The sequence below is a fragment of the Arachis hypogaea genome, chromosome 2, assembly GCF_003086295.3.
Source record: "Arachis hypogaea cultivar Tifrunner chromosome 2, arahy.Tifrunner.gnm2.J5K5, whole genome shotgun sequence".
Taxonomy (NCBI): Eukaryota; Viridiplantae; Streptophyta; class Magnoliopsida; order Fabales; family Fabaceae; genus Arachis; species Arachis hypogaea.
The window spans coordinates 99,782,785-99,852,788 of NC_092037.1; the positions used below are offsets into that span (position 1 = coordinate 99,782,785).

At 30.6% G+C, this 70,004-nt stretch overlaps 9 protein-coding genes and 1 non-coding gene across 15 annotated transcripts in view; 3 read left to right on the forward strand and 7 right to left on the reverse strand.

The window, feature by feature from the left end:
- Window positions 1-4,975: 4,975 nt before the first annotated feature.
- On the forward strand, window positions 4,976-9,115 carry LOC112756565 (endoglucanase 17). 2 transcript variants are annotated; one of them, XM_025805190.1, is made up of 9 exons: window positions 5,166-5,195; window positions 5,237-5,380; window positions 5,757-5,963; window positions 6,533-6,733; window positions 6,847-6,939; window positions 7,177-7,338; window positions 7,557-7,662; window positions 7,772-7,935; window positions 8,348-9,115. In XM_025805190.1, exons 1-9 carry the CDS (start codon window positions 5,181-5,183, stop codon window positions 8,678-8,680), a joined length of 1,425 nt encoding a protein of 474 aa, XP_025660975.1. In that variant the 5' UTR covers window positions 5,166-5,180; the 3' UTR covers window positions 8,681-9,115. The 2 variants fall into 2 exon arrangements, with proteins under 2 accessions (XP_025660971.1, XP_025660975.1); XM_025805186.3 differs by having other exon boundaries at window positions 4,976-5,380.
- Window positions 9,116-10,063: 948 nt separating this feature from the next.
- On the reverse strand, window positions 10,064-13,746 carry LOC112756577 (F-box protein At3g58530). Its single transcript, XM_025805199.3, has 12 exons — window positions 13,332-13,746; window positions 13,177-13,236; window positions 12,694-12,777; window positions 12,354-12,484; window positions 12,175-12,250; window positions 11,634-11,704; window positions 11,223-11,309; window positions 11,072-11,144; window positions 10,917-10,984; window positions 10,768-10,836; window positions 10,452-10,557; window positions 10,064-10,366 (listed from the first exon to the last, which is right to left on the reverse strand). Exons 1-12 carry the CDS (start codon window positions 13,512-13,514, stop codon window positions 10,301-10,303), a joined length of 1,074 nt encoding a protein of 357 aa, XP_025660984.1. The 5' UTR covers window positions 13,515-13,746; the 3' UTR covers window positions 10,064-10,300.
- Window positions 13,747-14,431: 685 nt separating this feature from the next.
- LOC112756585 (DEAD-box ATP-dependent RNA helicase 37) lies at window positions 14,432-18,817 on the reverse strand. Its single transcript, XM_025805207.3, has 7 exons — window positions 18,434-18,817; window positions 17,201-18,075; window positions 17,001-17,084; window positions 16,394-16,636; window positions 15,685-15,852; window positions 15,419-15,532; window positions 14,432-15,269 (listed from the first exon to the last, which is right to left on the reverse strand). The coding sequence occupies exons 2-7, from the start codon at window positions 17,942-17,944 to the stop codon at window positions 14,784-14,786; spliced, it is 1,839 nt and encodes a 612-aa protein (XP_025660992.1). The 5' UTR covers window positions 17,945-18,075; window positions 18,434-18,817; the 3' UTR covers window positions 14,432-14,783.
- A 17,876-nt stretch (window positions 18,818-36,693) lies between these two features.
- On the reverse strand, window positions 36,694-41,953 carry LOC112729600 (putative disease resistance RPP13-like protein 1). Of its 2 annotated transcripts, XM_025779772.3 has the most exons (5): window positions 38,303-41,953; window positions 37,979-38,043; window positions 37,400-37,524; window positions 37,187-37,214; window positions 36,694-37,072 (listed from the first exon to the last, which is right to left on the reverse strand). In XM_025779772.3, the coding sequence occupies exon 1, from the start codon at window positions 41,647-41,649 to the stop codon at window positions 38,308-38,310; it is 3,342 nt and encodes a 1,113-aa protein (XP_025635557.1). In that variant the 5' UTR covers window positions 41,650-41,953; the 3' UTR covers window positions 36,694-37,072; window positions 37,187-37,214; window positions 37,400-37,524; window positions 37,979-38,043; window positions 38,303-38,307. The 2 variants fall into 2 exon arrangements, with proteins under 2 accessions (XP_025635557.1, XP_029149315.1); XM_029293482.2 differs by lacking the exon at window positions 37,187-37,214 and having other exon boundaries at window positions 38,303-41,865.
- Window positions 41,954-42,507: 554 nt separating this feature from the next.
- On the reverse strand, window positions 42,508-45,841 carry LOC112756592 (fatty acyl-CoA reductase 2, chloroplastic). Its single transcript, XM_025805213.3, has 9 exons — window positions 45,257-45,841; window positions 45,061-45,164; window positions 44,767-44,966; window positions 44,581-44,681; window positions 44,276-44,486; window positions 43,973-44,134; window positions 43,491-43,572; window positions 42,961-43,358; window positions 42,508-42,765 (listed from the first exon to the last, which is right to left on the reverse strand). Exons 1-9 carry the CDS (start codon window positions 45,648-45,650, stop codon window positions 42,600-42,602), a joined length of 1,818 nt encoding a protein of 605 aa, XP_025660998.1. The 5' UTR covers window positions 45,651-45,841; the 3' UTR covers window positions 42,508-42,599.
- Window positions 45,842-47,230: 1,389 nt separating this feature from the next.
- On the forward strand, window positions 47,231-47,302 carry TRNAG-UCC (transfer RNA glycine (anticodon UCC)). Its single transcript has one exon. It is a non-coding gene; the product is annotated as a tRNA-Gly (tRNA).
- A 188-nt stretch (window positions 47,303-47,490) lies between these two features.
- On the reverse strand, window positions 47,491-51,247 carry LOC112756600 (histone-lysine N-methyltransferase ATXR4). 2 transcript variants are annotated; one of them, XM_072221725.1, is made up of 7 exons: window positions 50,734-51,247; window positions 50,108-50,163; window positions 49,404-49,530; window positions 48,952-49,021; window positions 48,620-48,799; window positions 48,356-48,427; window positions 47,491-47,882 (listed from the first exon to the last, which is right to left on the reverse strand). In XM_072221725.1, the coding sequence occupies exons 1-7, from the start codon at window positions 51,112-51,114 to the stop codon at window positions 47,758-47,760; spliced, it is 1,011 nt and encodes a 336-aa protein (XP_072077826.1). In that variant the 5' UTR covers window positions 51,115-51,247; the 3' UTR covers window positions 47,491-47,757. The 2 variants fall into 2 exon arrangements, with proteins under 2 accessions (XP_072077826.1, XP_025661007.1); XM_025805222.3 differs by having other exon boundaries at window positions 47,491-47,876; window positions 50,734-51,242.
- A 2,451-nt stretch (window positions 51,248-53,698) lies between these two features.
- On the reverse strand, window positions 53,699-58,886 carry LOC112756611 (uncharacterized). Its single transcript, XM_025805229.3, has 4 exons — window positions 58,568-58,886; window positions 57,453-57,800; window positions 54,831-55,210; window positions 53,699-54,100 (listed from the first exon to the last, which is right to left on the reverse strand). Exons 1-4 carry the CDS (start codon window positions 58,829-58,831, stop codon window positions 53,923-53,925), a joined length of 1,170 nt encoding a protein of 389 aa, XP_025661014.1. The 5' UTR covers window positions 58,832-58,886; the 3' UTR covers window positions 53,699-53,922.
- A 3,625-nt stretch (window positions 58,887-62,511) lies between these two features.
- Window positions 62,512-65,254, reverse strand: LOC112756664 (serine/arginine-rich SC35-like splicing factor SCL30A). The gene is made up of 6 exons (XM_025805291.3): window positions 65,111-65,254; window positions 64,639-64,802; window positions 64,153-64,230; window positions 63,305-63,469; window positions 63,077-63,187; window positions 62,512-62,964 (listed from the first exon to the last, which is right to left on the reverse strand). Exons 2-6 carry the CDS (start codon window positions 64,785-64,787, stop codon window positions 62,823-62,825), a joined length of 645 nt encoding a protein of 214 aa, XP_025661076.1. The 5' UTR covers window positions 64,788-64,802; window positions 65,111-65,254; the 3' UTR covers window positions 62,512-62,822.
- Window positions 65,255-65,388: 134 nt separating this feature from the next.
- The window catches only part of LOC112756620 (rRNA biogenesis protein RRP5), a 16,582-nt gene continuing 11,966 nt past the window's right edge, over window positions 65,389-70,004 (forward strand). Inside the window, exons 1-12 of one of the 3 annotated variants that reach the window (XM_025805240.2) lie at window positions 65,389-65,697; window positions 65,814-66,037; window positions 66,547-66,687; window positions 66,852-67,022; window positions 67,378-67,477; window positions 67,586-67,701; window positions 67,808-67,930; window positions 68,044-68,115; window positions 68,799-68,891; window positions 69,223-69,336; window positions 69,477-69,599; window positions 69,770-69,955. In XM_025805240.2, coding sequence (XP_025661025.1) covers window positions 65,505-65,697; window positions 65,814-66,037; window positions 66,547-66,687; window positions 66,852-67,022; window positions 67,378-67,477; window positions 67,586-67,701; window positions 67,808-67,930; window positions 68,044-68,115; window positions 68,799-68,891; window positions 69,223-69,336; window positions 69,477-69,599; window positions 69,770-69,955 — 1,656 coding nt within the window. In that variant the 5' untranslated portion in view covers window positions 65,389-65,504. The remainder of the gene's footprint in view (window positions 65,698-65,813; window positions 66,038-66,546; window positions 66,688-66,851; window positions 67,023-67,377; window positions 67,478-67,585; window positions 67,702-67,807; window positions 67,931-68,043; window positions 68,116-68,798; window positions 68,892-69,222; window positions 69,337-69,476; window positions 69,600-69,769; window positions 69,956-70,004) is intronic. The other 2 variants (XR_011874732.1, XM_072221731.1) reach the window with 2 other exon arrangements.

A 70,004-nucleotide genomic window follows, 5' to 3' on the forward strand; every position in this document is an offset into this window, starting at 1 on the left:
CTAGCCCCTTCAATCTGTAGCATAGGGGTTGGTTCGAAATCTGCCTCAGTGGTTGTTTGTTGGGATGCCGGCACAAAAAACTGGATCGAGACTCTAAACAAGAATAAAAATGAAAGGTTAACAACGTATTTGAAAATAATAAGGTTATAAGGTTGAAATATTTTTGGAAAACTCACATTGCAAGCGCTTCCGACGGCGTTTGTTCCCTAACAACCATCATATTCGAATCAGTCGGAGTCAACCTAAAATACACCCAAAGAAGGTCAAAAAATACACCCGAATAATTCAAAAAGAAGACGGGCTTTGTTTTTTGAGAACTTACATACTTGCAGTTTTTGCTTTTTTTTGCTGCCTTTTTTTTCTTGAATAAAATAATAAAGGGCTTTTTTTTCTAAAAAAAATATATACAGAATTAGAAGTAGAAGTTATTAGAAGAACAAAAGTAACGATTATTTGAAAGAGAAATTACATGCTCTGAGACGGCTGGTTTACACTACTCTGTTCTGTGCGTCCTTGAGAGGAAGGATCATCACTTCCCAAGTTCACAGCCGGTAGTCTAAACAAATTTCATGTTATTCAAACGAAATATACATCCAACTTAGTAAACAAGATACACCCAACTTGATCCATAAAATACACCCAAATTGATTCACAGAATACATCCAAATCATGATAACAAGATTTTATTAAATAATAAAGTTTCTTACGTTTCAGAGGACACATAGCGACCTTCTGTCAATCGCAGGTCAGCTTGGTTCTCCCTGCGAAACAAGATACAATTATTAGCAAACAAAACACACCAAAATCTCAAATAGACAGCCCAGCAAGACATACCCCTCTGCAGCAGATTTATCAACGTTTTCCCTTAGCAATTCATCAAGTTCGTCAGTTGATATTTCATATCTCTCACTACATTCATAAAATAACATGTTAACAAATATAATTACGATGATAGATCGTAATATAGCTTACGAGGTACTGTACCCGTCAAAGTATTGATCTTCTTCAGGAGGTGAATCCTCCACAACAACTTTTTTCTTTTTTTGTTGTGTTCTGGGTGAAAAAAAAAGAGTACAATCAGAAATAAAAAATTAATTTTATCACAGAATATTATCCAAAGAAGTGCTTACTTTTTTGGTGTTGTTTTTGTTTTTTTCTTTTTCTTCTCCTTCTCCGCAGGTGATGATTCTTCGCTCCTATAAGTTAATAATAGACACTTCAGTTAATACACGAAATCTTTATAATGAAGCCAAAAGAAAGGAGTATTAATTTCAGGACATTACTCATCACTTGGTTCAAATTCAGATTCTGAATCAGAATCTGAACCCTCTTGCCTTTGCTTTCTTTTTCTTGAGTCCATTCTGGAAGGCAAACAATTGTCATTTAGAACATACTAAAAATACACCCAAATGAATTCACGAGATACACCCAACTAAATATACAATATACACCCAACGCACCAAACGAAACACACCCTGCTTAATAAGCTACATACACCCAACGTGGACAAATAAAATACACCCAAACCGAAAAAGAAATTACACCCAAGTATGGTACTTACTTTTTCCCCTTTTTGCCGGGGTGTTTTCTTCCCGAATCCTCTGAGTCTTCTTGAGCCTCAGACTCAGAGGTAGAAGTGTCACTGTCAGTAGTTTCTGTCTCCGAAGACGATGTTGGGCTCGCCTTCCTTTTTTTGTTTTTTTTATTTCTTTTTTTTGTTTTTTTTTCTTTTTTTTCTCTTGTCTCTGCCATCTTCACAATCCCCTGAAAGATGAGATATTTTAGTTAGCACCATTCGGGTAAATAAAATACACCAACTTATTATGATTACTCACCAAAATTTTCTTTCTTTCTGCATTCATTCTTTCCACCAACTGCTCCTTAGTCCAGTTGGCAATCCATGGCTTTTGTGGTCTTTCAGCCCTGTTCTTGCCTTTGTTTTTTGAAAGATGAAAGTAGATTATCATCAGGGCGAAGAGGCAGCCATTGATTGCCTTCTTCTTCTTCTCTTGATAGTCTGTGATGTCCTTGACCATGAAGGTCAAAACATGCCCCCCCCCCAGTTTCTCTCCGATATGCTGTCCATCTTAAAAATTGGGGCCAGGTGCACGGGCGATATTTTGTTTATCGTCGTTGGCAAAAGGAATGCCATCTGTATGTAGAGGATGAATATCCTCTTGAACATCAGGCGTTCCTCTTCGTTGCCAATGCCGATTTCCATCATTTCATCGGTAAGACTTTTGAGGGTCTTACCCTGGAATCTTCTATAAATTATTTTGTCATCATCAGAAAGTTTCTTATAGTCAACTTTCTCAGGAAATAGATCTCCTACAAAAAGGAAGACAACAAAGCATCCAAGTCGGTTCAAATACACCCAAGCATCTGGTTAATATACACCCAAGCAACAACTTAATATACATCTATAATTTTGAGCTAATTACCTGTTGCATTGATGTCAAGCGCATCACCTATTTTTTTTTGGGGTTATTTGGAAAGAACCATATCCTGTCTTCAGTCTGTTCTCCCCAAGTTTGAAGTTGTTTGCCAGCTCCCTTAAGAGTTGGTGATCCACCCTCAGTGGTGGGATGTGCATCAACCCACCGAATCCAAGATCCCTCACAATCGCCTTCTTCTCCTCAGTCATGTTTCTGAACTTATCATTCAGGAGATTTGTGGCACATTTAAGGTCTTTAGTTTGGTTTCTTGCTGCCATTTTCTCCGAAACTAAAAATACACCCAAAGATATCAGTAAGATACACCCATATATATATGACTCAGATACACCCATTGATAACAATAAGATACACCCATTGATAACAGTAAGATACACCCAAAGATATCAGCAAGATACACCCATTGATAACAGTGAGATACACCCATAGATATTATTCAGATACATGCGTATAGATATTAGTCAGATATCACTCAACCATGCTTCAATATCAAGCCACATTACAAGGTTAAGCAGTTTACACCCCCGAATCTACGGAATAAACCCCCAAAAATCAACAAAAATAGCAGGCGAACTTAGAACAACAACGTAGAACGACGTAGAACTTAGAAGAACGACGTAGAACTTAGAACAGTGTAACAAAGAAGTAAGAGTAATAGTAAACCCTAGAAGAACGACGTAGAAGAAAAGTAAAATATACAGTATCTTAATGGACTTACGTTGAGTATTGTTGCTTTGTTTTTTCTTCAGATTCTTCACGGAGAGTTTGATGGTGTTTTGATGCAGTTTTCGAACTACGATTTCTATATTTTGAACTTTGATTTTCGCTCGAAAATGGGAGGGTTTCGTTGTTTTGAAAGCGCCTTGAGAAATGGAAGAAGTGGAAGAAGTGGAAGAGTCTACCATACGTAACCGTTCGAATGTTGAGCGCGTGATTTTGACGCGCCATGTTATCTCTCTTCATGCGCGTGAGTTCCGTTTGGGTTGGACCAACTTGTATGCTTGTAGGCTTGTATGTGTAGCAGGCCCGTTTTATATATAACCAAATTATTAGGTTTGCTGAGTGATTATTTTCTTTATCTATTTAAATAAGTATAAGAGTTTAAAATATATTTTGTGTAATATTAATATAATAACTCATTAAATAAAATTAAAAAATCTAATTATTACTCTTTTTGCATAAAATAATATATAACAAAAGTGATCAATTATGCTTCCCATGAAATTAAAAAAAAAAAAAGAGGACACAATATATTAAGAACCACATCTTTGCACAAATAATTTGTTAACTTTGTTCAATACATACAAAAAACAATTACTAAATCAGTTATCATATATTTATATATATTATAAATATATGTTATTTAATTTATTTTTAAAGTATACTTTATATTTAATTTTGATATATATCTATACTAGTGCTAATGTAGTAGCTGATTTTTTCATATACATATAATAGGATTGATAATTTATAAAGTAGATTTAATTAAAGACCTAATAATGTCAATTCATAACAATCAAACTCTTATATTTAATTTCATATATATACAAAAGTCAATTATGAGTTTATGACAGTGTGAAAAACTTCCTTAAATGCTTCCAACAACAATTTCCCTTCATTGAGTTGTGTTCTGTTTTGTTTGCAGTGAGATAGGTAACTTTCCAAAACCATTTTAGACAGGGGTTATTATAAAAGAAATGGAAAGCATGAAACAGCCATAAACACTTGTGGCAGAGTGGCAGAGAGAGAGAGAGAGAGTGATGATATTTAAAATTCATGTAAATTAGATAACTGATACAAGAGTTTAATTTTGATTATTTACAAACTCATTTAATTATATCTATTTTTAGATAATTATTTACACAACAATTATATAATTAAATATATATGTAAATTTTTTTTACATTATTAGTATGTCAATATTAAATTCTTGATATAATTAAAATGGTGAAAACAAAATTTAAGTATTACATTAAAAAATTATAATAAGATTTAAAAATAATTAAGTGGATGTCAATAGAAAAATTAGAAAGATATGAATGTTAAGAGAATACTTAAGTTGCTTCTAGATGTTATTCCTAAGATAAAAATAAAAATATTATAAAAATAGGGAATTATAGACAAATATTTTCTGTTATAAATTTTAAGTAATACAGAAAATATAAAAATTTATGTCTGAGACAAAAGAAAATTTACATCTATATTCATATCTAAATAACAAAATGATTATATTTTTTTTTTTTTTTGGGTTTGGCCGGAAGCCCAATAACTAATCCCTCGAGTACTACAGAGGCAAAGTGGGCGACCCTCCCAAGCAAGCAAGCTCCATTCCCATCCTCCAATGAGTATCGAACACGGGAGAGATGGTTAAGGGACACAGACCTTCATCCATCTGTGTCACTTGCTTTTTTTTCTAGATACTTTAGTCCAAAATTACAGTATCCAAACACAACTTTATCTTTTTATTCTTTTTTCTTTCCCTTGTAGTAGGATTAGTAGCAGAATGTGGACCTAATTATTGTTGTATTCTAAAGAAGCAGAACGTTACTTCACAGTACCACCTTTTTTTTTCTCTCTTTATAAATACACACACAACAGAACTTGGAAGTAAGGAAAGAAGAGAAGCACACACAACTTTGATAATGGCTTTCTTTGTTTCTTCCATCACTACTTTGTTCTCTCTTTTCACCATCACTTGTATTTCCATTGTTATTCTTCCACATTGTGATGCTTTTCCATTACATTACAATCACCACCCTTTGTTGCACCCTCACCACCATCACCCTCACATTGCTAGTCACAATTACAGAGATGCCCTCACAAAATCTATAATGTTCTTTGAAGGCCAGAGGTCTGGTAAACTTCCTCCTAACCAGAGAATGTCTTGGAGGAGAGATTCTGGTCTCTATGATGGCTCAGCTCTTCATGTATGTATCCGTTCTATCGAAAAAATATGTTATTTGTACTTATTTTGTCCTAGTATATTGAGTATTGTCCTAGTATTCGATATACCAGAGAAAATAATATATTAAATATTGATATACCTAACAAAGTCATGTTACACTTTTACTATCCAATGTGTAACATTGTTAGAAATTTTTACATACTCTAGCAATATTTACTACTTATTTTTATTTATGATATTTAATATATTATATTGTTGGAACATGCAAATATTTGTAATTATTTTCACCAACATACCATGACTTTGATCATTGACAATGTTAGGTACTAATTACCATGTGCTTGTATGTGATTTTGGAGTGAAAGGTTGGTTATTTTTATGTTGAAAATGCAATGCAGGTTGATTTGGTTGGAGGGTACTATGATGCTGGGGACAATGTGAAGTTTGGATTTCCAATGGCATTCACCATAACCATGTTGTCATGGAGTGTTCTTGAGTTTGGTGGACTAATGAAAGGAGAGTTGCAGAATGCAAGAGAAGCAATTCGTTGGGGCACTGATTATCTTCTCAAAGCTACTGCATATCCAAACACCATCTTTGTTCAGGTTAGAACCTTTGCCAACTATGGCCATTATTGTAAATTTAGCATGTGTTTTGTAAGTGTTTTAGGACAGTAAATATAGACATGATAGAAAAGTTATGACAGTAAATATAGACATGATAGAAAAGTTATGTCTTTGTTGACGTCCGTCCTTAGCTTTTCAATGGACAATAAATTGAGCAAATTTTGTTTCACGAACGAAACATTTTGATTGTTACAGGTTTCTGTATCTCTGTTGGGCTTGGTTTGGTAAAACTTCTACTTTTTTAAAGTAACTTATTAAGATTTGGTTCGGTAAATCTTTTACTTTTCAAAAGTAGTTTATTAAAGTTGGTTTTTGAAAGATAACTTTTTAAAGTTGTCTTTGTTTCTGTATGTCCTTAGTTTTCAATGGACAACAAATTGAGCAAATTTTGTTTCATGATGGAAACATTTTGATTGTTTCAGTGTTTCTATATCTGTCTTATAAGTTTGTTAGTATCTTTGTATTTCTGTTCTGAAAATAGTTGCTGATATGATTAGGAAGAAAAAGATTGGAATTGAGGTTGACATTATTGGTTTTGGGGTTTGTAGGTGGGAGATGCTAAGAAGGATCATGCTTGTTGGGAGAGACCAGAGGACATGGACACACCAAGAAGTGTGTTCAAGATTGATGCAAACAACCCTGGTTCAGAAGTTGCTGCTGAAACTGCTGCAGCTCTTGCAGCAGCTTCCCTTGTTTTCAGAAGAAGTGACCCCATGTACTCCAAGATTTTGGCCAGAAGGGCCATTAAGGTAAGTAAATCTTGAACTTGATTATTCAAAAGGGTAAAAGAAAAATAGAATTTTTAAAGGAGAAAAATGATCCAACCAATTTTTTTTCCAATGTGCATTAAATCTTCATATAGGTCTTCCAGTTTGCTGATAAATATAGAGGATCATACAGCAATGCATTGAAGCCTGTTGTGTGCCCCTATTATTGCTCTTACTCTGGTTATCAGGTAAATTTTCAACTGTATTTAGTTGAACATTATGAGATATGTTATTTATATTCATTCTGTCTTATACACCAAGTCGACACGTGCTAAATAAGTACACATCATCTGTTAATTCTTTACTACAAGTTTGTTTTTTTTTTTTTTTTCCATAATTTTTATGTCCACTTATTAGATCCAATCAACAAGACACTTTTTTCAGTTAGTGGTAGCATACTCAAGTTTCTTTTCATGACATGGTAGGATGAGTTGTTGTGGGGTGCTGCTTGGTTGCACAAGGCCACCAAGAATCCAATGTATCTTAACTACATTCAAGTCAATGGTCAGATCCTTGGTGCTGCAGAGTATGATAACACTTTTGGGTGGGATAACAAGCATGTTGGGGCAAGGATACTTCTTTCCAAGGTCCAAACTCTACCCCTTCTCCATTTCTTCTATTCTCTATTGCAAAATTAGTAAGTAATGTAAAATAATCTTCTCCAAAAGCTTAAATTATCAGATATAGATGTATAAATCAGGATCAAACTCGAACTCTAGACCTCTCAGTTATAGAAATCTCATAACTTGAATAATTTTATCTAAAACCCTTAGTCTTAATCCATTTTTGTGGTCTTTGATTTTAGGAATTTCTTGTCCAAAAGGAGCAATCACTCCATGACTACAAGGGGCATGCAGACAATTTTGTTTGTTCCTTAATCCCTGGGTCCTCTTCTGCTGAATATACCCCAGGTAAGGTCCCTATCCCTTTTGTTACTTTTCTCTTACCCTCCCTTCTATGTGGTCCTTCATATTATTATGTAACGGTTAGTTTAACAACGGTTTTGTTTTGCTTAAACAGGTGGACTATTGTTCAAAATGAGTGATAGCAACATGCAATATGTGACATCTACCTCTTTCTTACTGTTAGCATATGCCAAATACTTGACTTCTTCACAAACAGTTGTTAACTGTGGTGGAACCACAGTAACACCAAACATGCTCAGAAGAATTGCCAAGAAACAGGTACAAAAAGAATGAGACTGATGAATAATTATATAACACATCGATGAACAGTGTGAAACAATGTACTTTATGATAATAAATCAATGATTATGTAATATGTAACCGTTACTGTCTCCATTTTCCTATTCAAATATAGTTATTAAAAAATATATCAAAAAATAAACAATAGATAAAAAACAAAAGTTTAGTAATACTTGTTTGGGATTGGTGTGTTCATTATATCACTCTTAATTTAATAAAACAAAAAATTAATCATTGAACCATATGCTATACTATAAAAGTATAAATTAAATATTTCTATGAAATACATTTATATTGATATTTCATCAAAATTAAATTCTCATTATTACATAACAAAATCTTATTAAATAACAATCTAAACTGCCTGTTAATTTGAACTTGATCTTTTTAGGTGGATTACTTGCTAGGAGATAACCCTTTGAAGATGTCCTACATGGTAGGGTATGGTCCAAGGTACCCTCAAAGGATACACCACAGAGGCTCATCTCTACCCTCCATTGCAGTTCACCCTGGGAAGATCCAATGTTCAGCAGGGTTCACTGTGATGAACTCACAATCCCCTAATCCTAACATTCTTGTAGGTGCTATTGTTGGTGGACCTGATCTTCATGATAGGTTCCCTGATCAACGGTCAGATTATGAACAATCTGAGCCAGCTACTTATATCAATGCACCACTTGTTGGAACTCTAGCTTATCTTGCACACTCATTTGGTCAACTCTAGAAAGAGACTATTGTGTCCGGGTTTTCGAGAATTACTTGCATGTTTCCCGTGTTTTAAGAACATTTACAACTATCCATTTTCATTTCTGATGTTTAAAAGTTATATAAAAATCAATAATGGGTAGTTGTAAATGCTCTTAAAATACGCATTGAATATGTTTCAAGTGCATACAAGTATTTCTACAATGTCTTCAATTTATTTTGGTGTACCTTATGTATTAATTATCACTAATTGGGTAGTTTGTGTTTCTTAGGTCACCCCTAAGCCTTATAGTTACTAGTTTAACATATTGCTGTGAGTAAATTTGTGCCAGAAAAAAGGGATTAAGTTTGTAGGGAAGGTAAGCTTGTATGCTAAATGTGGCAATGGTGGTGTTCAACTTATTAAGAACTTTAAACTAAGTAATCACTATAAATGTGTTTGATTTTACCTTCAGTTATTTTGCTTTAGCTGCCATTTGCTTTAACAATTTTCTAAGTTTACCACATTATGTATCATTAGCTACTATCAGTTACATGGATTAATTAAGCGATCATACTCAAAATTTAAAAAAAAAAGGATCAAATGAAGATTGGAATAGAGGCAAGCAACGAAATGGTGCATCAAGTTGAATTTGATAAATTTAGATCATTGTAAATGTACTTCCTCATTATTCAAATCTAATCATTGAACTATGTTAATGCATCTAACACAAGATATTTTAATAGAAGACTTTTTACTAGAAACTGGAAATAATCCAATGGTTACACAAGCATAAAAAGTTTGAATTTATTTTACTATCTTCGTTGTGTGGAAAAAAGAATATTAAAACAAAGAGCAACGGAGAAAGAAGATTTGGTGGACATGTGAAATAGGACTGAAAGAGCTGGTTTAGGTTATGTTAGGCTCTCCCACAAGTGCTATGAAATTGATATCAACTCTTCTTGACAAATAGGGCTTCTCCAAAAAGAGAAAATAACTGAAAACAAAAATCCTAGAAATCTTTCTATATCTAACATCTAATCTATTTTAAGTTTTTAACACCCTGTTTGAAATAAAATTTTTGTGACTAATTCAAGTTCCTCATAGCCAAAATTGTAGAATCAGCATTTACTCTGCAAGTGGAAATGCTTTTACCTAGTTGAATAATGACAAAAATCCTCACATGTGCAATCAAGAAAGGAATAACTTCTTTTAGTGCCCTAGAAAAATCCTCTTACTACATGTGAAATATTGAATTATGTTTATAATATACTAGAAAATAAGAAAAATAAGGAAATAGCATCATGATGTTAGATACATGCACGTTGGAAGATTTTTAGCTAGGGAAAATGATCCTCTTTATTATCAAACATTAAGTATTGATTTGCAACTCAATTTAGACCAAATAAATCAAGGTGAACCTTAACACAATCCAGATATCTTCAAAAAAATCAAGACACTATTTGAAGTCAAAATACAGAGGCTCACTTGTTTTGCTACAAATTTGTTAAAAGAAAAAGAAAAGAAAAAAGCAACACAGAAAATGCTGAAAGAATTGCTTGGAATGAGACAAACAACTTTTTCAGTTATATGCTTGTAAAATGTTTTAAATAGAATAAAAATTTTCACTTGGCGAAATACCATAAAGGGCATCAACTATCAACTATGCACCTTAAAGCATTTCAAGTTTGGAAATAACCGTAGCAATTCTTCGCGGCTCCGTCTCTGCAAAGAGGTAAACTGTTAAAAAACGGGTCCAACTAATACTTGTAATTTGTATATATGGAGCTACTTCCAAGCACAAATTTACCTTGATTCCTATACATCCATTCACATCAAGAGTTGTAATTTTGTCAGAACATGACTTTGAGAGTTCCTCCAGGCATTTATCAGTCACACCAGTTATTCCAAACAAGCTGCAAACATTTCCTTTCAACACATTAGCAAGATAAGTGTTTTTTAAGGTTAAAAATTAATATAAAGAGCTCAATTTACATTGTTGCTGTAGCAAGGACATATATATGTGTAAGCAACAGCAAGTGTGTGTATATGTCACTGCATTACTTTAGACATTGCACCACCAATACCATATATACAAGTTCCACAAATTTCTCAAGTTGACATACCTTAGAAATTCAAGAGAGGTACAGTTTTGTGCAATGGATATAACTCCTTTATCAGTCACTCGGACACACCTAGCAATCAAAATGAGATGTAGCTCAGTTACTTTTATATGTTAGAAAGTTCCATATATTACAGTTGATGCTTCATTTACCATGTCAGATTCAGAGATGTAAGGTTCTTGGACTTAGAAATATAGGAAAGTCCTTCATCTGAAAGATTCTACAAACCAAAGTTTTTTTTTTTTTTATCAGAGGTCAATATTTGATATGTTTCTGCCTAGAAATCTCAGTAATCTGAAGATTTTACCTGTGCACCACAGAGATCCAAAAACTTGAGATGCTCCAGAAGGCATATTTTCTTGTAAGCTTCATCTGTGAAACTAAATCAGAGTAATGATGTGAATTATCCAATTCAAGGTCAAGATAACATTAACTTTAAAAAAAGTTACAATGCCAACCTAGACAATGCATAGAGATTCAAACTCTGAAGAGATAGGCATTTGTGCAATAATTGCTTCAACCCATCATCTGTTATCTTGATGCACCTATGAACCAAATAATGAGATATAAAGTACCATAATAGAGGTATAAAATTATAATTTACTCCAATGTTGATTTTAATCATCTAAGCGTACAGCTGCTTGATATATTATTAATATGAAATGTATTTTGAGCCAAAATGTTTGCATCTTGCATGGAACAGGAGTTACAAACAAACACGGGAATCTAACATGCCAGCAAACATTTTCAGACAGCTATGCACAAATGTTTTGAAAGACATCTACAAATTTCCATAATATGAAAATTGATCTTTATAATCGCATAGTGTGCTTGATGATACAGAAGCTGTTAGAAATCAATACAAATACCTAGTCAGATTCAGTGACACTAGTTCTGGATAATTCTCAGCAACACATTGTAAGCCACGGTCTGATATATTCTGCAATTATTAAATCCAGGTAACTTGTTCAGAAACAATTGTTGAAGACATGAATACAAATTCTCAACACCTCAGTTTAGTTCAACACATAACTGTAATTACAAAACCGCACTAAGGCAATAAGCTTCAACTCTTCATCTGTCACAACAAAGAGGCTGAAATCACAGTTCCAAATAACTCACTGTCATTCATTTAAATAAGAGCTTTGTTGACTCCATTTAGTGACCTTCAAATTCCCATATGCTAGATGTTTTAAGAGTTGTTTACTTAAATTGGTTTGTATAGTCATTTGCAACACAGAACTATATTTTTCATCTGAGTTATAAGCTTCAAGTGAAGGAATGGATTAGCTAGATACTCATTCTATGCAATACTATTTGTTTATGTAACATAATTTTATTTTCATATTCGCATAAATGATAAAACACTTTAGGAATCAAATTGTAAAACTAGTCCAAAGGATCATGTACCTTACAGCCACTTATGTTCAAATCAACTATATATTTGCAGTTCTGAACTGTTTGTTTCAGTCCTGTATCTGTCACCCTGAGAATATGATTGTTCAGTGTTTTACCTTGGATTGAACTTTGAGTTCAAAATTAAGGATATAAACAGTTAATTTAAATGTCCTAAGAAAATATTAAATCACCTCACATTCCAGTAGATGGAAAAGATTTTCAGCTGAGGGCAGCAACTGGTTATTGCTTCAATTCCTGTATCTGAGATTTTTTGGCAGCCATTGAGATTTAAAGACTCCAAGCATTGAAGAGATTCAAAGCACTAGAAATGCTTAAAAACTTTGGTTAGAATGAAAGTTGGCATATAATTTACATCATAAGGTAGTTGTGCAAATATTGTTAATTAAGGTTATCTTCTTTCTTTTAAAATAAAAAGAAGTAACTGATAGTGACTTCAGAACTGAAAATTTCAACTTAGCAAGCATAACAGATAGACATAGTATTCACTTTAGATGAAAAAGAATCTGTTACCTTTTGCTTAATAAGGATGAGATGCGAGTCTTCAACATCTCGCGCAAATTCTAGGTCAATCTTCTTTACATGGCGATATCTAGGCTACAACAACCAAGCAAATTTCATCTCAAAAGTCCAAAACACCATTAACTAAAATATTCTGAAAAAACAATTACAAAGGGGGAACTAAACAAAAATCAGGAAAGTCCTTCATAGTATCTCTAATCTTTACTTTGAATATCTAAAGTTTACAACAGTTACTAACTGCAGCATCATCAATATAATCATTACACTTCACTGGACAAAAAGAGTTTAACTTGGACACATTTTCAGTATCATTTCATCTATCCTACATATTCATCAATCATATATTGCCAAATCCCTAAAGGTATCTAACTTCTACACTCATCATACTAAAGATACGCATTTAATAGCATCCTTAGATGGTATTATGAAACAATGGATAAAAAAAATTAAAAGAAAAAGAAGAAAGAGACTAACCAGAGAAAGAGCAGCAATAAGGCGATTCCCAGCATTATTCGACTCTCGAAAACTGAGTGACTAATAACCAATAAAACAAAACAAAAAATGAGCAAAAAAAATGAAACTTTGATGGAAAATGAAGAGGTGATTGAGGAGAAGAGAAGAAGGAGGACCTGCCAAAGAGGTTGAGAAGAGAGAAGGGTGCGATTGAGCCATGGACTGACGAGGAGGAGAGAGATGAGGTCAGTCTGAGAGAGAGTGAGAGGCAGCGATGAACAAACAAGCTTCATAACCTGTGGAACTGTTTCTCTGCACCAAATTGCATCCTTTCCTTCTTCAATTTCTGTTTCCTCCATTGTTGACTCAGAACACAGCCTTGATGGTTTTGGTTTCGATCCTTTGCTACTAGCCTACTACTAGTCTACCTGTTATGAACAATATGTACTAGTACGGTCTCTAATGAATACATAATAATTAATTAATTCATTTTTTTGTAATTAAATTTCAGAAAACGCTTCGAATAATTTCACCATTCTGTTCAACAAAAGTAATGAGAAATTTCATATTAGGTTAGATATTGGGAATTCTGTAAGCATTAGTGTTCTTTTCGTTTTTTTATTGCTAGATGGAAATGTAAAATTATTTCATATTTCAATAAAAGTTATTTTATTTGCGGATAACTTCATATGAAGTTAATAGTTAAGAAAATTAAGATATTTGATATATTTAACTAAATTATTATATATTAATTTTTAATTATTAATTTTTACATAAAAATAATTACACATAAATTTATATCTAATTTGTTTGATAATTGATACTCTTTTTCGCTTAATATTTCATAGAAAACACAAATTGATTACAAGAATATGATTTTGTCATGTTATATGATTGTCAATATTTTTTTTTTGAATTAATTATATATTATAATGTTGAACAAATGACTAACCAAATTTTGCATAAAACCAATTATATGTAAGCTTCTATCTTTCTTATAGTGAAAACATCTTCATATACAGTTATTAATTAAAAAATATTCAATAATAATTTAATCAAACATATAAATGCATCTAACAATTTTCAACTAACGTCCTAACAAGTTCACGTGAAGATAATTATACACATGAAGATAATTATACGTAAATTTCCACCAACAAAGTAGAATTGGAACTCCCCAAGCCAACCCTACGTTGAAAAGCAAGGTAATTAAGCAGGGACCTTCCGTTGATAGAACAATGGAATCAATGTTATGTGCATGGTAAATAAACTTAACTTGAGAAAATGACACAATTAAAACTGAATAATATGTACAACATGGTCTCCTATCCAATATGTTTACAAGTTACACCCCTCTCCCTCTTTCACAGACTCAACAGAAATCTATTCAGGAAATTTTGGGTTGCTCACAGATTTTATCTTCTCCTTATGCAGCATTCATATTCTCAACCTTATTTGCCAAAACCAGCAAAACCGAGACAAATTGTAAATCTTAAATCCAAAATTCTACACCAGAAGATTTCAGGAAAAGCACGGTTGAGAAGATGAAACTCTTTTTTTTATCATTAGAGTCTGAAACTTATGTACAATCAACAAGAGAATGAATTATTAGTGATGAAGGCACTAATTTAATCCCAAGCACTTGTCACGCCTTGACCATATCCTCCGCCATAACTGCCCGGAACCCCATGCCCACCAGTTCCTCCTCCTCCATAGTAATCTGTTCCTTTGTTGAACGAGCCCTCCCTCCTGAAATCGCGGCCGCCGAAACGGGATCCACCTGTGCGCCTGTTTCTGTTGCCACCGCCGTAAGAAGCCTTAGCTGCATAACGTGTGAGCCAAGCAGGTACTTCTTGATTCGCCTCTTGCATCAGATCAGCCAATGGTTTAGCCAGGGACAAATTACTCTCATTGAAGAAGGCTGTGGCCAACCCCATTTTACCAGCTCGACCGGTTCTTCCTATCCGATGCACATAATCATCGATGTCATTGGGAAGATCAAAGTTTACCACATGTGCCACCCTTGGAATATCAAGACCACGAGCTGCAACATCCGTTGCCACTAAAATTGGTGTGTTTCCGCTCTTGAATGATCTCAATGCTAGTTCTCTTTCCTGCATACAGAGCAGTTAAATTATACAAATAGAGAAATGTATAGTATATATATATAGAGAGAACTTTTTTTAGTTCATAGTTCGAATGGGACCTTAATGCTGACATGTTTTACATCTAAATATAACTTTCAATTAGTGTTTGGACTCACTTGTTGTGTTCTATCACCATGAATGCTAGTTGCAGGAAATCCATTGACACACAAGCAGTGTTCAAGTGCATCAGCTCCTTTCTTTGTTTCCACAAAAACTAATGTCAGACCTTGCTGCAAAAGAAACCCGAAAATTCTTAACAAAGAGCTGTGGATATGATAAATTTACAAATCAAAACTACCGTGTTAACAAATATTCCAACACAGCATACTTTAGTGCATAAACGCAAAAGTTCAAATAGCAGTAAGCAGAGATAACAGTTTACCTTGCCATCAATACCAGTTTCTCTCTGAGCATGAAGAAGGTCCATGAGGTGGCTTCTCTTGTCTGACTCAAGCACATATTCTACTCTCTGAGCGATTAAGTCGGTACTTGAACCAACCCTTCCAACAGCCAGAAACACATAGCTTGAAAGAAAATCCGATGCAAGTCGCTGCAGTTAGGAAAAATTGCAAAAAGAAAAGTATCAGTTAAAACAACACACTTTTTCATAAGAGCAAGCACTATCATTGGCATTGCTAAAAGAAAAATATATCTAGATCCTCAATCGCAACATGGATGTCAACATCCCAAGCTCTACTGATTGGAGTTTCCAACTTGCTCTCAAGGGATTATCCTCCCAGCATAAAGTATAAATAAGTAACTTCACAGTCAAACAAAGCCAAACATAAGTAACTTGATGAATTAGAAAAATTCAACAAAGGTAGAGCTAAACTAGTTTACTATTGCCAATTCCTTGAGTGACAAATTTAAGTACAAAGCACTTTCTCTACTCATGGCAAATATACGATTCTGAAGAGTGCCAGAGAAGTCATCTTTGAAAAAAGCTCCTCAAAAAACGTGTTTTCAAACTTTGAACTTTATCTCTGGATTATTTTTCTTCTTTCAAAAGCAACTTTGAAGCTTTTTGAGGGGAAAATACTAATGCATCCACTTGAGAATCTGAGTAACAGACTAACAGTCACAAGATATACCTGTATCTCTTTTGGAAATGTCGCACTGAAGAGCAGTGTCTGCCTCATGCCAGGTGGGGGCATGTCCATTTGTTCAACAATCTTTCTTATTTGAGGCTCAAAACCCATATCCAGCATACGATCTGCCTCATCGAGAGCCAAATATCTTATCATCTGCAGCGATACCCTAGCCCTCTCAAGCAAATCTACCAATCGCCCTGGAGTTGCAACCAGAATATCAACTCCTCTCTCAAGCTCCCGCAGCTGAGCAATGCAACACAAGTTACACAACATTAATACCAAATTAAAGAAGTGAATGTCCAAACTATTCTACCAGTAACAACAGCCAAGTGCCTTAGTTTAATAATTTTGTTCATGTGCTATTTCTGGTGTGTTGGTTCCACATCTGTATGCAAGTAAGCATAATAAAGAATATAGAGCTACAAAATGTATCATATTATAACCAACCCGAAACTTAAGATGTGACCTCATCAGGCTAACAAACTACATTGCATTCATTCGCATAAACTCCAACATCAAGGAGATGAGGGGAAAAAAGAAACAATCAATAGTATGAAGCAAAAAGGTTTTCACATGAATCAGAGTGCAAAATGTCATAAGTTATTACCTGTTGGTTGATTGGTGCTCCTCCATAAGCAACTACAACCTTGACACCAGTCTGGTAAGAAAATTTTTTGGCCTCATCATGTATCTGTAAGATAATAAAGCCAAGAGGGAATATATTCTTAGATAACAAGGACAGTTAAATCATAAACAACTATACAGTATGAAGAAAGTGCACAGTGGAAATCATAATTAGAAGCACACCTGGCACGAAAGCTCCCTAGTAGGGGAGAGGATAAGTGCCAGTGGGTAAGCAGTTCGTCCTACACGGGGTCTTTGAACAAATGGCTCCCTCATTATTCCACTTATAATAGGGAAGCAAAAGGCAGCAGTTTTTCCTGACCCTGTCTGAGCACAAGCCATCAAATCTCGTCCAGCAAGAGATATCGGTATGGCATACCTCTGTACCGGAGTTGGCTTCACATACTTGCAGCGCTTTATATTCTGATTCAATGTCTCTCCCAAGTCAATCTCTGCAAATGTATTCACAGGTGGAGGCACATTTTCTCCGCTAGTCTCCACAGGGATATCATCATAGGCATCAAAGTTAATCCCTGTGTTTTCCTGCTCACCAATTGACTGATCCGCAGCGTCGTCATTCTCAAAAGGGTTCGCCTCGCGCCTTCCACGGTCCCTCCCTCCTCCTCTATTGTTGTTCCAGGCACCACCACCACCACCACCGGTCTGAAAACCAGAGCCATATCCTTGCCGCCCGAAATCAGGCTTATTAAAGGAACTTCCCCCATAAGAAGAAGCAGTTGGACCACCATAACTCGACCGATCATTAGCTGGCAAAGCAGCTGCTGAATTCGATGGTACAGGAGGCTCAGAAGTCATTTGCCGGTTGCGAAGATGAGGCGGAACATATGCAGCCCGGTTAGACTGCGCATGGGTATTGGAAGAACGAGTGGCTGAATTGTCAGCAGAATCTGCCCAAGAAGTTCTCATAGTTGCAGAAAACTTTTTGTGAGTTTTGCTGTGATATACAACCAAATGCTAAACAAAACAAAAAAGAAAACAATGCTTCCCAATCTATGATCCTCTCAATGCTTGTGCTTCTATTATACAATCCTGATCAGCTAAACAACAAAACAAAAAAAAAGTTCAGAAAGGGAAACCAAAAACAAAAATTGAAGAACAATAATGAATGATTAGATGCTGAAACACAATGAATCATGATCCATGATGTTACAACACACGAGATCGCACAATAGAAACTTCAAGCTTCGAACTTGAAATCCAACATGCAAATACCAAAATCGAAAAACAACAATCTGAATCCAAAAGCCTCAAATAACATTAAGAACCAATAATTACCTCCAGAACTGAAATTACAATATGCTAACAAACAGATCAAATGAAACAAACACGAGATTTTGTAAAAACGCAACAAGCGAATCAGAAGATTGAGTGAGAAATGAAGCAAAAGGATCGAACCTGAACAAATGAGGAAAGAGGAAAAAAGCTTCGATTGCAGAAAAAGAAGAATTAGTGCGAAACAAAAAAAGATTTAAGCTTTGAAGAATTTTCTGGATGATGATTTTCTCCTTTGTGTCAAAGGGGAGATTTTTCTCAGCGTTTTCCAAGTTGAATCAAAAGTGGTATTTTTTTTCTCTTTATGTTTTCTTTACCAAACACTATTTTTACTCTGAAGAAAAAAGATAATGATATTTTTTTATTAACTGAAATTGAAATATCTAAATGAATCCAATGGTGAAAAAAGAAGCTTCTTTCTTTGTAACTCATGCAATTTTTATTGCCTCTCCAAAATAGTAGTTTCCCTTTCTTTTTTACTCTCTTTTCTTTCATCCATTGAAATATTGTGGACTGATTTTAGAAAGGTGCATGCATAAATTGGTTTTATTTGGAGGTAAAAAATAAAACATGTTAAATTTAAATTGAATTGATATGTTTGATACCTAAACAATTTTAGTAAATTTAAATTAAGTTAATATAGTCAAGATTTTAAATGTACTAATACATCAATTATCTTATTTCATTTTTAGGTACATAAATAGGTACTTCATTAATATTTAGTCTTATTTAATCGTATACTATTATATTAGCAAAAATATTTAAATTTATCACTTATTTTTTCAAAAAAATCTTATAATATTTAATTGAATCATCACACAATTTTTTTTTTAAATATTATTAATAATGTAATACCCATAGATAGATAATTTGTGAATATCAAACTGTTTATTATAAAAAATAACTATATTAAACCAATATTTAAAAATTTGTTTGATGCCACTTAATTATTATAATTGTCGGTCCATCGTGACTTTAAAGTTTAAACTATATTCACCAAAAAAAGTTTAAATCATATTATTTCTATAAATTTTTTTATTAAAGATGTTATTAATTAGTAATTATGGTTAACCACCAAAAACGCCCTCGAATTATTTAAATGCGGATAGAAATGCACCCGAATTTTACTATCGACAAAAATACCTTTAAATAATTTAAAAACATAACAGCAATACCCAATAGTAAATATATATTTTCAAAAAATATCTTAGAGATTGAATTTTAATGTGATATTTTATAAGAATAATTAAAAAAATGAGATATTATTATTCTTAAAATTTGATCATTTTTTTCTAAGTATATATATTTTTTTGTGATTTTTTAAAAGTATGATTAGTTGTTAACAATAAAAATATACTCAACGAAAAATTACCAAATTTTAAGGATACTAATATCTCATTTTTTTAATCATATTTGCAAAAAATTGTATCAAAATTCAATCTCTAATATATTTTTTGAGAAATACATATTTAATGTTAGATAATCTTGAAAAAAAACTAACATTAAATATGTATTTCTCAAAAAATATATTAGAGATTGAATTTTGATGCAATTTTTCGCAAGCATAATTAAAAAAATAAGATATTATTATTATTAAAATTTGATGATTTTTTGTTAAGTATATATTATTTTGTGATTTTTTTAAAAGTATTATTAGTTATTAACAAAAATAATTATAAAAAATTATATACTTAACAAAAAATTACCAATTTTTATGTATAATAATATATTATTTTTATAATCATGCTTGCAAAAAATTGCATCAAAATTCAATTTCTAAGGTATTTTTTAAAAATATATATTTACTGTTGGGTATTATTGTTGTGTTTTTAAATTATTTGAAGGCATTTTTGTCGATAGTAAAATTCGGGTGTATTTTTGTCCGCGTTTGAATAATTCGGGAGCGTTTTTTGTGGTTAACTCTTAGTAATTATTAATATTTTATTTGAATTTCACTTTAGAGAGCAAAGTGTGATCTTTTACTCTTGAATAGTTTCTCTTTCATATTATTGTTGGTCCCACTTATGAAATCAATTGTGAGAGATCACACTTTACTCTTTAAAGTGAAATTCAAACTTTAGAGAATCCAAATCCATTTTATTTACATTAGTGTAAAAAGATTTAGATTCTCTAAATTTTGAATTTTACTTTAGAGGATAAAGTGTAATTTCTCACTCTTGAATAGTTTCTCTCTCATTTTTTTTTGTTCCACCTATGAAATAAATAGTGAAAGATCACACTTTATCCTTTAAAGTGAGAATTCAAAACTTAGAGAATAAAAAATGTGTAAAAATACTTCAAAACATTTCATAGTAAAATATTACATCATACAAGGCACTTGATTTTGTACCTGAGTTATTTGACGAGAAAATTAGATAAAATCAAGGATTAAATGAGCTGAAGACAATGAGATTATAATTTGCCAAAAAGGGAGCATATACATGCTAAAATATTCTGATGTCCAAATAAAAAAAGTCTAAGAAATATTAAATTTAGGGTACAGTATATGTCAACAATGAGGGGAAGAAAAAGCTTCTCTTTTATATCATCCGCCATCATTCCATCTTTTTAGGGTTTGTACGAATTTCTTTCAACGTTAGAATCTGTATTATTCGAATCTTTTTAACACTTGAGGAGAATATTTTTCAATCGTAAGACTCCAAAATCTTTTAAAAGTTGTGAGGGGTCACGTGATCTGCCATCTCAGATATCTGGATAAGCCCTCAACTATTTTAGAATAAAGAAGTGGACCCATAACAAAACCCCCAACTCAGGAGGTCATGTTCTTGCGACCTGGACCACCTTTGTCTCGGTTCTGATACCACTTGTTGGACCACTGTAGGGAGTTCATTATACTCCTCACACTTGCTACACTTTTGTCGGAAAGATAACACTTTCCAGACTACTTTTGCCTCGGTTCTGATACCACTTGTTAACCCACTTTTGCCGATAAGACTTTTGATACTTTACTTTGAATACTCATTAACCACCAAACCACTGTGGGGCCATCCACTGTGGGAACTAATTCAACACTTGCTATCTAACAACATCCTCGAATCACTCTTGTCAGTAAGACTTTTGATGCTTCATTTTGATTACTCCTTAATCACCAAATCGATTAATCATTGGCTCTGATACCACTTGTTGGGTTACTATGGAGAGCTCTTGACCATCAAGGATATTTCGGAGAGGAACCAAGTAAAAGAACATAAGATGATAATATCACATCCAACTCCAAACCTTAAGGCATCAAGTTAATGTGTCTCTCATTTTATAAATTTTTCACTCTTCCTTGTTTTTGTTTAACATAGGACTAATTCATTATACTCTTCACACTTGCTATTTAACATGTTCTATTGTACTTTTTTTATGTAAATTAAGACAATTTATATAAAAACCTCAAAAAATAGAGAGAAAAAAAGAGAGCATAGCATGTGGTGGGCACATACCCCCACTTAATCTCTTTCCTCCCATTGTTCTTTCTAGATTACTCTTTGTTTTTTTCATTGTTTCTCATTTTTTTCTTCTAAACAAAGGAACTCAAATCTTCTCTTTCCCTTTTTTTTTCTTTTCCCATTTCATTATCCTTGTTCCAAGATTTTCGTCCCACTACATCACCATCAACTCACTTTTTCATCTTACTTCATTCTTCTCTACTCTATCTCTTTTTATTCAAATCTTATTTCTTACAATCCCAAATGATAAGTTTCATCTTAATGAATGAAGGAAACATTCAAATTTTGAGTTGCGATTATTATTGAAATTTCAAGGTAACTTGACTCAATAATTAACTATATCTTCGATTTTTGTCATCCTTATACTTGCGGGTATACTTAAATCTGAAATGAGAGTAATTAGGTTAAAAAATTTGATACTTTTGTCAAATTGAGTAAGATTATGTTAATTGAAAAATTAGTAGTTTACAAATATTATTATTGTCATATTTATAGAGTTATAGAATTATTAGACATCATTTGATAGCTCATTGATACGCTCAGAGTTGTAGAATTATTAGTATACATAATGCAACTTTTGATATGTTTGATTTGTGAATATATTTGGAATATGTTGCTGCTATTGTTAGAAATAGATGTTTATTGTTGATACAAAAAGATAATATTCAATTGACAAACTCTTAAGGATAAAGAAGATTTTGGATAAAAGAGATTTTTACTAAAATATTTTTTTAAAAAATAAAAATTAAATTATTTTTTTAAGATACCCTTCAATAATTTTTTAATTATTAAATTATTATTTTACCAAAATTTTCGTTAACAATTATAATTATATTTTACTAATGAATTTTTTAATATCAATATATATTATTTTAACAAGTTCCACTGTACTTTTTTTCTGGTATAAATTAACACAATTTATGTATTAACCTTAAGAGAGAAAAACAGAGGGCATGGTATATGGGGCACAATACCCGCACTTAATCGCTTTCCTCCCTTTATTCCTTCTTGGTCACTTTGTGTTTTTTTCATTCTTCTTTATTTTTTTTCTTCTAAATAAAGGAACTCAAACTCTCTCCTTTCCTCTTTTTTCTTCTTTCATTTCATCATTTTTGTTTCAAGATTTTTGTCCTAACTACAATACCATCAACTCACTTTTTTTTATCTTACTTCCTTCTCCTTCTCTACTTTAATTTTTTTATTCAAATTTTATTTCTAACAACCTCAAATCATGGTGTTTTATTTTAATGAGTGAATGAAGCATTCAAATTTTGAGTTTCAGTTATTATTAAAATTTCAAAGTAACTTGACTCAATAATTATCTATATACTCTATTTTTGTCATTCTTATACTTGTGGATATACTTAAATCTGAAATGAATTTAGACTTTTATCAAATTGAGTAAAATTATGTTAATTAAAAAAATTAGTAGGCCATAAATATTATTATTATTATTATCATATTTCTAGAATTGTGAAATTATTAGACATCATTTGGTACCTCATTGACGCGTTTAGAGTTGCTTCTGGTTTTTTGAAATCAAGTTGTGAGCCGATATTAAGTTTATAATTGTTTTTAAGTGTATTACTATCAATATTTAAATTGAATCATTATTTTCATCATTTAAAAATATTTGATTGCTTTGATTTTTGGATTATTGGAACGAATATTAATTTTTTGAAAAACTCATAATTTTATTAAAATACACACGAGACGATATTCGTATATTTTATAAAGCATATTTTTTTAATTGATTTGATTGTGCTTTAATTTGTTTTTTAGTATGAATACTTATATGTATTTGGTTTATTATGAAATTTAGTATTATGCTATAAGTATTAGAGATTTGTTCTACTCGATTTATTTTAAATTAGTTTGGGAGACTCTAACTAAAAAACTGTGGTTAATGGCAGATATGATGTTAATTTAGATGCATCTGACCCATACTTCTCAACTAACAGAAGCATTGTTAGCCTAACGTATAGCCCACAAGTCCACAAATACTAGAGGAAACAACTATTCTTAGAGGTGGAACCGTTCAAATGTGTAGCATTCGATTTAATTTGACTATTGAATTAGAACTCCTGTCTCAATTCATTCGTTTAATTATTTATTTATTTATTTGCATATTTACCGAATGAATTATTTATAGCTAAAAAAATATATAACTTTTAAGGTAAAATTAGTTACATTTGGTGTGTGTTATAATTATAAATATAATATTTGCTCACTAAATTACAAAACTCACTCTATCGAATTCTCATATTTTTTATATAAGGTATCAATTCAAGTTTCATTTCACCTACCTCGTAGTAGGTCTTAGTCATTTCATGAGTCTTTCTTCTATCTAAAGGTTATATTTGTATGTAATAGAACATTTGTAAAAAAATCTAAATTATGTCAATGTTTCATATGTGACAGGCAATATACTAGTGTAGTTTATGTTATATTATTTTAAACTTTAAACTGTTTAGATAATAATTATGATTTAATCATGTAAACTTATGAACTTAACTATATATTTTAGTTGTCAACTTAATAGATATAATATGACTTTTGATATGTTTGATTTGTGAATATATTTAGAATATATTACTGTTATTGTTAGAAATAAATATTTATTATTGATATAAAAAAATAATATTACATTGATAATGTCTTAGAAATAAAAGAGATTTTTGTCTATTTTTCTATAAACTTAGTTGATTGACATGCTGAGAGACTTATACTTCAAACACTGATCATGACTTGATTCAGGTTATAATAATTTAGGCCGATAATGATAGCGTCTCCATTGTAGGTTATACAAAAAGAGGGTGAATTGAGTTCTCTAAACTCTTGTCTTTTCTGATCGTGGCGTTCTTATCTTTTCTTATAGCGGCGTTCTCTTACGGTATTATTTGTTTGTTTTTGACGAATATTCCTTCCATGTTACTACCTTTAAGAGTTAAATGATAACAGTATTATCTAAATTATTTTTTATTAGTATAAATTTTTAGTTATACTTTATGTACTCCTTGTGTACTCTTCTTATAATTAATTATAACTATTACTAAAAAAATATTTAAGTAATAAATAGAACTATCTGTAAAAATGGTGAGACAAAAAATAAAAAATTTGCTATTTGAATTTATCTACCTCTGTATTCCTGATACTGATATTTGATGTAGATTTATAAATCTATATTGATAATATTGAGAGTAAATTCCTTTCTACAAAATAGTACAATATTTTTATGAGTTAAAAAATAGCTGTTGCTTCCTTAAAATTTTATAATATTATCTAATAATGTCTTATTGAGTCACTTAACTTGAATGAATTTTATATTCTTGATCAATAATAATTTTTGACCCATTCTTATCAAAAAAGAATTAATTGACAAACACATATATGAGGATGATTTTATAATTTAGGATGACATTATATTAGATGATGCAAACCGACAATTTAGAATAGGTTCGAATAGGAAAAGTATGAAGAGTTAACAGAATATTTGTACAATAGAAGTTTATGAAGTATTAGAGATATAACTATTAGTGTTATATTTTTTTATTAGTTGAAATTTTTGGGATGAATGGTATCATAATATTAAATTTTTTTTGTAACTCAATAACCCATTATACATATTATACAAATAATTTATTGTCTCTCTAGTATTTTATTGAGTCATTTAACTTAAATGAATTCTATACACCGGGTCAATAATAATTTCTGACTCATCCTTATCAAAAATAGGCTAATTGACAAACACATACACAAGGATGATTTTATAATTTAGGATGACATAATATTAGATGATACAAATCCATAATTTCTCCCATGCTAAATTGTGTAAGCTGTGAACAACAATAAAAATACATGCATTACTTTCGAAGAAAAATACATGAATTTGCGATAAAGAAAGAGGAGTTTTATAATATTTAATAGTTACTTTAATATTTTTTTTATCATCAATTACTAATAAGGTGTATGATCTTTTTTAAGTGATGATTATATTTTTAAAAAATTCTTTTTTATTTAATATTACAGTCTTATTCTTATGGATATTAAAAATTAAGTGATAAATTATTTTTTATATATAACAATATTTTTTTATCATAGTAAAAGATTTTTTTTTCAAATATAATCTAATATACTCTCTTAGTTGTAATATTTTTTTAGAAAAAAATTGAATCTAAAATATCGCTCTCACATCTTGCTAAACTTTTGTGAGTTAAAACAAATTTAATGAAATAAAAAAACTCATTTTTATAAAAAATCTCTAATAAGTATTTGCTAGATTGAAATAATAGTGTATATATTATAGTAATTTGTTTTTTGTTTTTTACTGATATGATTAATTTTATTATTTTAATACAGCTTTTATCATTTGACTTTAGATAGTCTAAGTAAAATTATAATTTATAAACTCATTTTTTTTAGTTGGGCAAATCATAATAATTACTACTTATATTGATACTGAAAACCAAATTTGTATCACCGAAATATGAACCTATTTATTATTCCTTCCCAAATAAACGAATAAGAGTTTTCATTTGACAAACAAATTTTACTGACGTATTACAATTTAGTTTAACTTTATTAGTCAATTTAATTACAAAATGTTAATAATACAGTAAAAATAATAAATTAATTTTATTACTTAGATAATTTTTAGCTGATATTTTTAATATACTTTTTATGTACTCTTATTATAATTATTACAACTATACATTAAATTAATAAAAAATAACTAGATAACAGATTTATTCTATACTTAAAATTTTATCGAAATAAGATAGTATAAAAAATTTTTCTGTTTAGATAGTACATACTTAAAATTTTATCGAAATAAGATAGTATAAAAAAGTTTTTCTGTTTAGATAGTACGAAGGCATGGTGTGTACCCACACCATGTTAATTATAATAACATTCTATTTGAGGTGGTATAATTATTTATTTAACCATATTAGGTGTAAATTAAAATTAATTATCAAAATTCGTTACTATTATAAAATATATATTAAAATATAAAATACACATTTTCAAAATGAGTTAAATAGCAAATGTATTTGCACAAAAATATATAGTAGTTAATTTTGGTATACAAATAATATTTTTATTATTTATTTGATCAAATTCAAATAATAATTAAATAACTCTTTACCAAGTATTACACTTGCTTATTGTAATGACCCAATTTTTGACAGGTCCAAATCACTGCCACATATATGTATAGAAGGTAGAGAAGGATGAGCTGGTGAGGCAAGACTTCGTGGCTTCCTCTCCTTGCAACACCACATCACATCATTGATTTCACGAAGAGTGACCATCATTTCCTTTGAAATACGTTCGGTTGTGAGAGGAGAAGGAGAGAAGGTAGAGAAGGATGAGCTGGTGAGGCAAGACTTCGTGGCTTCCTCTCCTTGCAACATCACATCACATCATTGATTTCACGAAGCGGTGACCATCATTTCCTTTGAAATACGTTCGGTTGTAAGAGGAGAAGGGGAATTATTTATTCTTTTCACTTATCAAGTCTAAATTCGCCTTATTATTTTATGATGATGTAATTCTCAGATATTTATCGAATTTCTCATCACAGAATTTATGAGAATAACTTTGTGGAGAATCGGACGGCTAGTGATTTAGTTATACTAAATTTATTAATCAAAATTGTCCGTCTAGCAACACTCCTCCTCCATAATATGAAGTAATAATATTTTTACTAAATTCAAGAAAAACAAAAATATAATTTCTTCCATCTTTCTGATTAACCCTTAAAATATATTTGATTTTCAAACTCTAACTTGTTACTAGTCACCAAAAAACTCTAACTTGTTACTATTATTATAATAAACTAGAATGAGACCCGCACTACGCGAAAAGGTAAATTATTTATATTATATAATATATTCTAATATTGATTAGATAATATGCATATTAATGTTAAATTTAAAGCATTTTATATTAAAATATTTTGCAAAATATTTATTTGATAGTTTGAATATAATTCGATATAATTATTTAACAAAAATATAATACAAATTAGATTATTGATTATTGTTTTTAGGAATTTGAATTCATTTATTTTTGAAAAAAAAAAACAAGTTTTTTTTATATTAAAGTTATACAAATTTACATCTTTGTAGTTTTTATTGTTCGTAAATAACTAAAAGAAAAAATTAGGAAAAAATGGATTCAAATAAAAATACCAAAAATATAATATAAAATTATGAATTAATTTTATAATAATAATATATTTAAATATATCTAATACGAAGATGTTGTGCCAAATTTAAACTTTTTTAAAGTAGTTTTTAATAATTTATATGAGAAATAAAAAATCAAATAATAGTAATAACAGTTGTATGCAATATAATTTTGTAATATTTAATAGTTATTTTAATATTTTTTTATTCATCAATTACTAATAAGGTGTATGATCTTTTTTAAGTGATGATTATATTTTTAAAAAATTCTTTTTTTTAATATTACAGTTTTATTCTTATGGATATTAAAAATTAAGTGATAAATTATTTTTTATATATAACAATATTTTTTTATCATAGTAAAAGAATTTTTTTTTCAAATATAATCTAATATACTCTCTTAGTTGTAATATTTTTTTTGGAAAAAATTGAATCTAAAATATCGCTCTTACATCTTGCTAAACTTTTGTGAGTTAAAACAAATTTAATGAAATAAAAAAACTTATTTTTATAAAAAATCTCTAATAAGTATTAGCTAGATTGAAATAATAGTGTATATATTATAGTAATTTGTTTTTTGTTTTTTACTGATATGATTAATTTTATTATTTTAATACAGCTTTTATCATTTGACTTTAGATAGTCTAAGTGAAATTATAATTTATAAATTCATTTTTTTTAGTTGGGCAAATCATAGTAATTACTACTTATATTAATACTGAAAACCAAATTTGTATCACCGAAATATGAACCTATTTATTATTCCTTTCTTGACAAATAAATTTTACTGACGTATTACAGTTTAGTTTAACTTTATTAGTCAATTTAATTACAAAATGTTATTAATACAGTAAAAATAATAAATTAATTTTATTACTTAGATAATTTTTAGCTGATATTTTTTATATACTTTTTATGTACTCTTATTATAATTATTACAACTATACATTAAATTAATAAAAAATAACTAGATAACAGATTTATTCTATACTTAAAATTTTATCGAAATAAGATAGTATAAAAAAGTTTTTCTGTTTAGATAGTACGAAGGCATGATGTGTACCCACACCATGTTAATTATAATAACATTCTATTTGAGGTGGTATAATTATTTATTTAACCATATTAGGTGTAAATTAAAATTAATCATCAAAATTTGTTACTATTATAAAATATATATTAAAATATAAAATACACATTTTGAAAATGAGTTAAATAGCAAATGTATTTGCACAAAAATACATAGTAGTTAATTTTGGTATACAAATAATATTTTTATTATTTATTTAATCAAATTCAAATAATAATTAAATAACTCTTTACCAAGTATTACACTTGCTTGTTGTAATGACCCAATTTTTGATAGGTTCGAATCACTGCAATATATATGTATAGAAGGTAGAGAAGGATGAGCTGGTGAGGCAAGACTTCGTGGCTTCCTCTCCTTGCAACACCACATCACATCATTGATTTCACGAAGCGGTGACCATCATTTCCTTTGAAATACGTTCGGTTGTGAGAGGAGAAGGGGAATTATTTATTCTTTTCACTTATCAAGTCTAAATCCGCCTTATTATTTTATGATGATGTGATTCTCAAATATTTATCGAATTTCTCATCACAGAATTTATGAGAATAACTCTGTGGAGAATCGGATGGCTAGTGATTTAGTTATACTAAATTTATTAATCAAAATTGTCCATCTAGCAACACTCCTCCTCCATAATATGAAGTAATAATATTTTTACTAAATTCAAGAAAAACAAAAATATAATTTCTTCCATCTTTCTGATTAACCTTTAAGATATATTTGATTTTCAAACTCTAACTTGTTACTAGTCACCAAAAAACTCTAACTTGTTACTATTATTATAATAAACTAGAATGAGATCCGCACTACGCGAAAAGGAAAATTATTTATATTATATAATATATTCTAATATTGATTAGATAATATGCATATTAATGTTAAATTTAAAGCATTTTATATTAAAATATTTTGCAAAATATTTATTTGATAGTTTGAATATAATTCGATATAATTATTTAACAAAAATATAATACAAATTAGATTATTGATTATTGTTTTTAGGAATTTGAATTCATTTATTTTTGAAAAAAAAAACAAGTTTTTTTATATTAAAGTTATACAAATTTACATCTTTGTAGTTTTTATTGTTCGTAAATAACTAAAAGAAAAAATTAGGAAAAAATGGATTCAAATAAAAATACCAAAAATATAATATAAAATTATGAATTAATTTTATAATAATGATATATTTAAATATATCTAATACAAAGATGTTGTGGCAAATTTAAACTTTTTTAAAGTAGTTTTTAATAATTTATATGAGAGATAAAAAATCAAATAATAGTAATAACAGTTGTATGCAATATAATTTTGTAATATTTAATAGTTACTTTAATATTTTTTTAATCATCAATGACTAATAAGGTGTATGATCTTTTTTAAGTGATGATTATATTTTTAAAATTTTTTTTTAATATTACAGTCTTATTCTTATGGATATTAAAAATTAAGTGATAAATTATTTTTTATATATAACAATATTTTTTTATCATAGTAAAAGAATTTTTTTTTCAAATATAATATAATATACTCTCTTAGTTGTAATATTTTTTTAGGAAAAAATTGAATCTAAAATATCGCTCTCACATCTTGCTAAACTTTTGTGAGTTAAAACAAATTTAATGAAATAAAAAAACTTATTTTTATAAAAAAATCTCTAATAAGTATTTGCTAGATTGAAATAATAGTGTATATATTATAGTAATTTGTTTTTTGTTTTTTACTGATATGATTAATTTTATTATTTTAATTCAGCTTTTATCATTTGACTTTAGATAGTCCAAGTGAAATTATAATTTATAAACTCATTTTTTTTAGTTGGGCAAATCATAATAATTACTACTTATATTAATACTGAAACCCAAATTTGTATCACCGAAATATGAACCTATTTATTATTCCTTTCTTGACAAATAAATTTTACTGACGTATTACTGTTTAGTTTAACTTTATTAGTCAATTTAATTACAAAATGTTAATAATACAGAAAAAATAATAAATTAATTTTATTACTTAGATAATTTTTAGCTGATATTTTTTATATATTTTTTATGTACTCTTATTATAATTATTACAACTATACATTAAATTAATAAAAAATAACTAGATAACAGATTTATTCTATACTTAAAATTTTATCGAAATAAGATAGTATAAAAAAATTTTCTGTTTAGATAGTACATACTTAAAATTTTATTGAAATAAGATAGTATAAAAAAGTTTTTCTGTTTAGATAGTACGAAGGCATGATGTGTACCAACACCATGTTAATTATAATAACATTCTATTTGAGGTGGTATAATTATTTATTTAACCATATTAGGTGTAAATTAAAATTAATTATCAAAATTCGTTACTATTAAAAATATATATTAAAATATAAAATACACATTTTGAAAATGAGTTAAATAGCAAATGTATTTGCACAAAAATACATAGTAGTTAATTTTGGTATACAAATAATATTTTTATTATTTATTTGATCAAATTCAAATAATAATTAAATAACTCTTTACCAAGTATTACACTTGCTTGTTGTAATGACCCAATCTTTGGCAGGTCCGAATCACTGCCATATATATGTATAGAAGGTAGAGAAGGATGAGCTGGTGAAGCAAGACTTCGTGGCTTCCTCTCCTTGCAACACCACATCACATCATTGATTTCACGAAGAGTGACCATCATTTCCTTTGAAATACGTTCGGTTGTGAGAGGAGAAGGGGAGAAGGTAGAGAAGGATGAGCTGGTGAGGCAAGATTTCGTGGCTTCCTCTCCTTGCAACACCACATCACATCATTGATTTCACGAAGAGTGACCATCATTTCCTTTGAAATACGTTCGGTTGTGAGAGGAGAAGGGGAATTATTTATTCTTTTCACTTATCAAGTCTAAATCCGCCTTATTATTTTATGATTATGTGATTCTCAGATATTTATCTAATTTCTCATCACATAATTTATGAGAATAACTCTGTGGAGAATCGGACGGCTAGTGATTTAGTTATACTAAATTTATTAATCAAAATTGTCCATCTAGCAACACTCCTCCTCCATAATATGAAGTAATAATATTTTTACTAAATTTAAGAAAAACAAAAATATAATTTCTTCCATCTTTCCGGTTAACCCTTCAAATATATTTGATTTTCAAACTCTAACTTGTTACTAGTCACCAAAAAACTCTAACTTGTTACTATTATTATAATAAACTAGAATGAGACCCGCACTACGCGAAAAGGTAAATTATTTATATTATATAATATATTCTAATATTGATTAGATAATATGCATATTAATGTTAAATTTAAAGCATTTTATATTAAAATATTTTACAAAATATTTATTTGATAGTTTGAATATAATTCGATATAATTATTTAACAAAAATATAATACAAATTAGATTATTGATTATTGTTTTTAGGAATTTGAATTCATTTATTTTTGAGAAAAAATAAGTTTTTTTTATATTAAAGTTATACAAATTTGCATCTTTGTAGTTTTTATTGTTCGTAAATAACTAAAAGAAAAAATTAGGAAAAAATGGATTCAAATAAAAATACCAAAAATATAATATAAAATTATGAATTAATTTTATAATAATGATATATTTAAATGTATGTAACACGAAGATGTTGTGCCAAATTTAAACTTTTTTGAAGTAGTTTTTAATAATTTATATGAGAGATAAAAAATCAAATAATAGTAATAACAGTTGTATGCAATATAATTTTGTAATATTTAATAGTTACTTTAATATTTTTTTTTTATCATCAATGACTAATAAGGTGTATGATATTTTTTAAGTGATGATTATATTTTTTAATTTTTTTTTTAATATTACAGTCTTATTCTTATAGATATTAAAAATTAAGTGATAAATTATTTTTTATATATAACAATATTTTTTTTATCATAGTAAAAGAATTTTTTTTTCAAATATAATCTAATATACTCTCTTAGTCCTAATTTTTTTTTAGGAAAAAATTGAATCTAAAATATCGCTCTCACATCTTGCTAAATTTTGTGAGTTAAAACAAATTTAATGAAATAAAAAAAACTTATTTTTATAAAAAATCTCTAATAAGTATTTGCTAGATTGAAATAATAGTGTATATATTATAGTAATTTGTTTTTTGTTTTTTACTGATATGATTAATTTTATTATTTTAATACAGCTTTTATCATTTGACTTTAGATAGTCTAAGTGAAATTATAATTTATAAACTCATTTTTTTTAGTTGGACAAATCATAATAATTACTACTTATATTAATACTGAAAACCAAATTTGTATCACCGAAATATGAACCTATTTATTATTCCTTCCTTGACAAACAAATTTGACTGACGTATTACAGTTTACTTTAATTTTATTAGTCAATTTAATTACAAAATGTTATTAATACAGTAAAAATAATAAATTAATTTTATTACTTAGATAATTTTTAGCTGATATTTTTTATATATTTTTTATTTACTCTTATTATAATTATTACAACTATACATTAAATTAATAAAAAATAACTAGATAACAGATTTATTCTATACTTAAAATTTTATCGAAATAAGATAGTATAAAAAAGTTTTTTTGTTTAGATAGTACATACTTAAAATTTTATCGAAATAAGATAGTATAAAAAAGTTTTTCTGTTTAGATAGTACGAAGGCATGATGTATACCCACACCATGTTAATTATAATAACATTTTATTTGAGGTGGTATAATTATTTATTTAACCATATTAGGTGTAAATTAAAATTAATCGTCAAAATTCGTTACTATTATAAAATATATATTAAAATATAAAATACACATTTTGAAAATGAGTTAAATAGCAAATGTATTTGCACAAAAATACACAGTAGTTAATTTTGGTATACAAATAATATTTTTATTATTTATTTGATCAAATTCAAATAATAATTAAATAACTCTTTACCAAGTATTACACTTGCTTGTTGTAATGACCCAATTTTTGACAGGTCCGAATCACTGCTATATATATGTATAGAAGGTAGAGAAGGATGAGCTGGTGAGGCAAGACTTCGTGGCTTCCTCTCCTTGCAACACCACATCACATCATTGATTTCACGAAGCGGTGACCATCATTTCCTTTGAAATACGTTCGGTTGTGAGAGGAGAAGGGGAATTATTTATTCTTTTCACTTATCAAGTCTAAATCCGCCTTATTATTTTATGATGATGTGATTCTCAGATATTTATCGAATTTTTCATCACATAATTTATGAGAATAACTTTGTGGAGAATCGGGCGGCTAGTGATTTAGTTATACTAAATTTATTAATCAAAATTGTCCGTCTAGCAACACTCCTCCTCCATAATATGAAGTAATAATATTTTTACTAAATTCAAGAAAAACAAAAATATAATTTCTTCCATCTTTCTGATTAACCCTTAAAATATATTTGATTTTCAAACTCTAACTTATTACTAGTCACCAAAAAACTCTAACTTGTTACTATTATTATAATAAACTAGAATGAGACCCGTACTACGCGAAAAGGTAAATTATTTATATTATATAATATATTCTAATATTGATTAGATAATATGCATATTAATGTTAAATTTAAAGCATTTTATATTAAAATATTTTGCAAAATATTTATTTGATAGTTTGAATATAATTCGATATAATTATTTAACAAAAATATAATACAAATTAGATTATTGATTATTGTTTTTAGGAATTTGAATTCATTTATTTTTGAAAAAAAAAAACAAGTTTTTTTTATATTAAAGTTATACAAATTTACATCTTTGTAGTTTTTATTGTTCGTAAATAACTAAAAGAAAAAGTTAAGAAAAAATGGATTCGAATAAAAATACCAAAAATATAATATAAAATTATGAATTAATTTTATAATAATGATATATTTAAATATATCTAATACGAACATGTTGTGCCAAATTTAAACTTTTTTAAAGTAGTTTTTAATAATTTGTATGAGAGATAAAAAATCAAATAATAGTAATAACAGTTGTATGCAATATAATTTGTAATAGACTAAATAGTAAATAATGTAGTAATAAGAATTTTGTACAATAGATATAAATAAGTCAAATAGTTTAAAATTTAAATATTTATAATTAAAATCTTTTATAATTATGACGCTTTATTTGTAAATGTTTATTGTATGTAATTAATAATTTATATTTCAGTTAAATAATAATAGGTAATTTTTTTTTAAATGATTGAATGATTCTCATATGTTGTTATGTATTTAAAAGCGCTGATGTGACATTATTGGAAAAATCAAGATGGCTAAAATTTATTGTATAAAAGATTGGTTTCAACTTTTATAAATTATAAATAGATAGATAAATAGATTATGAATGATCTAAGAAACTTATTTTTTTAATTCATTCAAACTCTTTAGCTTAGGCTTTGTTTAATTCATTTATTATAACTATAGAGCTCGAACTCATTACCATAATTGATGAATTTTATATTTATTAATAATTAATTTTACAAGTATTTAAAACATATTCAACATCTATTCAATTAGAATAAATATTTTGTTAATTATCATTATAATCTGATGTCAAAGAAAAATTGTAATATTATGTTTATCATGAGAACATTTTATTGAAAAATATATGATAATTGTAATCATTAAAAATTTTCAGAGTCAGTTCAATGATTATATTTTTATACACACTATTTATATATATAATTTAATAAATAAGATATATTAATTTTTATCCAATAAAAACTAACATATAAATATTATAATTTCTATTGTAATTATTGTTTCTAATTTTAGTTAAAAATATTATCATTAATGAAAACGTATTCTCTTGTAAATAATAAATATTAATTCATGATAATATTTTGTCGCATATACATACTTATTTCCGATAACTTCAAGAAATTGCGTATTGATAGTATTGTGATTCCTATGGTGTTTGATACCACAAAAAGAGTGCATTTTGCAAGGACCCTGCTGCATAATTGCTAGAGCTGGCTTCAAATCTTGCATCTCGGACCGAAGAGAATCCGCAAACTCAGAAATGTTGGCAAGCAGTTCCTTGAGTTCTTTGATCTCGGTTGAAGATTAAGAGCTCCACAAGAGGAAAGAGAGGCTGTACTCTCCAGTTTTTTCATTCAACAACAAAAGTTGCTTTACAATGAGTTCACCAAGCTTTCTTATACTAAGAATGTAATTTCCTAAACCAACTTGGGTTGGTCGATTGATCAGCTCACTCGTCCGTTTAAGCAAGTGTTGAGGGTTTGAATCTCGCTTTGTGTATGGAGCAACTCATTCGCCAGCAGCAGACTCTTAAATAGAGCTCTGATCCGTGACGGATTAGTCCTTGTCCTGTTGGATTGGGGGATGCCGTAGGCAACCAAAAAAAAATGTAATTTGCTACTTGCAATGTCCTTGTCCGCAACTACTATATAATTTTCTTATGCTTAGTGGTTAAGATACATGGTGGTTAAATCAATCAGAGTTAATGCATCTATTCTCTACTCTAAAGTTGAATTGGCATTGGTGCTCTATATGAGAGTGAGGGTACAAGTCCAATATATATGGCTCCAGTGACATCATAATATATATATACTAGAATGACCAAAATTCAGAAGTATCAGTGCCAATAAAATTGATCTTAGCAAACAGCTACATGAAATAAAGCCATGGTGTTAGTAGTATATATGCATCATGCAATGAAATAATGAGGAATACGTTTGATAAAGTATGATAATTAATTAAGCACTGCAAGACATCACTATGTGACTGGAATTTTATATTCCTAGAGTATATTTCTGCAACTTTATCTATGTTCATACTATGAAGAAAATAAGCAATAATGTATACATTCGTTCACATTATGGAAGAGGAAAAATGAAACAAATATGGATGTTAAAGGGTGAAAAGTTGCTGAAAATCCTCAAAGCAAGATCAGCAAAAGAAGTACGAAACTCTGCTTTTAATTGGAAAGTGGAGGACATAGATAAGCAAAGAGCAAGAGGAAAGTGGTCAAGGCAGCCCAAAAAGCAATTCCTGCAACAAAAGTAGGAAGGTGATTAGCAATTAGAAATGTGTTGGAGCAATTCAAGTACAGAATATGTAGTTGGGGGCATAAAATTTTATTTTATTTTCTTTCAATAGACATACCTTTTAATCCTAAACTCTTCATTTTCAACTGCAAAGAACATAAACCAAACTCTTCACTATTTTGCTGTGCAATAGTTTAAAGATGAGAAGATGCTTATATAAAATGAGCCAATTGAATTATGAGTGTTATGATACACTAAGAAGCCTTCATTTCTGTTATAATTCTACTTAAAAGGCATGCCTCAGAGTTCCCTTTTTGTTAACGAAATTTACCTCGACAAGTCAACCTTCATTTCTTCCTTGAGTTGAGTAGAAGTTTTTTCAGATCACCATAAAGGCCACTTAGCCTAGCTTTCATGATTACTTGCTCAAAATAACCAAGTTTTATACCATGTTATCTGGAAGGAAAACAAGAAACAATAATCTAAGTAAGAATTTTGTGGAAAATTGGAAGGAAAAAAAAAAACATTGATAAACTTTATGCTTGTGCTAAGTTGTTTATGACTCCATTAAAATAAGCCACGTCATGCACATGGGTTGAAAGGCAAGATCGTTATTCATGGTTGTTATCTCTTTAGCCCTTGGAAAAGGTGTTTGAGAACTTTCTTGTCCATGTACCCACCCAGCAAAGAATTACTACATACAAAACTTTTTTTTCTATGTTAAGAAAATTGAAATAAATAACTCAATTATTCTACAAGATCTTTTTATTTAAGCACGCCGAAAGATTTCCTATATTTGTTTGTTGCAGATTTCAAACATGAGATTTTGAAGATCCCTTTAAGCTACAACAGAAAAAAAGCAAAGTATAGGACAAACGCAAAGTTAAATCCAAACAAGAAGCATCCTTACTAGATTGGAGGTGCAGCACCCAAATGCAGTAAATTCACAAGTCCCAGCAGAATCAATAGATGTCCCTATACACGAAGAAAAAAGGAAGAAATAATAAAAAAGGGGTGATTAACAGTTTTGTGATACAATATGTTGGGGAAAGTAGGCATTGAGTAGAGTGGTGATTAAGAGTGTTAAAAGAGAGGATTGGATTTTGTATTTACCTGAAAAAAGTAGGATAAATTATTGAAATAAAAGTAAGATTATGTAGGAGAGAATGAATATGATGTTGGAGAAGATGAAGTGAAGCCGCTTTGGGATATAGAGAGATGGCAAAAGAGTTACCTATTTTAAGATGTTGAGTCTTTGCAAATCAGTTTCCCATCAAGTCGAATGCTGGGGATGTGGGAAATGGATGGCCAAATGTGGGGGTCCTTCCTCTCTATGCCTTCACCCAACAACCCACATTCTCTGATGTCGAGTGCACTTAAAGAGGCAGGCAGCCTTATTATGTTCTTCAGCTTAGGGCACTCTGCAATCCATAAATATCGGAGGGACTGTGACTGTGACAGCTCCAGAGATGTCAAATTTTCACATCTTTCAATTCTCAGAGACAAGAGATTTGGGAACGCTGGCAATGATGTAAGCGAATCACAGCTGTTCTTTATTGTAAGACTCGTTAGTGACTCATGTTGTTGGTTTTGCATTGGGAATTCTACATTCTTGCAGTTATTGATCCGCAACTGTTGCAATGAAGGAGGCAAAGAATCCCCTGGAAATGATATGGCTGATGAGCACTCTGAGATGTGTAGGTCTATGAGAGAGGTTGGTTGGGTGTGGGTCATGGCCTCAAACACATACTCCACCTGCTGCTCTCCATTAACCCATAGTACCTCCAACATGGAAAGTGGTAGGTCCAGCATTCTTGCTTCCTGTTTGCCATATATTTCTAATTTGAGGATAGAGGGAGCTCTTGGCAGATAACAACTAACCTCCTCGCATCTTCTAATGTAGAGTGATTTCAAAGAAGGAAGGAAAGTGGGCAAATCTCCTCTTAACTTAGGACAGTGCTGTATCCAAAGTGTCGCAAGTTGAGGAAATGGTGCATGATCATCATCATCACATTCATATGACTCCCATTCCTCCCAGCAAGGCATTCTTTCAATAATGAGATATTTAAGGGATCGGAAGGGTGTCTCCTGATGCTGAGGAGTTCCATCACCCTTATAGAATGAGCCATCAATCTTCTTCAGCTTATCACATCCTGAAATCTTCAAACTCATTAGAGCGGGTAACTGTCCAAGTGAAGGAAGCACCCAACAATTCCTGCATCCCCTTAGCTCCAACCAAGTCATGTCGTGGTACCAAGACTGCCCTATCCAATCCGGAAACTTCGTACCTCTGTAACCCCATAAGCTTAGCCTCTTCAAGTCTTTGTGAGGTTCTAATTTGGCAAGTACTTCTTTTTCGATTTGGGAATCAATAATATCATTATCTTCACCTGATGACCACTCCAACCATAAATGAGTGATGTATTTCTTATCAACCATCCTTGCCTTCCAAGCTTCACTGCTATCAACCACATTCTCTAATTTCTTAATACAAAATTTCCCTTGAAGATGTACATGTTCTCCTAATTCCCCAATCCCATTCTCTTCATGCTTCCCAACAATATAGTCACTTAACTTCTGCAACTCTTTCAATTTGCTCATCCCTTTTGGCATCTCTTCTAAATTAGTCTCTGTAATATCGAGATGCCGCAGATTTACAAGATCTTGCATCTTGCTTGGAAGCTTTTTGAGTCTTCTACACCAGCTCAACTTCAATGTTTGTAAATTATACAAGTTACTCATGGACTCGGGCAATGTCACGCTAGGTGTACCAGAGAGATCCAAATAACGCAAATGGATCAAATCACCTATTGAATCGGGCAATGAAATATGGTCACCAGGAAAGAATTCAAATGACAAAACCCTTACGCGCTTCAATTGTGCAAGTAAGCGACAAGGATCGATTTCCTTTGAGAATTCATGGCTGGTACCAACATTGATTTTCAACAATGTCCTCGCATGTTGTAAATCATCACATGCTTCCAAGAACTTTGAGAGCGAATCCCTGATGCCACGACTATATGAAAGATGACGAGGATAAGCATCATGCTTGGCTGCATTTTTGAGTTCAAAGGTTCTAGAAAAGAACTTTCCACCACAGAATATTGCTAAATCATGCATGAGATCGTGCATCACAAATGAATTTTCACCAGAGTTAGAATGTTGGAAAAATGATCTTGAAGCTAAATCAGTAAAATATTTATAACCAACTTCTTCTAAAGTGCTGTCACTCTTTGGTTGCTGCAAAAGACCTTCTGCCATCCACAATGGCACCAGTTCCTCCCTTATGAATTCGTAGTCCTTTGGGTATAAAGAGCAATAAACAAAGCAACGTTTTAAGTACGAAGGGAGATAGTAATAACTAATTCTTAATGCAGGAAGAATACTACTCTCATCTTCAGCAAACTCCCAAATCTCGCTATTCAAAACATCAATCCATTCCCTCTCATGATCTTTTGTCCTTAATAAGCCCCCAAGTGTTTGGACAGCCAAAGGTACCCCTTTACACTTTTGAACAATTTTTCTACCAATGATTTCTAGAGCTGAACGGTCTCTAGATTCAGTAGGAAAAAATGCATGTTTTGCAAACACTAAACAACAATCTTCCTCATGCAACAAACTCAACTTGAGAGGTTGAATATGATTAGTTTTCACCATAGAAGCAACTGAATCAAGACGGGATGTTACAAGAATATGACCTCCCTCACTTCCACATTCAAAAGGAGTTAGAAAGCTTTCCCAACCCTCACGATTACTGCTCCATACATCATCTACAACAACCAAGAATTTCTTCCCTTCTAGCTTATCCTTCAAATGATTTTGAACTGTATCTAAATCATTTGAGTGACAAGAACTACCAGTTTTCTCTATCACAATCTTTGTCATCTTAAGAACATCAAATTCCTCCTCACCAACACAAACCCATGCTTTAACATGAAATTTGTGTTTCACTCTAACATCATTATAAACCAATTTTGCCAGAGTAGTTTTTCCTATCCCACCCATGCCCACAATAGGAATCACAGATATTTCACCATCTTTACTATCATCTAACAACAATTTCACTATGGTATCCATCTCTCTGTCCCTGCCAACAAACATATCAGATTTTTTAACTAGTGAGGTTGATGGAATCCTCCCTGACATGTTCTTCGCTGCAATCTTTTCCAGACCAAGGATATCTTTGTGTTTCGCAATATCCTCTAGTCTAGCAATGACTTCTTCAATCCTAGTCACAAAAATATCCCTATCCTGTGAATGGAAGATATGAGACAGGAAGTTACCTGGATCCTTTTGAGTGGCAGCTTTGGTGCATACTTCATCCAACAAGTCATCAGCATCATAGAAAGCATCTTGAAGATTTTTGAGCCACCTCTTGACAGCATTGTCAGTGATCTGTTTCTTCTCAGCATCATTCAGCACAGCTTCAACCACATTCAAAATATTCTCCAACCTTCCAAGCAGATTCTGGTCAAGCTTCTTTCTTCGGATCCAGTTGACAAACTTATCATTGGACAGCCTGTCAAAAAGAACATTGAGGAAAGAAGAGAGAAAAGCTCCTCCAACAAGTTCTGCAGCCATGTTCAGAAGATCAAGAAAGTATGGAACAAGGAAGTGGTTTGTAGTTTGTGTTTGCACTCAACTCAGATTTCTCACAAAGGGTAAGCAAGTAGTAGCATGTAATGAGGTATATGGTGTGGTACTGATAAATGTTTTTGTATCAAAATTATATTAACTTCAAATGTTTATTGCTCTTCCGGGCAAGTTCACAAGATGCTTCTTGCTTTCTTCCTCCAAAGCACTGAGATGTTTGAGTGCTTTCATAAAGTGTATGGTCCACACTGCATCCAACAGCAAATAGGAGAATGTTGGCATGACATTCTTTCACACATTTCTTAATTTTTCTAATATTTATTTCAAAAAGATACTTTTATTTTTCTAAATGGAATCCAAATTTATTCAGAAATGTTGAAAAAGCACATCAATGATAATTATGATGTTTTAATTAATGAGGCCCCTCCTCCACTTTATTAGCTATACAGTAATCTGCATTATTGTCTTTGTCCTACTTGCTTAAGTTATTGCATGAAAAAAAAGTAATTTACTTTCAAATCAAATGTACCCCATGTACCTATTTCTAAGCTTCATTGTGAAAGAAACATGATTCTAAATTTACTGTTGTGCCTGTTTAGATTGGTCAATCAACATTTAGGTATGGAAACTCAAATTCATTTCTCAATTTATGAACTCCGTTTCATTTTAATATTGTTAAAAAAATTATAGTGGAATAAAGAAAACAATTGAGTGGTAACATGTGTCAAGAAAGTTTTAACATGATTAAACACTATTTAGTAATAGATTACAGAGATATGATTATTATACCAATAAATTACAGCATGGGATAATGGAGAATCCCTTGTAGTTGAAGTTGTTGCCAAAGTCTCATAGTGTTCAAGGTAACAAGGGAAAGTGTGTATACATAAAAGTTTTTGGAGAATATGACAGGTGATTACATAGCATAAAGTAAGTCACTAACTACCCATTCCCCTTCCCTTCATGACATGTCTCCTTAGACCTGGTATATGAACATTGGTTATATAATCTTTCCAATCTATTGCCTTTACATCAAATCCAAATTCCCTTTTTTCTTCTTCAGACATGATTTCCATTAATCTTTCTGTGTTACTGTTATCAAACCTGCATCAAAGAAATAATTGGTTTCATGTCATTAATCTAGTCTAGAAAAGAGTACTAATCACTTTCATTTTTTCCTCTAAACTTGAATTATTAAGTATGGGATACAGCATGATATAATGCAGGTATAAGGATATATGTTTAAAAATTACAGCTCTAGTATAACATCTAATAAAGTTGGTTAAATTAGAATCTAACCTTCCACCATAAAATGTATATGGTTCATAAATATTGGCTAAGTACTTTGCTTGCTCCACTGATTTTCTACAAATATTTTCAAGTTTCTGAGACATCTTCCCCTTTGATGAGGCCATAGCTGTGAGTCCACTCTTCTGAATAGCATCTCTCCATAAGTGGCCAGAGAATTCCTCTGTGGAGCTAAACAACTTCATCAATGGAACTTGAATTGGCCTACCCTTTGAATCAATGCATGGAGAGGAGCTATAATGTTCATAGAGCAATCTTGCAAGGTCTTGGAACACCAAAGGGTTCACTACAGATGAAGCAATTTGATACACATTGATATCTCGCTTTTGATCCATTCCATGTCTTGCCATTGCTGCCAAGGTTGCATTAACAACCATGTCAGATGGAACCTATGAAAGCATATTAGCCATTGTTAGTTTAACAGTTATTAAAAAACCTGAGTTTATGAATTAATTTTTTTGTGTTTTCCTTTCCAAGTAAAGAATTCTATTAAATAATGCAATTATATTAGTTTCACTTACCACATCAAGTACCCCATTTGGATCTACCAAGAAACCTGTTAGCTGTCCTTTCCCATAGCATAAAACTATTGGATCCATCATCCTAAAAAGTTGACAGAAAATTGTTAGCTCCATCATGCAAATGTCATTGCTATTATTAGGTTATTCAAAGGTGCTTGGTAGATGAATTGCTTCTTTTTCCTTCTTATTTCTGGGAATAGATTTCTTAGGCATGTATCTTCCAGAGCCTTTGGTAGGTAGAATGTAACAATTTGATATAGCTGAGACTATTTTTGTGGAATGCTAGGTAAAAATTCTTCTCAGAAATGTAACATACTTGAAAATATTTTTAAAATATTATACCAAAGACAGAAATATTTTCACATTCGTGAAACAAAAATGCTATGTGCACACTAATAATCAGCCACTATGTATTTGGTGTATATGTAGCATGGTTGTTCTTGAAAATATGAAAATATTCGCCCTACCATTATTTGACATACCTATTTCCTTCCATCCATCCAGGAAATGGTTCTTTAAAAGTGCTTTCTATAACACTTGGACGAATTACAACAACTGGAATATCTTCCCTCAATTTATCAATCATCATTTCTCCCATAGCTTTTGTGAACACATAAGTATCTTGCCACCCATATCTTCTAGCCCTGTTAAGAAAACAAAATAACAAAAATTTAGACAAACAATTCCAAAAATGGTCAAGAATTTTGTGACAAAGTAGTATTTTTTGCTTTTTTTACTTTGCTTAACAATGAAGAGAACACAGAAAATTAAAGGACTCTGCATACCTTTCTAGACCCATCTCCCTCATCTTTTGAGCTAGTAAGTTGTCTTCAATGTTCCCATTGTAATTCGAAACCATGTTTATTTCGCCTTCGATGTCCAATGCTGGAAGAAAACTTTGTGGAATTTCAGATATGGATTTTTCTCTAGCTATGCAATCTCCAATGCTAAATGGTCTTTCCATAATTCTTCCTTGTCTTTGTCCATTGACATAAGCTGCATAATGGAAGCAAGTTTTCTTTGGTTAATAATGTAATAAAAATTAGCAAATGATGATTACTAGTTTTTTTAGCCCTTATTATCTTTTTACCTGTTGAAACATGCAGAAAGAGCTTAAGCTTCTTGCAATTTTCCGCAATGCTCATAAGGCGACACGGTCCTTTAGTGTTTATGTTGATAGCAGTATCATATCTGATCATACTAGTCGAATTATTACAATGAATAACTCAATATTAAAATTGGTTGGAACTTCTTGTTGTGAAATTATTGCACTAACCTTTCATCAAATGTTGTATTAGCTGCAGAATTTACAATTACATCTACCTCATCCATAATAACATTGGAAGAATCTTCATCTAGTCCAAGATTCGATTCGCAAATGTTGCCTACTACAGGTACTAGCTTGCTCAACATAAAGGCTTTGTAGGATTTTCCATGGATTTGTTTAAGGCATTTGAAAAGCTCTGTATTTATTATCTAATCACAAGCAAACAACATTTAATATGAGATGAAAAAACATGTAAATCCAATGAATTTGAAAAAAAAAAAAAAAATTCCATAAAAAACATACTTCATTCTGTAATCTCTCCATTGCAGCTTGCTTATTCTTTGCCTTGATCAAAAGGTAAATCTTTCCAACATCTGGTTCTGTTCTTAGAATCTTCTCAATAAGAACTGGTTCAAATAGTAAAACATATGCTGTTATAGATCATAGTTAAGATACATAACAAGATCATTTCTAGAAAAAAAAGGGTTTTATACTCTACCTTTTGCTAGAAAACCGGTTGCACCTGTAATAAAAAACTTCTTCCCTCTTAGGAATTTGACAATGCCTATTCCATCTTCAAATCCTACTAATGTGGTGGATGTTGGTCCACCATAAGGCACCAAATCCTTCACCACAATATCTGTCTGGCTTTTCCCATTTTGAGACAAGACCAAGCTTCCTGCATCCATTAGAGTCGCGGCGTGATCAGCGCTAAACGACGCTGATCTTTCTGTTAACACGGAAGACATGCCAGCAGACTTGATCACATTTCCACCACCTTGGCAGAACACAACATTGTTCTTCCTCCTTGCATGGTGCCATTCACTATTTTCATGCATACCAATGAGTTTACTTAGTAAACTTGATGAAGAACTTAGGGACAGTATCCCCATGATTTGCTAGGAAAATTGAACAAGAACCAATGTCAACAAAGACAAAAGGATTAACACTAACTAAAGGTAATGCAGTTAAAATTGGTTGGGTTGAAACCTTAGCTAATTTCTTTCTGAACCAAAAAAAGAAAAGAAAGTAAACAAACTCAGTTCAATACAAAGAGAATGAGAGAAGAGTAATGTTGTTGATACATTGAAGTGAAAAGAAAGAGAGGTAGGGTGGATTTAAGGATGAAGGTGTTGAGTGTTAGGTACCTTTATAATATATAGTTTTTTTTTTTATATATCAAATGTGACTATATTATTATTTCATAAGAAGCTCTCTTTTTGCTTCATTGTCAGTTTGTCACACTTCCCACAAAGGCACCTAAAGCTAAGATGGCGGGAGAGCTCTCTTTCTTTCATTTGTTTGATTACTCATCTTTGGTTAGTTTTTGTTTTCTATGGTATTTTATTTACTAGAAAATGTAGAGGAAGAAAGGGTGTGAGACTTTGACTGGTTCTCCTTCATGTGCACCTAGGATATATAGCCAGGTAAACTATATTAGTATATTTATTTCAGCAAAAATTCAGGGGATAAAATAGTCCCTCAAGATTTGAGAGCTACAAATTTGTTATGTTCAAATCTTGAGAATCCACTTTACAGGGTTAATACTAATTATTATTTATTATTAAATTTCAGTTAATTAGTTAAAAAAGTTATGTAATTTGTTGATTAGCATTTAAGATTAACATAATATTCATTTGTCATAAACATGAATATTTTTATATTACGAGAGAAATACTTGCATGTTCTTGAAGCACATTTAATGTATAGCCCTAAATATTTATAGTTGTGATTGTAGTTGTTGCTGATATTCGAGCATGCATTAAATGTGCTCAGGACCATACAAGAATTTTCGTATTTTTAAAGACAAACAAGATTTTAAAGACTTTTTGAAATTCATGAGACACTTCTTTTCTTTATTACCACACATTTGAAAGTTGTTGTAATTGCTTTTTGTGATGATGCCAACTCAGTTTGGTTGCAAGTGATTGTTAAAATTATGATTTCTATAAGAGTGATATAACATGGAAAATACATGACAAATTCTCACTGTTTCACAGCACATGTGACATGTCCTAAGTCAACACCATGCATTCTCTGTGCTTTTTTTCTCTCTCTTGCAACAAAATCAGTAGAGCTAAATGCTAATGACTAGTAATTGAGAAATATGAAAAACTATAGTGTATAAGAGTATAAGATGATAATTATCATATGACAAGTTTTCCTCCCTTTTTTTTTCAATTCCTACAATCCTCAATATTTGAAATACTCAAAATCAGAATTACAACTATCCAAGCTAAGATAGAAATAGAAAATAAGAGATTCAAATAATGAAAAATATAAATTGACAAGCTATTGTATCTTTATTACAACTATTTTAATTGGAAACTTCTCTCATATGGTTAAAGTAAACTTTAAAACAGATACAGAATTGTGAAAATTGATAAAATTATAGCCAGCATTAAAATAAAAAATAAAAAAGACATTTATTAATATCGATAAATATTTGAGGTTGGAGATCCAACAGCAACAAGCGTTTGTAGTCCAACGGTTAGGATAATTGCCTTCCAAGCAATAGACCCGGGTTCGACTCCCGGCAAACGCAGTTATGTTTTTCAATTTTGACTTTTCATAATTTCATTAATTTGTCTGTATACCATTCTGGGATTTTTTTTTATTATGATGATGATATGAAATTTGTTCTAAAATGTTTCATTTGATATAATGTTGGGGCGAGCATAATTAAGTAATTATACTTTAATGACATACATATTTAATATTTAAAGCAAAATCTTTATAGTAAAATACTCTTATGTGAGTATAAGAATATACTGCTTTCGAATAATTATATGAAATCACTGTCCAAATTATTACAATAACACATGTACTAAACATCGCTAAATTGTGATCAAAGTCAAAGGTTCACAAGAAACTCTATTCAAGAAGATAAAAGAGTACTACAGAATTACAGATGATAACAGGTACACACCAAGATATAAAAGTGACTTCTCAAGGCCACTAAATTGTTGCAAAATCTAGGACGAAATTTTCAGAGAATGATTAATCTCCATGTAAGCACCTGTTACAGTTGCATTGAAAACCAAATCCCCGAGATAAAAGTTCTTGCCGAGCATCGCGATCCAGGCTGGCATCAATGTAGCAGATTCTAAGTTCTTCACCTGCAGCTTACAAGAAGAAAGAGAACTTTAGTCCATCAATGATGGCTTATTCAAAGCAATTTCAATCAGCTAAAAGAAAAGAATTCAGTTGCTACTCATAGAGACCAGTGTTGTACAAGGTTCCTAATAAGAATGTTAGAAACTGAAAGTGGCTTCTTTTTCTAATCATGAAAGATGCTCATAAAACTTGCTTTTCCTAGTTATATTCTGTGGTAAGTTCTCAGGATTTGATTTGACATAAGTTTCTCTTGGCTGCATCCAACTAAAATAGAAGCCTCCTCTTATATCCGAGATTTGGAATAGTTACATAAAGTTTGGCAACGAAACAATGGCAAAATTTCATTCCAATTCAAAAAAAAAAAAATTTAAGAGCGTTTAGATAAAGAATGCATCAAATCTAAAAGTTGCCAGATAACTTACCTACAAGATAAAAATTGGAAGAAAAAATAAGTTAAAATAAAATAAAACATAGGACAAACCTTCTTCAACATCACGAAGGGCCTTCAATTTTGCATCTGCGTTATCTATCCATATAATGTGCGCATTTGGATCTGCAATACCAATTAGTTAGATCGTTCAATTCCTCCAATCAAAAGATATGGTTTAAGGAGTTCAACATTCACAAGTTCTCCCAATCATGGAATGCAACATATGTTAAAGAAGGGATTTAGGGAAGAGAGTAAGACATGTAAGATCCATTTTGTTAATAGAAACAACGGGAAGTAATAGAAAATTGTACCAACCACAATCATGATTGTAGAAGGACGGAAGTATGTAGACAGCATGTCCAACGGCAGCTTCAGCTTCTACAGATGCTGCTGCTGATGAAAGAAGATCTTCATATAGTCCTGTAGCCAACTCAATGCGAAATGCATTGATTCGAATTCGTGCCAAAACACCAATGTACCATTGCTTGGTTAAAACTTGAAAATAGCTAGATAAGTAGTCTCTCAACTTATATATCTGTCTTTTTGTGTATGTGTGTAGCTGAGTGATTAGTAAATTGTACCTACTTCATACAAAATTCTGACGACACAAGGGGGATACAATCAATATGCTATTCATAGAAGGATACAAGAAATATCTTCATCTGAAATAAGTGTCTTTCTGAAAGCATTCCATAACAAGCCAAACTCTTCTTCCATCTGAAAAGTTACGCAATACATTGGAAGAAGTAATGACGAGAAAACTGCCAAATAACAATACTTACTGAATTTGAATTTAGCGTCAGTGTAAAACAGCTTGACATGTACATCCAATCACATAATGCCACATTATAAAAAATAACTACTATTTTCATTGACCGTGTGAATGGTCATCCAAAAGGATGGATGTGATTGCATAACTGTGTAAAATATTTTACACTGTCAGTGCATCAAAATTAAATTCTTTTCCAAAACATAAACATTTCATTCTTTCCAGAGAAACCTGACAAAAATCTAATTTCTTTTGGATAAAACCTGACAAAAATTATAACTACCTACACAAAATTTTATTGCCATTATAATAAAATTCTACATGCCTCACCCGTGAAATCATCTGAGGTGTCAAATTGGCAGGTTGAAGTATGTCTACACTGTCACTTCTGGCAACTCCTGATATGACCATGCAAGCCAACCGCTTCACCATGAAAGGATATTTCAAACCATGGGTCCTTTGCAAAGAGATCAAGTAACCGTCAGCAACATAATAGGTGTGATAAGTCATAGTATCAATTGTTAATGAACAACATCTTTAATCATTTATGACTAGTACTATCCAAACATCTGATCAATGGAAAAAATTGGCGGTAAAGTTGCCGTAACTGTTAAACAAGATTATTTTGGAAAATCATACCTAGTTTCAAGTCATCTTTATGCAGGAGAAAGAAACAATCAAAATGACTAATTTGGGATACATGTATGACTCCTGTAACCTTTTTACTACTCAGACTATGCTGTTAAACAAGAAAAGTGAAATTAGGCAAAATATACATCGGTTAAATTATTTTCTTTTTATTAAAAGAAAGAGCAGAATTGTGGTAAATCTAAAATCTGTTAAGCAACTTACAAAAGAAAAGAGCAAAATTAGTCCCATTAACATTAATGGTCAGTTTGGTACACGGGTAAGAAATGGAGGAAACATTTCACGAGTAAAACTTATAATAAAATTGTATGCATTACTAATCCAAGCCAATTGCCAATGTGCCATTAAGTCACCAATTCTTGATGCTTGATAACAAAGTCTCCTACCCGCAATAGTCATCAAAAGCCGCCCAATCTGCTTTCGTCTCAACATTGTAAAATTCCTAAATAATATAAAATTTGAAAATAAGTAAATCTCAACAGAGGTTTGAGTCTCAGTTGCAAAAATAACAGAATGCATACAAGAGTTCGAAAACACCAAGGCCAGAATCCATAGAGGTTGAACCTGCATTTCCATTCTAAACATCATATCTTATACACATTTCTTCACTGAAACTACAAATTAGTAATACAAAATCCGCAGAAAAAGTTGTATTACACAATCCCCAGAACTTGCAACCCATCATTCTATTCAAGTATTCAGCACTAAACATAGCACATCATTTGCTAGCTTTTTTGCATGCTACATTCTCCTTCTAGTAAGTTTTGGATTCGAAAATATGACACTACAAACTTCAACTCATCTTCAGATAATGCTTCAAGTTGAACTGATTAGTCTAATTTCTAAAGCCAGGTAAATTCTTAGACATTTAAACAAAATTATTAATATAATTTATATACTTATTATATTTCCTAAACTTTTTTTTTTCTATTATTAAGCATCGTCTAGCTTGAAGTTAAAGGCAAAACATCAAACAAGTGGTGAACCAAAGCAAAAAGAAACTAAAACGCACCATGCAGCGTCGTTTACAATCTTCGCTGCAAAACGACACGCGTTGAGCTTCGGAGTCATCGGGATTAGAGATTCTGCGGAGGCAGCAGTAACAGACAGTGTGGAGAACGTTGGGAGAAGGGTGGCATACGGCGGGCTTGGCGGTGTGGATGAGTTCTCCGGCGCCGATCGGACGAGTGGCGAAGACACCGCGCCCCGCCGAGTCTGTGAGGCCGACTCGAATAGGGGGCGGGTCGGGTCGTAGTTCCGGCGTGGCGGTGGTGGTGGTGAAGTGGTGGAATTGAAACTTGTTTGGCTTGGTAAAGAGGGAAGAAGCTAAACGGAGTGAGTGTGAGAGCGGAAATCGCATTTTGATTTTTCTTTTTGACTTCACGAAATTCATGTATGAGTGCAGAAGAAATCAAGAAAATCTGTGAAGTAAGGCTGAATTAACTGGTTAATCATCACACACTACTGTTTGGGTAATCTTAATTATGTTAGTTTAATTATCGCTAAATCTTAAATGTTTAATTAACTTTTATTCACCCGCCAGAGCAAGGTAAGTATCTTGATTCTTGAATTCTTGATCTATTTGTTAGTGATTTAAGATACTAGAGTTAATAAAATACTAAAATTGGGGATTAAAAGAAACAGCATACCAAATATATATTAAAATTAATTATAAAAAATATTTAAAAAATTATTAAAATTTATTATTTTTATCTTTCAATTAATTATTAATATTAAGAAGTATGAAATAAAATATACGGTTAAATAATTAGATTAAAAAAATTAAATTAATAATTAAATAAATAAAAAATAATAATTTTTAATATTTTTAATATTTTTTATTAATTAATAATATAAAATATATATTAAAATATAAAATATATATTAAAAATAAATTAAATAATATATAAATATATAATAACTAATTTTAATATATAAATAATATTTTTTTAAAATACATCTTTTAAATTTTTGTATTTTATATAGCTAATTGATTATATATATATATATATATATATATATATATATATATAGTTGTGTTTTGATATGTATGCTAAAAGATTAAGTAATCAATAAAAGTAATCTAAAGATAAAAATGTCAAAAAAAGTCTTTAAAATATTTAAAATTTTATATTTATACCTAATTGCATTGCTTTATCAATAAAATTATTTGATCTAATAATTTATTACAACAACAAAGTCTTGTCTCACTAAGTGGGGTCGGCTATATGAATCAAACGACGCTATTGTGCTCTATCATGTATCATGTCTACAGAGAGACCGTTTACATGTAGATCTCGTTTGACCACCTCATGGATGGTCTTCTTAGGTCTTCCTTTGCCTTTCACCATTTGTCCATCTTCCATCTCATCCACCTTCCTAACTGGATGTTCTATCGGTCTTCTTCTCACATGTCCAAACCACCTGAGACGCGATTCAACCATCTTTTCCATAATGGGTGCTACTACTCCAACTCTCTCTCTTATATCTTCATTCCTTATTTTATCCAATTGCGTATGACCACTCATCCATCTCAACATCTTCATCTCTGCCACACTCAGCTTATGTTCGTGCTCCCCTTTAGCCGCCCAACACTCCGTATCATACAGCATAGTCGGTCTTATAGCGATGTGATAGAATTTATCTTTAAGTTTTAAAGGCACTTTTTTATCGCATATAAAACCAGATACACTCCACCATTTTGACCAACCTGTTTGGATCCTATGATTTACATCTTATTCAATCTCTCCATTATCCTGTATGATGCACCTAATAAGATACTTAAAACTTTTACCTTTTCTTAGGATGTTTTCTCCAATCTTCACCTCTATATTAGGGTTTTCCCTTCTCAGACTGAACTTACATTCCATATATTCCGTCTTGCTACGGCTTATGCGCAGACCATACACTTCTAAAACTTCTCTCCATAACTCCAACTTGTTATTTAGGTCTTTCCTTGACTCTCCCATAAGGACGAAATCATCGGCAAAAAGCATGCACCATGACATAGGCTCTTGGATGTGCTCTGTGAGTACTTCCAAGACTAATGTGAAAAGGTATGGACTTAAGGATGATCCCTGGTGTAATCCTATACCAATAGAGAATTCCTCCGTCACACCACCTTGAGTCTTCACACTAGTTGTGGCCCCATCATACATGTCTTTAATTGTCCAAATATATGCGATCCTCACTCTCCTCTTTTCTAAAACCTTCCATAAGACCTCTCTTGGTACCCTATCATACGCTCTTTCCAAATCAATAAACACTATATGTAGATCCCTTTTATTACTACGATACCTCTCTATCATCCTTCTTAATAGGTATATTGCTTCAGTGGTAGATCTTCCTGACATAAATCCAAATTGGTTCTCTGTTACTTGTGCCTCTTTTCTCAACCTCCGTTTTATCACACTTTCCCATAACTTCATAGTATGACTCATAAGCTTAATCCCTCTATAGTTTCCGCAACTTTGTATATCCCCCTTATTCTTGTAGATAGGTACCAAGGTGCTCTTTCTCCATTCATCAAGCATCTTCTTTGACCTTAAAATCTCATTAAAAAGCTTGGTTAATCAGTTGATGCCTTTTTCTCCAATACCCTTCCAAACCTCAATCGGAATATTATCAGGTCCTACTGCCCCTACCATTTTTCATCTGCTTTAGAGCTTCTTTTACCTCGAAGTCTCGAATCCTTCGATAGTAGTCAAAGTTTTGATCTTCATTCCTTGTGCATAATCGACCAAGGCTCGGAAGAGTCTTCTGTCCCTCACTAAATAACTCGTAGAAGTAGCTCTTCCACCTTTCATTAATCTTCTCCTCTTGAGCCAACACCTCTCCATCCTTATCCTTTATGCACTTAACCTGATCTAATAATTTATTATTTCAAAATATTTATTCTTGCAGCTAAAATATTTTCAAAATAATAATAAGATACAAAGTTAAAAATTTACTAGTTTGTATTTTGTTGTAAGCTGAAAAACAAATCAAAACTCAAAACTCTCATTCCATATTAACAATCAATACTTGGCATATACTAACTAAACCCATAGAATGATCAATAATGCAATACAATTATTACAAAAGCATGATTATACACTTAAGCCACAATTAGCATCAACCACCTACATAGCCAACAAAACAATATGAAGAGAAATCATATAAAAAGGCACTAAACAATTACAGGAATTACAAGACACATACATCATCTATGCAATGGGGACCTCCAATCTAAACCTTCTTCTGGATAATCCTTCTGAAGTTCCTGGGGTGGTATGAAACAATCCATGGACAACCCTGGAACATTGAATGCAACATCATCAATGGTCCATGATTCTTCCAACCTTGTCATATCTGTTCCAGCCTTGATGTTATCACCAAACCTATATGAGAATAATGGTGATCAGAGAATAAAAGAAGAAGAGTAATAATATCTTAACTCACTCTCCTAAAACTTTTCAATTGAATACTTTAATTTTTAACAAATTTTAATTACAAATTTTTCAAAATTTTTCTTTTATTAGATAAATTAATTTTCATTACAATTTTTTATAAAAGATAAGATTAATTAGTTTTTATTATTGTTTAATAAAGACATAACAGTTTCTTTTAATTAATTTTAAAAATTTTTATCTTAATTTTTTTATATGAGAATTAATTTATTTATTAAAATAAAAAACTTATTAAAAAGTAAAGTATCCAACTAAAAAATTTTCAAAAACTAATTTAGATTATTATTCAAAGAAAAATAGAAGGAAAAAATTACAAAAAAGATAATTCATCAAAATGTTAAAAAAATAATTTATAATTGAAATTAATATCCTTATTTTCTACCATTTTTTTTGTTATTCTCAAATTTTTATAAATAAAAATAAATCTTATAATTTTTTTTTTATTTCTAACTAATTCATCTTTGAAAAATCTTATATATATATATAAAATAAAAACATTTGGTAACAAAAAAATCAATAAAAAATAGTCAGAATTTATTTTATTTAATATTTATTAATTATTATAAAAATAAATATTAAATAAAACAAATTTTAACAATTTTTTATTTTTCTAATATTACTGTATAAAAAAAACTAATATCTATATATGAATCTCTAATACCTTGTGATTATAACTGTTGATGAGCCAGCATGTGCAATCATGACACCATTATTATCATTACTATTATTATTATCCACAATTACTGGCCTATAATCCTGAATACTTGTTGACATTGTTGTTTCCCAGTATGTAGGGTATGACCCTGGAGCTTGAATTCTTGTTAGATATGAGTCCTCAAGATGAACTAAGAGGCCACTCCTTTGGCTGAAGTAACCAAAAATGGAATGTTTGATCATCTCTGCTGTGTTGTCACTTCTTTGAGCAAGATCCTTTTGATCTGCTGAAAGTTTTAACACAAAACAATCCATCTCTGACATTTCTTTCTCTCCCATGTATTGTGCTCCACTGAATACACAGGATATTGCTAAAGGGTCTAATCCCTGCAATAACAACAATCTAAACACTTTAGATAATATTAAATAAAATTTAATTCTAAAAACAATATTTAACTTTTTTTATGGGTAATATATTAAAAGAATAAGTTATTTATGAAAAAGGTTATTCACAAATGAAACATAAATAACAAGAACAAAAATTAGAATATTTAAACTTATAGAATTTTAATTCGGATTCATTTTTTTACTCTTCACCTACTAACTAGTTTATTAAACTGTTGATAGGCCAATTTCAATCCTAAGTGGATAAAAAAATGCAAGATGCAATAAGTAAATAAATATTAATTAAAATTTTATTTATTATGGATTTTTAAAGAGTAAATTCTATCATTTTTTATGACGAAAGATTTGAGAGCTGATAATTTTAATTATAGAAGATATAATTAACTCGAGAATCATCAAAGATTGGATTAGTTCGATAAAATTATCTAAATTCTTCAATAAAATTATCCAACAAATTATCAAATTTAGATAGTTATCGAATTAGCTCTATATTTAAAGACAATTGAATTAGTTTATATTTTTTTTGATGAAATTGTCAGCGATAAAATCTTTTATTATAAAAAATAGTAATTTATTCATATTTAAATAAGTACATAATATATATGATTCTTCGTGATAAAGTCAGTACAGTGCTTATCTTTTGAAGAATCTAAAATTATTTGGCTAAGCCAAAATAGTTACACATAATTGTGGTAATTAATTCATATATTTGGAGGAGGTTGAGAAATAAAGGAATGAAACAGAGGAATGAAATTTTGAAGGGAAACAAAGATTTATAATGGTTGGTAGCAGACAGATATATTCAGTCAAGATAGTTATTAATTAAAATGAACAATATAACAACCACATCAACTTTCACATTCATGACAATTTAAACAAATTAAATATATTTGATTAGAAGTCCACATCAGTTACAGGTTTGAGTAAATATAAAATCTGGTTCTCATTATTTTTCCCAATAAATTAAATTCCAAAATCCACTATATATAACACATTAACAAGACATTCCAAAATGGGTCATGTATAAGGGGTTAGGTTTAAACACCATTAATTTTGTTAGGGACTGAATCTAATTATCCTAATAACAATTTTATTTAGTTGTATGACATTAAATTGTGATTCAGATCTAAAAAATCTTCTTGAAGATACCATCAACAACTTTTGGAAAATAATTATAGAAAATAATGCTAGTAGTAGGGAAAGGACAAACTAAGTTTAAGGTCACCAAACATTGCTTCATTCCCCCAACCAAAACAATAGTACTAATTAATAGTAACAAAAACAACACCCAATTTGTTGGGGAATTTAAAACAAAGACTAAGAACAACATACATATATGTACCACAAATTTGGAAACATTATCATCACCATATATTATTGCTTGATCAACCAAAAAGATAGTATATAGTATATACTAATTAACAACAAACACAAACACCCCCCATTTATTGTAATTAGGAAGAGAGTTTTGCTAATTTTGTCCTTCTTTTCTCTTATATCAAGTTGATATATATATATATATATATATATATATATATATATATATATATATATATATATATATATATATATATATATATAACTCCCTTTAAAGAATTTAACATGAATATTTATTATTAAAAAAATTAAATAACTCTAAAATAATTATATTATTTTCACAAGAGAATTATATACGAGAAATTATATTTCAAAAATAATTTAAAATAAATTATACACTAATTTTTTCACATAATTTATTAAATAAAATATATATATTATAATAAAATAATTTTTTGTGAATTATACACGAAATATTGCATTTTAGAAAATAATTTAAAATAAATTATACGCGAATTTGTTTATATCATTATTATATAAAAATATAAATATAGATAAATATATTTCTATTTCAAGACTATCATTAAAAAAGTTAAAAATATACGTAGTTGTGTTCATACGAAGTTTATATAAAATTGATATTTAAAAAATGTAAGATAATTTAATAAATTAAATTAAATAATTATTATTTAATATTTTTTAACTATAACTTTACCTAAAAATAATATAATATTAATATTTAAAAACTGTCAAATAATTTAATAAATTTAATTAAATTATTATTTAATAATTTTCTTTTAACTATCATCTTTACATCAAAATAATTATACGTAAAACTTTTATACAAAGACTTAAAGATACCACGAAGATGATAGTTAAGACGATGAAATCGAAGGGACGAACTTGCCTGAAGAGTGCGACGAAGAGGACGAACACCACCTTTAGCAGCATGTGTACCAAGCCATGGAGTATGACGCCAAGCCACACTCCCATTGCTACCAGCAGCAACCTTTTGTCCACTCAAAACTAACTCTATCTGCCATTTATCTGGAACCATTTGCCACATTACAAAGCACCCTTTTTCTGAGCCACCATTATTAACACCACCGTTGCCGCCACCACTTGATCCAACCTCATCCACCACAACCATTGCCACTTTCCCGGTAGTGAACACATTCTTCACTGTCCCTTCCAATTTCCTGCACCTTGTGGCTGCACTGTAGTGTTGTATAATATATTGTGCTGATGATGATACCTATATAATAATAAACATATATTTACAAAAGGAAGAAATTAAACAAAATATATATTATTTCTTTTTTTTTTCTTTCTAAATTATCTGTCATTCTGTATGTTTAAATAAAAAATAATTCAAAACATAAATGTACTAAGTAATGTTTATTTAAAAGACACAACATCTTCTATGAAAAATTATTTGGAAATTTGCTATAATGTGCTAGCCAGGAAAAATATTAATATTTAATTAAACTAAAGTAGCTAGTAGATGCACATGGTAACTGAAAACATTGGTGGCATCATATAGATAACAATTTATTAAAGAGCGAGGTTCCAATATGTATAAAGAAAAATAAGATTAAGATTAAAGAAGTTGATAAATGCATAAAGAAAATGATGACTAAAAATACCTTTGGAGTTTGGAGCACTTTTTGCTAACTTTTTAAGCTAGTGACTATATTTTGATAGAACAACATTTCAAGTTTCAACCAAAATTGATAAGGAAAGCAAATTAATTAACAATCAACTATACTAATATACATTAAAAACTAACTATTATAAATTAGTCAGTCGTATAAAATATATATTAAAATATAAAATAAATTACATAAATAGCTAATTTTTTTATATACAGGTAAATATATATAAATTTTGATATTTCATTTTGAATGATTTCGTTTGGGAAAAAGTTTAAGGTGGTAAAAAAATATTAAAAAAAAGTAAATAGAAAGAGAAGAAAATATAATAATAATGGGGTTATTATAATTATATTGGTTATTAGCTTGCCTCATTGAGGGGTAGTTTGGGGTGGACAGGGAGAGGGAAGAGAGGACAACCAAGAACACTGAGGAGGATCTTGAGGTTGGACTTCTTGTTGAATGCAATGGAGAAGTGGTTCTTGATCCAGTTCCAATTACGCCATGAATGAAGAAACACTTTATGCTTTGATAATGATGATGATGATGAGTTCTTGTTGTTGCTGTTGGTTACATAATAATCTTGTTCTTCTTCGTTGATTGGTTCTTCTGATAATGGTGCAAGCCTTCCCATCTTACTATCAATTACTATGCTTTTTGTTGAAACTTTGAGAGCCAAAGAGTGTGTGTGGAATGAGAAAATGTGTAGAAGGAGAGTCTCTTATAATAAAAGGAACAAGGCTCTTAACTAGTTATATCTCATTTGGTTTAAGCACACACACGCAGGATCGGCGCGTGTGCCACACGTCTAGAAAACAATACAGTTAGTTAATTACCACTATAATTAAAAAATATTAAATATATACTAAAATAATTACTAAAATTAGTTATTATATATTTTTATATAAATACATATATTATTTAATTTATTTTTAATATATTTTTTTACATTTTAATACGTATTTTTATTAGTAATTAATTTTAATATATATATATATATATATATATATATATATATATATATATATATATATATATATATATATATATATATATATATGGTTGAGAATTAAAATAGCATAGTTTTTAACTAATTTAAATTGGTCTAATAATTAACTTCCTTATTTGTTATAACTTATAAGATAGATTAATTTTTAATATGATAGATTGAAAAATATTATAAAAAATAAAAATAAAAATAGCATATTTTTTGCTAATAGAAAATATTACATATACCACGAATTAACTATCAATGTTTGAGTATATTTATACATATTATTTTTATTTTTTAAGAAGACAATTAACTATAGAATAATCAAAAATTTATTTTATAGTAATGTAATAAAAATTTATCATGATAGAATAATTAATTTTTATAACAACATAATTAATTTTTTTTAAATACTAAATACGTATTTTTATAAGGTGATTGATTGATAATTTTTTTTTGGTCTTCTATAATATAGTTATTGTTTAATTATACATAAATGTTATTTTAAATATAATTTTTATGTATAGTCAATATAAAAGAATTTTGTACAAATAATTAGTTTGTTATTGCCTTTTATATTTAGGATAAAATATATTTTTTATTTCTAAAATTTAGTAAAAATTTTAAAAATATTTTTAAATTTTTTTTAATTTGTATTAAATATATTTTTAACGACTAATTTTTAAAAAAAATTAAGATTAATTCAATAATAATTTTATAAAAATAAATTTTAATATAAACAAATCAAATATAATTTTTATATATATTAAAAGAAAACTAGTTGGATAGATATTATTATCTAAAACATGCTCAAAAGCAGATTATTAACGAATCCACATACATCTTCTATTCTTCTGATCTATTTGCCAGGTTGTTTGCATTGAAAAGTGAATTGCTACATTCTGCCTTTTTCTTAGATGGGAGGTGGAAGTGTACTAGCACTACTAGGCTACTAGCTCATACCACGAGCCACGAGGGAATCAATAATCCTTGCACTTTGTTACCACTTACCATAAATATAATAGGAAGAATTTCAAGTATATTAAATATATCAGTATTTTTAATATTTTTAGTAGTTGATTTTAATTATAAAAATATATATAATATACATTAATTAATTAAAATTAATGATTATTAAAATATTAATATTTTGTATATTTAAAAACTTTTTAATATAATGTGACATTGCTAATATTATCGTTATCTAGAACACAGTTTTCTCTTACTTTTAATAATAATGATTTTTTTCTAAAAAAAAATAAAAGAGTAGGTTAAGCACGTGCATGGCATTAGTCATGTATATTGGAAAAACATTGCATGCATGTCATCACGTGGTGGCCACATTTTTTTAACAAAAAGAAGAAATAATAAAAAATGAAGGAAAAATTGAAAATTCATATGATTTATGCTTTTATTTTTTATTTTTAGTATTTTCTATTTTTAGAATTTTATAGAAAAATAAAATAATAAAATAAAATTTTTATTTTCATCTCATTTTTTGACAATTTTTTAAAAATAAAAAAGACTAAAAATAAAAAACAAAAAATGTATCTATAAGTGTCACATACATATTATAAAAATAGCACATTATAATCGTATAGTAGACCAATTAATGAAAAGGAAATTACCCTATTATTTATAAGAAAAAATACAGAGTACCAACATATTATTTGCTAATTTATTGTCAATAATGATTAGTTATTATATTTTAAACACATATATAAAGAGACACATCCAAAAAATATATCTATAAAGACACTTCTATTAAACACAGCTATAAAAAAGATATTTTTATTAGATACATCCATAAAGACACCTCCATTAAATATAATTATAAATAAGAGTTGGCAGAGATATTGGCATAAATGGTATTGGTAACATAGTGGGATTGTATTTATAATCATATAGTAGAGTAGCAGACCAATTAATTTAAAGTGGTACTAGGCGCGTGGGAATATTAATGTTTGTTGCTATGTATGTATCATGTATGTATATCCTAGTGTGGTGGGTTGTAATAGAATACTAAGGAGGAGCTTTTAAGGGAGGCAACAATGCCATGCAGGTGAATTGTCCACATCTTTTTATACTATTAGGAATAATGCATCTAATTTCTGGTAGTTCGATGAAAATTTGAGAAAATATATGTGGTATGTTCAGGGATATGAACCTCTAGATTCGACTAGGATAATAGGGATATAGGATACTCAAGTGATGGATAGTTGCATTATTTAAGATTTGAGGCCAATTCAATCATCATTAGTAATTTGAAAGTTGAGGTTGATGTTATGAGCCAACAGCAAAAGGTATACAAAAGACTATAAAAGGAAAAAAAAAAAGAAAAAGAAAAAGAAGGAAATAGTGTTTTGATAATGTATATTTTTTTTTTCAGTCTATGCTTGTGGTTTGGAGAGGATTCATCTAAGTTTGAGATCAAGATGTATCTCAATTTTGTAAACTTAAGGGTATGTAATATGTTATAGGTTATTTATCAATAAAAGAAATTAAAATTTGAATATCGATGAAATTAAGCTTCTCTTTTTCCTTTCCTTTTTCTTTTCTTTCTTTTTTTTTTCCTTTTTGTGTGAAATTGTGCATTATCAATACGAAATTTACAAAGTAGTTTTACCTACTAGTACTAGTTGAAAGTTGAAACCGAAAGAGATGTGGAGTAGCTAGCACATGAAAACAAAGTTTCCTGTGCTGGTTGAGTTGTGGCCCATTACATTGTCTTATCCATAGTCTCGTTTTTTAATTTAACCGTGCAAGGATTTGTCTAATCATTTTTTATTGACTCTAAGCTAATATCATTGATGAAAGATAATCGACTATCTAACCATCTTACTTTACGTTTGATATGAGAATAATGGGACCTTTTATTCTATATAAAACTCGAAATTAATTTTGAACAATGCACTATTGTAAAGTACTTCACGTGATTTACCAATTACATTTTCTTGTTGACACTTGAAAATTTGAAATAATATGCACTAGAGTCAATTTGTTTTAGCAGCACCATTAGTCTTTAGACATACATTGTATAATGATAGCGTAGAGTCAACGAATTTGTATCCTTATGTCTTCAAACCAACCTAGTAGTGTTTTTCTTCGAATATATAATTGAACATTTGATCGTCAAGTTATTAGAGATTACATTTAAGCATTATACAAGAGATTATCTTCTTTGTTCCTTCTTATGCCATTCGCCAAACTTAGCTTTCATCTCTTAGTTGAATGAATGTCTAGAACTCATTTTATTTGGCTACTCCGGATGAATGCATGAAATTGCATTTCAAAAGTAGGCTTTCCTAATACCCAAATTCAGGTTCGTGAAGGCACAAGCAGATCGCATTGCAGAAGAAACAAACGAGAAGAAATTACAACGGGGGCGATATTCAGAATCCATATTCAAGCTAAAATGACACAAGCAAAACAAAGCTTCTGTTCTAACGACCAGTTAAATAAAGCAGGATAGAGTACCAATAAGTCCTAAGCCAGAGAGCTGAGATTAAACTAAACGGATCCGTATCCTAACATTAACAATATATCAACAACACCCGCCCTAAAGCCCGTTCATTCAGCAACTTAAAAAACTACAACATCTTCCGTCGTGTTCATCGAGCTTGCATACTTTACTTCACCTGGAGTAGCTAGGGCTTCGACTGTAGCTCCTGCTGTAACTCCTACTGTAGCTCCTGCTTCGACTGCGGCTTCTCGATCCATAAGGTGACCTGGAGTAAGATCGGTCCCTATACCTTTTGTATCTTGGTGAGATTGACCTGTATCATAGCGAATGAAGCTGCTTCTTAGAATCTTAATAAGCAACTACTGCTAAACATATAAGCAATCACATGGAAACAATAAACAGAACAAATACACTCAATGTCAAACCTGGAATTTCGCCTTCGAACTGGAGAGGGTGAATAACCAGGACTACGAGAATAGGTACGAGCATAGCGTGGAGAGCGAGAATATCGACGTGGAGATCTGTAATCATATGACCTACACACCAAGAAAGATTGAACACATAATAACAAGTAAGTCAACACGAGAATAGAACAAGAAGAAGCAATTTCGATTGCCTAGTCAATGTATGAATCATCCTGCATATCTCCTTACCTCCGACGTTCTCTGGCTCTCATTTCCTGGGGTTTCTTTCTGTTTTCCTCCGCAAATACCACAGTTAGTTCCCGACCAAGTAGAATTTGACCATCCATGTGATACTTTGCATCAGCAGCATCAGCTGGATCTACATACTGAACAAACCCAAATCCACGCGGCTCCCTGTACCATAAAATAGGTGTCAAACACAGCACATGCAATGAGCAACATGAATACACCTGCATACCAAAGGTGGATTATTGATTGCAGATATCCACAAATATGATTCTGGGTTTCTGACTCCAAATTATTACAAGTCATACGCTCGACACTCCACATAATTCAATAATAAACACCGCATGAATGCTAACCTTGTAGAAGCCAAAATAATAATGGAGATGGAAAATCTTCAGACTTGAACTTCTTCACAATGAACACAAACTCAACCTTCCGAACCTTCCAGTACACTTAATATCACCTTGAACAGAACTCTTATTACTTGATTGGTGCCTTCAACATGACATTCTTATTACTTCTCTCTTCTCTTCAACACAGTACTCTTATTACTTCATTCTTCTCTTCAACTCTTTAAATAAAACAATCAAATTCCCACAAAAATGATTGAAGTATTAATTTTTATTGAGCATGAAGTGGCATAACTAAATACTTGGGATGAAAAAAGCCACCATAAAAAGTTTCCAACTCCACACAAAATAACTTAATATTTTAGAGTTCATAGTTTATTTAGTTTATAGAACACCTCAAAATAAAATGCAGAACACAACACAAATCATTTTACGGAGGGAGGAGACTTCAAAATCTTTCAAAACAAGTAGCCAAGCTTTGGCCACCTGAAAGAAACTTACCCAGTATAATAATCTCGAGGCAGATAAACGTCCTTCAGTGGACCAAATTGGCCAAATGGGCCACGTAAATCTTCTGGCCTGCACACCAAATGCTTTATATAATCAAGATCTTATTCAAAGCTTTTGAGAAGGGGGGAGGAACAGCTTCCATGGTAAAATACGAGTAGAATCTAATTACCCAAACATGCATCAGGTACTAACACAAGTAAATTTTGGATCCAAAAGATGAAATTGTATTAAGATGATTTTGTGCACTTTTTATGTGATGACTTTACTTTTACTAGAACTAGAATAAATTACCTAAACATGCTAAAATACATTATAGATCTTTATTATTAACACGGAAAACTGGCGCCAGAAAACCACAAAAGTTTATAATACTGATCCTGATACACAGAATAGCAAAAGAACAGCAATTACTGTTTAAATCATAACTGTAAATACAACAAGATTAAAAATTCATTATCCTCTCATGATCTAACATACCTGCAATCTTTGTGAAGGTTCCGAACGAGAAGGCTTGTTGGCAAATCCCTACCACGGCCTCTATAGTGACCCCTAGGGCTAGGACTGCGCCTTCTATGGCTGTAACGTCTTGGAGGCGATGGACTGTAGCTGTAGCTTCTTCCTCTCATGCTGGAATTTCACACCTACATTCATGTATTCATATTCAACACAAGCAAACAAAAACCTAACCTCAAACGATAAATTTCGAAGCTATAGAAAATTATCAGCATCAACATCAACAACAACAATCCATTAGAAGATAAAAGGAGAATACAATCATAGCAATTTGAAGACGCTAATCGTAAACCATCGAATGCCAAAGCTACAGAAGATTTAAAGAAAAAAAAGAAACAACAATTGTGAAAAGAATAAGAATATCCATATCAATCTTCCGATGGATTCAAGTACGAAACAACAAAAATCAGAACACAAATGGAAGATCGATATTTACCTTATTCACGATGAGATTCTGGCGCTCTTGTTTTGTTAGATAGCAGAAAAGTGACGGTGAAGAAAAACAATGGCTTTTGATTCCTGAAATATTTGTAGCTCTACCATATTCGAGAAACTTCTCCACAATGTTGGCTACGATTCGGTACATCCAATGACACACAGTTACCGTGAGGATCAATTTATCGGGCTCGGACTTTAAATAAAACTGGCCCAATAAGGACCCGGCCCAATTTAACAACCCGGACCCATTAAGTGCTTAGTTGCATGGTTTCTAACAAGTGTAGTTACTAGTTAGTGTTATTTTTCTTCTTCTTCTTCTTCGCAACCTAAAACCCTTGTTCGTAAACCCTGAATCCGTGTTCTAAACGCAGCGCTGAGAAACATAATAGAAGATGGCACCGAACTCGAAAAAATCGCAGAAGAAGAAGAACAGCAACAACAAAGAGAACAAGCCAAGAATGGATAAATCGTCTAAGAAAATTTCTAAACCAAAGAGGGAAGAGCAACACGACGCCGCAACGGCGAAGAAGAAGTCAGAAGCTCTAGCTTTGCAGCTGGAAGACGAAGTTCCTGATTTCCCTCGAGGTCGAAACTTCCAGAAGCTTCGTTCTATGAGTCTGGCTTTGCATTTGAGTTTGAACTTTTGCTTGGTTTGGATTGGATGTGAAGTTTTGTTTTGTTTTTGCATTATATGTTTTCAGGCAGAGAAGTTCCGACGAAGCGAAAGGATGATGGAGATGACCGTGAAGTGTTTGGTTATGACGAGTTCGGTTCTGATAAAAGGAAGAAGCTGAATAAGTGGAATAGGAAGAAAGGGAAGAATACGCTGAGGAAGAGAGATGAAGCTGCAGATGATTGGGGCACGCTCTTCGGCGATACTGTCACCGGGAAATTGCCGAAGCGCGTCAATAAAATCACTCTTGGGGTAGGTTGAAGAAGCTTTGTTCAATGGAGGAATGTTTTATTTTTCCTTCTAATTTTTATGTCAATCGAAATCTTACTAGTTAGTAGTAATTTAGTTTATATGTCTAAATTATGTTGAATTATTTGTGCCGCTTTTGAGAGTGGAAAAATTTAGAGTGCAGTTCCTAAAAAGCGGTGCATATAGTATCCATGTCAATCAGCTGCGTCTGCAAAATATGGAAATTCTGAGTATGTGTTGGTGAGATGACGAATTAACTTAACTGTTGAAACACTAAATTTAAAAAATCTTTTGTGTACATTGATATGCCTGATCTTTCTTTCATAGAGTTCAAAATCATGCTGTATTCTTACTCTTTACAAATACCATTTATTTGAATCGATTTGCTTCTGCTATACCGAATTATTATTATTATTATTATTATTATTATTATTATTATTATTATTATTATTATTATTATTATTAGTCTGTCTCTGAGTTGTGGATAAATGCTTTGATCTCATGTATGCCAGAATATAACTCCAGGAACGAAGCTTTGGGGAGCTGTTGCTGAAGTAAATGAGAAAGACCTTGTAATTAGTTTACCAGGGGGATTACGTGGTTTAGTTCATTGTTCAGATGTGGTGGATCCTATTTTTGATAATGAAATCGAGGTGTGTATAAAAGAATTTGTTTTTTCTTTTCCTTTTCAATCAAGTACGATTTTTTTACCTCTCAATGTCCTTACATTTTCTGGAGTAATGGTTCTATATTCTATAAGCCATTGTTGTTATTTTGCAACTAGAGCTTCTCTCTGATATGCACTTGCTGGCATCAGGTTGGGGAAAGCTTCCTTTCTAGTGTATTCTCTGTTGGACAGCTGGTTTCTTGTGTTGTAGTAAGATTGGACCATGACAACAAGGATAAAGGAAGTAGAAAAATTTGGCTTTCTTTGCGTCTTTCTTTGTTGCACAAGAACATGAACTTAGATGTTGTTCAAGAAGGCATGGTAAGCCAATTTTTTCACATACGGTAATTTTGTTGTTAACCTTTCTTTATTTATATATATAAAAGCCTCCATTTTTTTTCTGGTTTAAAGTCTCATTTCATAAGTTATTGAAGGAAAAATCTATATATATATATATATATAAAGGGGACTGAGAAGATTTAGTATCCAACTTCCTTTTACTAAATCTCTCTGGTAAGTTTAGAGCAACTATTTTGTAGGTCATAAATGACTTGTAACGGTTTTGCACACGCTGCACACATGCTTCATCCATTTTTATCTTTTGCCACTGGTTTTGTTGGGCTTATATTTATTTAAAAATGAATTTTGGCAACTTCTGTGCACTGTATACGTGTAGGTTCTTGATGCATATGTGAAAAGCATTGAAGATCATGGTTACATTCTTCACTTTGGTCTACCTTCTTTCACAGGATTCTTACCAAAAAATAGCTTGACTGGTAATGTCACCCGACTGTTGTGAATTCCTCTTTATCGTGTATAGCATGTTTAGGTCTTGTTCTTATAGTTTTTACCCCCCCCCCCCCCCCCTTTTGTTGTCTGAGAAGGCCAGGGAAATGAGGTAAAAATTGGGCAATTTATACAAGGGTTGGTTAAGAGCGTTGATAATGTTCGTAAGGTGGTTTACTTGAGTTCTGACCCAGATACAATGTCCAAAAGTGTGGTAAGATTCCTCTCTATTTGTTATGTTCAATTTTGGGCTTTTCTTTCTATCTTTATGATTCTCACCTTCCCTTCTGATTGTCATTTCCTTTGTACATTATATGCAGACCAAGGATCTTAAAGGTATATCAATTGATATTCTAGTTCCAGGGATGATGGTTAATGCACGTGTGAAGTCAATTCTTGAGAATGGTGTTATGTTGTCATTTCTCACATACTTCACTGGAACTGTAAGCCTATCCTAACTTTGTCCGTAAATGCATACAGTATACTTAGAGCCAATAAATTTTCAAGACAAACCCAGTGCATTTAAGAGTTAAGTTTTGGAACTTTTCCATTGCAGGTTGATCTGTTTCACTTGCAAACAAGCTATCCTACAAAAAACTGGAAGGATTTATACAGTGAATCTCAGAAGGTACTTTTGATTTTGATATTTGTATGCAGTGAATGCAACTTGTTTTGCACTGAAATTCAACTGTTACATCTGCCAAAAAAGAAACTGAGAAAATAAAAGCTTAGAGCCTATTTGATTTGATAAAATGTTTTCTACTTTTAGGATTTTGTAAAGAAAAAATTGAAAATAGTAAAACAATGCAATCCTGTATTCGGTTTTTATTTCCTGGTTTCACTTTTTTTCTTCATACACACACAAATAAAAACTGAAAAAAGAAAATGAAAACACAAACCAAAGATATTTTAAGAAAAGCAATACAGTAGTAGGTAAATGCAGTTTAGAATGCTTTTTCATTGACATCTGGAGTTAAAGTATGACTCTTTTTTTTTGTTGGGACTTGGGTGAGATCTTTTCCTCTTAGAAAGAGAAAGTCTCCTTGTTTTATTTATATTCACTCTTCACTTAGAAACATACTCATCATTTGTTGACATGCTAGGATTTCTATTTTCGTTGTAATACATCGCTAAGTTAACTTTGTTGTTTCTTGTACTTGTAGCTTCATATTTTAATTCTTCATCATGAGAGGTGTCTTCACACAAGTTCAAGGACATGACTTTTTTGTTTATGGTCTATGATGTTGTGCGATCATGCTATTGGCTATTACTTCCACTGGAAGTTACATAAGTTCCTTGTTATTTTTCTAGGTTATTGCTCGAATTCTATTTATTGATCCATCAAGTAGAGCTGTTGGCTTGACACTTAATCCACATCTTGTTCATAACAAGATTCCTCCCTTTGTAAGTATATGAATCATATATGTTGGTGCTTCTTGGTGTGGGTGTTTCATGTAATGTGGAATTAATAGTTTTCTTTTCCATTCCTTTTTCCTCTATTATTAACCTGCAAATGTATTTGTTCTGTCACATTTCTTGTTTAATATTTCCCTGTTCAGATTATGGATATTCAGAATTGAAGATAATATTCTCTCACAAAAAAAAAAAGAAAAAAAAAGAAAAAAGAAAAACAAATACAGTGAAGTAATACCAATTTAGTGGCGCAAGTCCCCCTCCATTTATTAGCGAAGTCCAAAAATGAATGTGCCTTTTAATGTAATCAACTCTTGTGCAGCATGTTAACATTGGAGATATATATGATGAGTCTAAAGTTGTCAGGGTAGATAGAGGAGCAGGATTGTTCCTTGAAGTTCCTTCAATTCCAGAGTCAGCTCCTGCTTTTGTCAGTGTATGTATTTTCTCGACTAGTATTAATGATACAAAGTACAGTTCTTTCACTACAGATGAGAATCAAGTTAGCTAACTATTGTGATTAAGGCTTACCACATTACACAAAATGTGAATGATAATTAAAATTGATCTTGACAGATTGTTGATTTTGATGAGGGAGAGATCCAAAAGCTTGAGAAAAAGTACAAGGAAGGTAATCATGTTCGAGTTCGTATTCAGGGATTAAGGCTTTTGGAAGGACTTGCTATAGGAAGTTTGAAGGTTGTCATTCTGCTTCCATATTCTAAGTTGAAGATGATAGTTCAATTACTGCAATGCTTTTTGCGTTAGCATTACTCTTCCGCTATGTATTCTGTTTCTAACTATTTGACTATTTGTATATTTCGGTATCATTTTTAGTGATATGATTTCCTGAATTTCATATCATGCAGGCTAGTGCTCTTGAAGAATCTGTGTTCACTCATTCTGATGCAATGCCGGGGATGGTAGTGAAGGCCAAGATAGTCAGGGTTGACGACGATCATGCTATAGTGCAAATTCCTGGGGGTGTGAAGGCACTCTGTCCTCTTAATCATATGTCTGAATTAGATATTACAAAGCCTCGAAAGAAATTCAAGGTTTCATTCTAGTTATATATGTGCTTTTTAGCATTGTCATTTTTTGTTA

Bases quoted from the DNA above. Each gene is read 5' to 3' on its own strand.
- LOC112756565 (XM_025805186.3), top strand. From the start codon at position 5,096: ATGGCTTTCTTTGTTTCTTCCATCACTACTTTGTTCTCTCTTTTCACC. The intron at 6,734-6,846 runs GTAAGTAAATCT...ATCTTCATATAG, and splicing joins TGGCCAGAAGGGCCATTAAG to GTCTTCCAGTTTGCTGATAA. The intron at 6,940-7,176 runs GTAAATTTTCAA...ATGACATGGTAG, and splicing joins GCTCTTACTCTGGTTATCAG to GATGAGTTGTTGTGGGGTGC.
- LOC112756577 (XM_025805199.3), bottom strand. From the start codon at position 13,514: ATGGAGGAAACAGAAATTGAAGAAGGAAAGGATGCAATTTGGTGCAGA. The intron at 10,985-11,071 runs GTAAAATCTTCA...TTTGGTTTGTAG, and splicing joins TGGATCTCTGTGGTGCACAG to AATCTTTCAGATGAAGGACT. The intron at 10,367-10,451 runs GTAAATTTGTGC...ACCTCTTTGCAG, and splicing joins ATGGATGTATAGGAATCAAG to AGACGGAGCCGCGAAGAATT.
- LOC112756585 (XM_025805207.3), bottom strand. From the start codon at position 17,944: ATGAGAACTTCTTGGGCAGATTCTGCTGACAATTCAGCCACTCGTTCT. The intron at 15,853-16,393 runs GTATATCTTGTG...TCCTAACTGCAG, and splicing joins CATTTCCAAAAGAGATACAG to CGACTTGCATCGGATTTTCT. The intron at 15,270-15,418 runs GTGAGTCCAAAC...CTCTGTATGCAG, and splicing joins ATGGTGATAGAACACAACAA to GAAAGAGAACTAGCATTGAG.
- LOC112729600 (XM_025779772.3), bottom strand. From the start codon at position 41,649: ATGGCTGCAGAACTTGTTGGAGGAGCTTTTCTCTCTTCTTTCCTCAAT.
- LOC112756592 (XM_025805213.3), bottom strand. From the start codon at position 45,650: ATGGGGATACTGTCCCTAAGTTCTTCATCAAGTTTACTAAGTAAACTC. The intron at 45,165-45,256 runs GTAGAGTATAAA...TATTTGAACCAG, and splicing joins AACCGGTTTTCTAGCAAAAG to TTCTTATTGAGAAGATTCTA. The intron at 44,967-45,060 runs GTATGTTTTTTA...GCTTGTGATTAG, and splicing joins TGGAGAGATTACAGAATGAA to ATAATAAATACAGAGCTTTT.
- LOC112756600 (XM_072221725.1), bottom strand. From the start codon at position 51,114: ATGAATTTCGTGAAGTCAAAAAGAAAAATCAAAATGCGATTTCCGCTC. The intron at 48,800-48,951 runs GTATCCTTCTAT...GCTATTTTCAAG, and splicing joins TTCAGATGAAGATATTTCTT to TTTTAACCAAGCAATGGTAC. The intron at 48,428-48,619 runs GTTGGTACAATT...TTGGTATTGCAG, and splicing joins CTTCTACAATCATGATTGTG to ATCCAAATGCGCACATTATA.
- LOC112756611 (XM_025805229.3), bottom strand. From the start codon at position 58,831: ATGGGAAGGCTTGCACCATTATCAGAAGAACCAATCAACGAAGAAGAA. The intron at 57,801-58,567 runs GCAAGCTAATAA...ATTATTATATAG, and splicing joins CCAAACTACCCCTCAATGAG to GTATCATCATCAGCACAATA. The intron at 55,211-57,452 runs GCAAGTTCGTCC...TTGTTATTGCAG, and splicing joins CTCTTCGTCGCACTCTTCAG to GGATTAGACCCTTTAGCAAT.
- LOC112756664 (XM_025805291.3), bottom strand. From the start codon at position 64,787: ATGAGAGGAAGAAGCTACAGCTACAGTCCATCGCCTCCAAGACGTTAC. The intron at 64,231-64,638 runs GTATGTTAGATC...TTTGGTGTGCAG, and splicing joins AACCTTCACAAAGATTGCAG to GCCAGAAGATTTACGTGGCC. The intron at 62,965-63,076 runs GTTTGACATTGA...GCTATGATACAG, and splicing joins GTTCGAAGGCGAAATTCCAG to GTCAATCTCACCAAGATACA.